The sequence below is a fragment of the Gymnodraco acuticeps genome, unplaced genomic scaffold, assembly GCF_902827175.1.
Source record: "Gymnodraco acuticeps unplaced genomic scaffold, fGymAcu1.1, whole genome shotgun sequence".
In the NCBI taxonomy this organism is placed as follows: domain Eukaryota; kingdom Metazoa; phylum Chordata; class Actinopteri; order Perciformes; family Bathydraconidae; genus Gymnodraco; species Gymnodraco acuticeps.
This window is the reverse complement of record NW_022989799.1, coordinates 7,089,770-7,161,858: the sequence shown is the minus strand read 5'-3', so window position 1 is coordinate 7,161,858 and position 72,089 is coordinate 7,089,770. Positions and strand designations below refer to the sequence as shown.

The window sequence follows — 72,089 nt, the reverse complement described above, 5'->3', positions numbered from 1 at the left end:
TAACAAGCAATATGATTTTGTCAGCTTTCTAATTTAATGTATTGAAGGCAAAGCTATTTAACACATAGTGAGAACTGCTACTATTTATCTCTGAATATTGTCTGAAAAAACGTGGTAAAAGATATTCTTTCAGTGAGACAACAGAGCAAGCTTCTACAGTTGCACTACGTTTTGATAACAGTTAAATATTATTTTGATAATAACATATATTTCAATGTTGATGAGCTTCATACTGTTCATTCATAATCTGATTGTGTTTGTAGCTCACTGTTGAAATAAATAAAAAACATTACAATTGCAAAATAATTATATCTACAGCCCCTAAACACACAAACACACCGCTTTCATAAATAACACACTTGTTCTGCAATAATATGTTTTATGTTTCCTGTAATTTTTGTTAGGAAAGGACATGCCTGAAAGACACGAAATGTTCTCCTTCTCTGAGGGTCAAGAAGAACATCCAAGAGGAACATTAAAAGCTGATGTTATGAGATTTTAAGACCAGTACAGGACATTCACTAAGAAACTACTTTTATTGTGAAAACACAGTCAGCTGATCGAATGCACCTATTTCCACATCTACACTCCATCAGCTGATTATTTCTATTTATCTCGCTTTATGAGCTTCACATCACTTGTGCCTTGTACCGCAGAGTTTACAACGTCACAAATAAATGGGGCCAATCTTCAGTCAGATGTGAATGTGTAATCTAACATTTTCAGTAAGAATAATGGACAAAAGGAGTGCAAATACAAATACAATTTATTGAAATGTGAACCAAAAGTTAATCAAAAATGTTTTAAATAAAAAGCACATATGGACAGAAGGTGTAAACCTATTACATGTATAAGTAAACACATTTAGTCAAATAAAGTGACAGACTAGGCCTGTGCAGTTGGTATCAGCTCCTCCATCAGGCCTGGTCCTCCTCGCTGAGGAAAGACCCTCAGTCCTCTCCAAACCAACAGACAGGACGTCCATCACATGGAGGTTTCTCCCTGAAGTCTCTGCAGCTCTCTGGAGACCACGCTGTCTCAATCCGTCCACACTGAATATGAGAGGGGAAAAATGAAAATAATAAATGCTTTAGACAATAAGAAATATAAAGTTGACTGTTGAGTTGCTCAGTTTTTTTAGATTGTCAATACTATTACTGTATAACTTATATATCAGGTTAAGAGGCACATTCAAATAAAGATTGGTCTTTAAATACATTTTGTCTTTTGAATTGTTTGTCGAAAGTCAAGGATCTAGAACTGGTATACTTAGTTTTAATGATACAGTCTGGTTATTATGCTGTTTGGAGGAGGCCTCACAGGTAAGAGCACTAACTAGCTACCATCACATGTACCTTAGCTTGACTTAAATGTATTAAACGTATAGTTAAGTGATATCAAAATATAAATAACTAATGTCATGCAAACATATTAATATTTGCTTGATTCCAGTGTTGCATTTAGCACAATTGCATACACACGTTAAGGGATTTTAAGATTCTGAAGTATTATGCTAAAAACTCAATAACTTAGATTATTATTTATAGTTTTGCTGAATAGTTTGATGTCCGCTTACCTTAGAAACGTAAAATGCGACAGCAGTGTGCAGATGGGGAGCATGTTAGCTTAGCTTGGTAGCTTCAGCTAGCTCTGGACCTTTCAGCTCGGTGGCAGGAGGTCCCGCCTCGGTTCCGCCTCTTTGCCCTTATTTGGAGCAGGCGGGAGTTGAACTCTGGGGCTTCTCTGCAACTCTGCAGAATCCTATGGGTGACGTCACGGACCCTACGTCCATTTATATATACAGTCTATGTGCAAAAGGCATCAATGACAGCGACCCTCTACCACACAAAACCACACCATTTATATAACCACCTATCATGACAGGGCACCCACAGCCAAGTAACAATTACAAATGAATTAAGTCGGCACGGCGGCCCACATTGAAAATGACTTAGGCCTACCTTTGATGATCAAATCACTTAAACACAAAGTCCATCCTTCTGTCCTTTTGGATGAAGCACTTAATGGCGGGGTCATGCTGCTGATCCTTTGCCACTCCAGTTTATCATTGTAACTCAATCTTGAAAATGACTCGGTTAATAATTTTGCAACGATGTTATCACTGAAGTGAGCCATCAATAACGAACGTATGCTAATCATAAATCTATCGATCATAAATCTATCGATTAGATTTATGATTCGAAAATAATAAAAGTAGGGTAGACATGTGGATATTATCTGGCTGAACAAAACGTGCATTTATCCACAGACCTTATTTCAAGCTATTTTCCAAAATCCTATGGAGAAATCCCATTGCTTTCTGTCGAGGGAATCCGAGCGCAGCTTACTTCCGGGTTTTAGGACGCGTCACTGCACCACTTGCATAGAGTGGCGAAGTCACGCCCATCTACTTCCGGTCCATGGGACCTTATTTCGGAAAGATAATGTATTGAAGTCAATGGAGAGAGAAAACTTATCTTTCGATCCCGTTTGAATTGTGCCATGAATTACACATATGATGTTTGTCAATCTTAAAAAATAATTTCCATGTCAAAAAAGACACAGTTTGTCGTAAAACTGTTGAAATATAAGACTTTGAAAAATACGCAACTAGAAAGACTACAAATCCCAGAGTCGCGTAAGTGATGTCACAATTGTTTTCCTCCACTAAGAGATAGCTAAGATCAGCGCCATATAGATAGAATCTAGCCATATAGATAGAATCTATCTATATGGCGCTATATGGCGCTGGCTAAGATAAGATAACTTTAACAAGATGCCTGTGTGCTTAGTACCAGGTTGTTATCATACCAGCAATTGATCTTGCTCGTTCTTTCGCTTCCCGTTTGATGAAAGGACCAGGAGTGGCTGGATCAAGTTAGCTACCTAGCTAGTAGCTAGCACGTTAGTTAGCATTACAGCCTTGTCCTTTTTATTAGCCTTAATATGAAGTAACATTAAGTAACCCAAAATGTTAAACAGTAAGAGTAGTAGTCATATTTCATGAACCCTTTGAAGAGCCCTGTCACCGGTGTGATCATTCTATAATACACAATTTAAGCCCGGGGGAGAAATGCTCACGCTAGCATCGGCGATCGCCGATCTTTTCTACTTCATGCTATCTGCACAAATGGTTGACATTAAACATTAAAAAGGCCAGGCAGTTCAGAGAGAATCAAAGGAAGGCAGGCAGGCAGCTTTGCATGACATTCTTCTGGACGTGTTTCATTGTGTTGATAGTGAGGGTAGTCAATCGTTTTGTTGACAAGACAGTAGTGACGGCCATCTTGGTGACGTGTGTTGTTCTGCGAGACCAGAGATGTAGTTCATTGAGCGTTTCACACAAACAAATGTGTTACTTCACAATTTTACGACACATTTTTTTTTTTTTTGACTTGCAAAATTATCTTTTAAATTGACAAACATATGTGTAATTCGTGGCACAATTCAAACGAGATCGAAAGATAATCTTTCTCTCTCCATTGACTTCAATACATAATTTTTTCGAAATAAGGTCCCATGGAGGTCCACCGGAAGGGGAGGGACTTCGCCACTCTATAGACTTTACAGCGGGCGGAACTTGTCATAAAGCCCGCGAAAATAAAGCCCGCCCATTTAGAGGGAAGATATGATTGGTCAATTGTACTGTCATTTGACATTACTCTCTCGTTGAGTTACAATAGCTGGGCCCTCTGTGAATGTAGAGAGGGACCAACAAGCTCTCCCGTCTTCACAGTAACTCGCAGAGACGACATTTAACCCATTCCAACAGAAACTGAACAGGCAGATTTGAAGGATTTATTTATTTGGAAATGTTATTTTAAATACAATTAAATCAAGTTATTTTGGTAAAACTAATGAAAAATTTAACAAAAAAAAGATATTTAAAAATACAATTTTTTTTTTAAATTATATTATATAATATAAATAAAAATAATATATATTTTTTTAATTAACTACTACACCACTGGGTTATGTTAAGACCATATTTTCTGTGTTGCTGTGGGTTTTTTCCATCGCTTTTGTGTTACAAATATCAAAACAAAAACAGAATATATCCATCGTAAACTAAACCAGAAACAGCAGTATATTTGATTGTGTTAACACTGTAAACTTGACCGTTTTTTTTTTACCCAAACCACCTACTGGTTAAAGCACATTATTACACATTTAGTAATTGTTAGGAACCGTGACTCACTGATATGAGGACTCAATTGCACAACCCGGAGACAAAAAGGTTTGAAGAAAAATAAACTTTAATGGATCAAAAACAAAGAAACACTCTTTACAGAGGGAGTGACAAAACGGTCACAAATCAAAACGCTCTCATGGAGGATATCACAAAAGGTACTTGGTCTCTCTATGGCTGCTTGGATCCGACTTCTTGGCATGACGAACAAGACGAATTGACAACAGACAAGGGGAGACAGGACAATATATACAAGAGGCAGACGCTGACGATGGCGGGAAACAAGAACCAAGGAAGTAAAGGCACCTGGAATGAGACAAGGAGTCCAAATAAAACAGGAAGTGAAACAAACAAAACAAACATGAACGTGACAAATACATAACAAACTAACATAATTGACGGGACACAACAGTACTCCCCCTTCTAGGGCCGACTCCCGACGGCCCAGGCTGCTCAGGGTGGCGATCATAGAAGTCATTTATGAGTGTTTGATCCACCACGAAAGTCGAGGAGACCCAGCAACGTTCCTCAGGCCCGTATCCCTCCCAATCGACCAATAATTGGCGTCCTCGGCCCCGTTTGCGGACCGACAGAAGTTTCCTGACCGTGTACACCGGGCCACCATCAATGATTCGGGGTGGAGGGGGGGGGGGGGGGGGGTTTGGAGGGGGGAACCAGAGTGCTCTCTTGAACTGGCTTGAGTTTGCTGACATGAAATGTAGGATGAATCTTCAAGGACCTGGGGAGTTTGAGGCGCACAGAGACAGGGTTAATGATTTTTGAGACTGGGAAAGGACCCACAAACCTCGGTGCCAACTTCTTGGAATGAACATAAAGAGGTAGGTCTTTGGTAGAGAGCCAGACTTTCTGTCCCGGCTTGTAGAGGGGGGCCGCACGTCTGTGACGATCCACCGCTGACTTCATCCGGGTCGAGGTCCGGAATAGTGCCTGCCTAGCACCGGCCCAGACCCGCTGACAGCGTCGAACCATAGCGTGCGCGGATGGCACCTTGACTTCTTCTTCATTGGCAGGGAAGAGAGGAGGCTGATATCCGTTCGCACACTGGAACGGGGAGAGACCAGTGGCAGCCGATAGAAGAGTGTTGTGAGCGTACTCTACCCAGGTCAGATGATCGCTCCAAGTGGATTGCTTCTGGGACACAAGACACCTGAGGCAGGTTTTGAGGTCCTGATTCAGGCGTTCTGTCTGACGGTTGGACTGCGGGTGATAACCGGAGGACAAGCTGACGCTGGCGCCGAGGAGCTGGCAAAACTCCTTCCAGAAGATGGAAGTGAACTGAGGACCTCTGTCTGAAACTATGCCGCTGGGAAAAACATGAATTCTGAACACATGAGTAAGCATGACCTCTGCCGTTTTCTTGGCAGAGGGAAGTTTGAGCAGAGGAATGAAATGTACCATCTTTGAGAACCGATCCACCACTGTAAGGACGGTAGTGTTACCTTTGGAAGGTGGGAATCCAGTCACAAAGTCCATGGAGATATGCGACCATGGTCGTTGAGGCACTGGGAGGGGCTGGAGCAGACCCACCTGGGCCTGGGAAGAAGTCTTATTCCGGGCGCACGCTAGACAGGCCGCCACATATTCAGAATCCTCTTTTCTCATGGCTGGCCACCAGAACCGCTGCTTTATGGCAAATATAGTTCGCCGGACCCTCGGATGGCATGTGAGCTTGGACGTGTGAGCCCAGTGGATTACCTGAGAGCGTAAAGACACAGGGACAAACAAACGGTTGTCTGGACACTCACTAGGTGCCGGGCACACAACATTAGCCTGCTTCACATCTGTTTCTATCTGCCAAGTTACCGACCCAACCACACAGTTTAGTGGAAGGATTGATTCAGGTTTCCTGGCATTAGGGACAGGCTCAAAGAGACGAGACAGTGCGTCTGGCTTACGGTTTTGCATACCGGGTTTAAAGGATAACGTAAAGTTAAACCTACTAAAGAACAGAGTCCACCGGGCCTGACGTGAATTGAGTCTCTTGGATTTTCTGACATACTCTAAGTTCTTGTGGTCTGTCCACACAACAAACGGTTGCTCCGCCCCTTCGAGCCAGTGTCTCCACTCCTCCAAAACTGCTTTGACAGCTAGTAACTCCTTGTTCCCCACATCATAGTTCTTTTCAGCTGAGGTCAACTTGCGCGATAGATAAGCGCAGGGGTGCATCCGGTTATCCTTGGAGGACCTCTGGGACAACACAGCCCCTATGCCCTCGTTGGACGCGTCGACCTCAACCATAAACTGTCTCTGGGGATCCGGAACAGTGAGTACGGGTGCCGTGGTGAATCCTTTCTTGAGGCACTGAAAAGCAGACTCGGCCTGGGGGGTCCACTGAAAGGAAACTTTGGAAGAGGTGAGAGCATGTAGAGGAGCGGCTACAGAACTGAAGTTGCGTATAAACTTTCGGTAAAAGTTGGCAAACCCCAGGAACTGTTGGACTCTCTTGCGGCTATCTGGAGTAGGCCAGTCGGTCACCGCACTGACCTTGGACGGATCCATCTGGAACTGATTGGCGGTGATAATGTAGCCCAGGAAAGAGACAGTGGTTGCATGGAAATCGCACTTCTCAGCTTTCACATACAACTGATTCTCCAGAAGCTTCTGGAGGACTTGGCGAACATGCCTGACATGAGACTGAATATCTGGAGAGAAAATCAGAATATCGTCCAAATACACGAAAACAGACACATTCAAAAATTCTCTCAAAATGTCATTGACCATAGTTTGAAAAACAGCAGGAGCATTGCATAGTCCAAAAGGCATAACCCTGTATTCGTAATGTCCGCTAGGTGTGTTGAACCCCGTTTTCCACTCATCACCCTCTCTGATCCTGACGAGGTGGTAGGCATTTCTCAGATCGAGCTTGGTGAACACCTTAGCTGACTGAAGTAGTTCAAAAGCTGAAGACATCAGTGGGAGTGGGTGGCGGTTTTTCACCGTAATGTCATTTAATGGGCTGTAGTCAATGCATGGTCTTAGAGACCCATCCTTCTTCCCCACAAAGAAGAATCCTGCGCCCGCAGGTGAAGAAGAGGGACGGATTATCCCCGCTTTCAGTGAGGAGGAGATGTAGTCATCCATGGCCGCCCGCTCTGGTCCTGAGATAGAATATAAGCGCCCCCTAGGGATGGGTGCGCCAGGTAACAGGTCGATGGCACAGTCAAACGGACGATGAGGAGGCAATGATAGTGCTTTGGTTTTGTTAAAAACCTCTTTAATGTCATTGTAGCAAGAGGGGACCTTGGAAAGGTCAGGAAAGTCTGAGCTACTATCAGCCACTGCAACAGTACGTGGAGCTTTACATGACTGTTCACAATTCTCTCCCCATCCCTTAATTTGTCCTGAACACCAGTCTATATGTGGGTTGTGTGTTTTTAACCAAGGAAACCCCAAAATCAGCGGATGCTGTGCAGAATCGAACAGATGAAATTGCATCATTTCCACATGATTATTGTCAATAGTCACTTGCATGGGTTCTGTACAGTCAGTGACTCTACACATAAGTCTGCCGTCTAGGGAACTGGCATTGACGGGATGTTTGAGCGGAACAGTCTCAATATTGAGACGTTTCGCTAGACCCCAGTCTATGAGACTTTCATCAGCCCCAGAGTCAATTAAGGCCCCCATAGTGTGTGTCTGACTCATGGTTGGTGAGCATGCCCTTTTCCCGGACATGTCGCCTGCTGGTGTCCCATTTGACTACAGTAGAAGCAGCATCCCTCCTGCAGGCGGCGCCGTCGTTCCTCTGGAGAAATCCTCGTTCTCCCGAGATGCATAGGTTCCTCCGGTGCCTGTGGTGGCGCTGTCACTGCTGGGCCTGATGATGAGGCGAACAAAGAATCCCATGAGGACTGCCTACCCAGAGAGCGCCCCTGGTGGCTGGGAGGTCTTGTTGCGACTCGGCGTTGTTCTCCCTCTCTTTCCCTGATGTGATTGTCAATTCGGAGAGACTTGGAAATGAGTGATTCGAGGTCTTGTGGTAACTCTAATGGAGCCAGGTGATCTTTAATCGTCTCTGAGAGTCCATTGCGGAAGGCATCTATTAATGCTGGAGTGTTCCAGCCACTGTCTATGGCTAAGGTATGGAACTCTATGGCATAATCTACTACGGGCCTTGAGTGCTGTTTGAGCTGCATGAGAGCCCGAGTGGCGTCACCGGTAGGTGAGGTAATATCAAATATGCGGCTCATAGTGTCTTTGAACGCTATGAAGGATCTACAGATATTGGAATTTCTAGACCACTCCGCAGTGGCCCATGCGGCAGCTCTGCCGGTTAAGTGGGAGATCATAAACGCTATCTTAGCCTCATCAGATACAAAAGCTGCTGGATTAAGTTGGTAATGTAAATCACACTGGACTAAGAAGGCTCTGCAGTTGCTCGATTCTCCTGAGTATTTCTCCGGTGCTGCCAACCGCAGTGGAACAGGAGAGGCATGATTCACAGCAGGATTGGCATCAGGTGGAGTAGCAGGAATCGGAGCTGTGGGCGCTGCCTCCAGATGAGAGCGAAGCCTGTGGAGCTGTGTTGCCAGATGGTTCACCTGTGAAGTGACGGAGGTCTGGAAACCCTCCTGGCGATCTGAAAGCTCCTTAACTCCTTGGCTAATATTCTTTAGCTGCTCCTGGTGTTGATGAATGACGTTACCCTGTACGGACAGGGCGGTCTGCAGCGTCTTGGGGTTGGCTGAGTCCATATTTTGGTCAGTTCGTTCTGTTAGGAACCGTGACTCACTGATATGAGGACTCAATTGCACAACCCGGAGACGAAAAGGTTTGAAGAAAAATAAACTTTAATGGATCAAAAACAAAGAAACACTCTTTACAGAGGGAGTGACAAAACGGTCACAAAACAAAACGCTCTCATGGAGGATATCACAAAAGGTACTTGGTCTCTCTATGGCTGCTTGGATCTGACTTCTTGGCATGACGAACAAGACGAACTGACATCAGACAAGGGGAGACAGGACAATATATACAAGAGGTAAGTGGGAACAGGTGGAGACAATCAGGGGCGGGGCAGACACTGACGATGGCGGGAAACAAGAACCAAGGAAGTAAAGGCACCTGGAATGAGACAAGGAGTACAAAATAAAACAGGAAGTGAAACAAACAAAACAAACATGAATGTGACAAATACATAACAAACTAACATAATTGACGGGACACAACAGTAATTGCAATGCAGGTAGATTGTGTTGCTTTTTAATGACTGTTTTAAAAGGCTTTTTTCTTAATGTCTTTCATTTTGGTAAGCACTTTGAATGTCCTTGTGTTGAAAGGTGTTATTTAAATAAACTTGCCTTGCCTTGCCTAAGGTCTGTTGCATGTTTTGTTGAATGTATGTAGTGTTATATTTGATGAAAACATTTAAATATTAAGAGTACATACAAAATAGGGGGAAAGTAGAAGGTCAATGATATAAATATAGAATAGAAAATATCAAGAAGATACTGTCAATTATATCTAGAATAAAACAGTTTAGTGCCGGATGTACAAAGATATTAATAGGAGGATGTGCAAAACGGACAAACTAATTAGGCTTTATTAAAACATTAAATACTACTTTAGGTCAAGGTCTTCTTTTGAATACATACAAGCAAAAAGCTTTGGGGGTATCTACAGATAAATATTAAGCCTGACAAAGTACTTTATCTTAAAGTCTAATATATTGCATGGTTTGTTTTGGAAATTGACTATCAACTTTCCTGCAATGTTAACTATGTTGAAGCACTTATTTTAACCGATATTATACATATTATACTCTTATAAGATGTATGTAGATAGAATAAGAAATGTGCAGAATACGACGTTTAATGTTGGAGGTACATTTAAGGGTTGTTTATATTTCACATCATTAATCCAAATCTGTAAAGTAACCAAAATAAATGTAATGGAGTAAAAATACCAGGTTAACCTTAAAGAAAGCCCTCAGGATTATAAAAGACCCCCATCACCCCAACTGTTCTGTCTGCTGCCGTCTGACAGGCGGTACCGCAGCATCCGGACTAAAACCACCAGACTCAGGGACAGTTTCATCCCACAGGCCATAAGACTATTTCAATCAGGAGAGACAGTTTTGATGTAAGAATACATATTTATTGCCAGAAATGCACAAATGAATGTAAAGGAATTTTGGCGATTAGGCCCCGTTGTGCAGGAATATCATTCGGGAAGGGAGAACCGATCCGTCTAGACACTGGTGGTGGTGAATGGATAGTTGGGTTCGGTCTGAAGGGGAGTGGCTTACCTTGACCCTGGATTCGGAGGGACAGGAGGTGAAGAAGGGGTTGGAGGAGGGTTGCGCCGATTCACCTGGAATGAGAGCTGTCAGAGGGGAGAGCAGATTTAAAAGGTTTAGCGGAGCGCTATGATAGGCTTGTAAGAATAGAGCGAAGTGATTGGTTAAGCTGGAGAGTGACGCCCCCGATCACTTATTGAGAGGAGAGAGAGTAGTAACATGGAAATAGTGAATGAATGAGTAAAGAAGGTCTTCCTGGTTGAACTTGCACTGAACTTCATTAGTCCAGCAGATATGTGAAATTTGGCACACTGTTAGAGCATGCCCGAAGATTTTTGGCTATAGGGCCATCGCAAATTTGTACATTGGTTGTTATTTTACCAGTAGTTTTGGATCTAGACCACCTAGGATCTTGATTCTGGTGGCTAATTCTACATTTTCAAGGATGGGGAATGCATTGGTACTATTTCAACATGCTGGAATGTAGCTAACTATATGTATCTGGTATTCAGGGAACAAAATACACAGTAAACCATTAACATATGTATTATGGTGAAGTCATACATGTTACATAATATATATGAAATATTACAGGTTTTCAACTAAATGCAGACTTTGTTCTGAAAACACAGTCCACCACAGTGGCAAAGGGCAGTGTACTGAATTGCTACCTTGACACATTCAGGAGGAGTTCACGACAGGCCTGGGTCGCTTCTGGTAATGTGGTCCAGTACACTTCCCATCCACCTGTGGCCTTCCTCTTCCACCCCCAGTCACCTGGGGATGGGAGTTCAGAGGCTGCAAACATCAGCAGTGACCAGCTTGGAAGGCAGCTCTCTTTGTGTGCTGAATCAATGCTGCTTGTGTTGGGGGGAATCCTTCAATTGTTCTACCTTTCTGGGTGAAGAGCTACTTGCGTGCCTGATTGACTGACTCCTGGCTGCTAGTGCGGTCATACAGCAATACCACAAATCGCTCCAGAGGCTCCATCCAGTTGTGTACGGAGTCTGGGGTGGCAGCCAAGGCACAGAAGGCTCTAGTGACATCATCAAATGTCATCCATGTATCCCACGCCGTCTTCTTGCCCCTGCCACCAAAAGATGACACTGTCACGTCCAGTAAATGCATGGAACATTGGTAAGGCTATGCATCGATCTGGACCTAGTGACCTCGCCATCTCATGAGCTGCTAAATGCCGAACACTCTTCCTAGCTCCAAAGGCAACCCACAGCAGTGATGTTGAGGGATTGGGCTGCTGTGATTGCCATTACTACCACATCCGTGTCAAATGTGCATATTGACACCTTGCTATACCCTTCCTTCACAGCATCTCCTAGGTGCAGTAGGATGCAGGTATCAGCCTCCTCATGTGTGCATGTTGCAAGTACTGATTATTTGTTTACCAGTGTTGAGGGCTGTCACACTGGTTTCCAGGAAGAAGAACAGTTCAGTCTTCTTGTCTTCAATGCACAGAAACTCTGGCCAGTTTCCAGTAATGACACTGGATGGGTCAATACGTCTATGAACTCCCTTCCCTCTCTTGCTGCGTGTTTCAGCCTTCAGACTTTCAGGGAAATATTCATCCCGCATGACATCAATTCTGCTGACATGCTCCAGCTGAGACAGGATGCATGGTGAGAACGCTTTCTGCGCATAATAAAAAAACGTCTTAGCAGCACCAGGTCATACAGTAGCATGTTCACAAGAGTAGCCCCATTAAGGATGAGGCCTTAACCTGTTAAGCCCTGAGCCTGTTTTTCAGGTCTCAGGCTTGAAAATGACATTCCCAGAACAAATGACCATATCTTAAATATATCTTTTTTTTATCTTTATTTATTTTATCTTTATTTAAATATATCTTTATTTAAAGACCATATCTTTATTTTAAAGAAAATTCAGATTGAACAAAGTAAAAAACTGTAAATTATAGTGTCCGTCCAATAATTCTTCTTTACTTACAGTGAAAACTACCCTTGGATGATGGTAAGGTAGACTAAAAGCTTTAGGAATCCAAAGTACAACATATAATAAGTACCCTGTATCAAGATTGATGCAAAACAAGTGACATTTGACGTTTTTAGAAAGATTTAGCACAAAAAAAACACTTCTGGGGTCATTTGGGTGGATTTTCCATATCTACTTGCCAACCTTGAGACCTCAGAAATCGGGAGCATTTACAAAGCCACCGCGGGGCGTGCTAGTGGATCGCCGGAGCTGTATTAGATCAACATTAACATGCATTGTAGTGGTAAGTGCACTGTCTTGCGGCCTGTAGCACCATCCTTGATGGAGCATATGTGTGGGCTGGACCTGTATTTTTCAGGAAAGGAGTGAGCAGAGGGTTGAGTTGTCGATTCTTGTTCTGTTTTCTGTGACTATCTCCCTCACCCTCTCAGACTTTCAGTTGCGCGCTACTAAAGAGACTCGCTACCATGAAAACCAAACAATGGTGTAGCTGTATTAAAGTCCGAGTGGAAACAATCCTGAGTACATCTGATTTTGTCAGAAATCGGGAGAAATATGACCCCGGGAGGAAACCGGGAGAGGGCTATGAAATCGGGAGTCTCCCGCGAAAATCGGGAGGGTTGGCAAGTATGCCGGCCCCCCTTGGTCGATTTTGACGAATGAAATATCTTTATAACCACTAGAGCCAATGGAATCGAAGGGGAATTTCCCCACACACACACATGGTAAAAAAAAAGTGGGGGCTTTGCACATGCAGGTTTGCATCAGAGTGAACCTATCTCTCGCTCTGACATCTGGAAACAGAAAAGCAGGTTTATTGCTTATGGATTATCAGAAATCTTTTCAAAGGGACACAGACACATTGGATTAACCTATGGATTAACTTCAGCAGCGTTGTTATAGTTTTAATGCCATTGAAGACCACTTTTGACCAGACAACGACACAGGTAAACCATGTTAGCGTTTTTAGCTACCTAGCGCCACATGTTTTGATGTCTGTTTTTGTTTATACAGTCACGAGTTCTTATCATATAGTGATAATGTATGTACCCATCGATTCTGTGTCATCTCACGATGGAAATCGATGTGTTGGATGTGCAGAAAGGATAAATAATAAGGTGTTGTGAGTGAGTTTCGGTGCAGTAATCTGTTAGCATTTTTCGCTCGTTACTAATTCAGAGGCTCAGCGTTAGCATTGTGGGGGTTTTTAACAGCAGCCGACATAAACGGATGCGGTGCTTCCCTGAGCGTCAAATACCGCCGCCGATGGGAATACATTGCAATCAGATGAAAGCTCTTTGCATCCGTTTATGAAGCTGAAGGAGACTCGGCGCGTTACAACTGCACGCCAAAGGACCCTGACCAAGCGTCGCTATTGGACTATCAGGGAATGAGATTGTGTTGTTATACGATGCTAACATGATAAATACAAAAAATTAGAATGCAATAAAATTCACTCTCAACATACAAATCAATGCTGGAATTCATTCGTGGATGTACACCAATAGCATACTGAAGCCAGTCTATCTGAGATGAAGTCTGCATGATGAAATTACTCCAGTATTAACACATCAAAAGTTGAGCACCTCAATTATTTAAAAGCACAGCGAGTGCATCGTTAAGGACACAGTAATTATCCTCCATCTTAATTAAGTTTTCATTAGGACATCTGCATTATGATATCTGTCTCCACAGAGATTAAACATATCCACTGTAGACAGGTAATGCTAACGCTCCCGTCATTCATAATAGAAAAAGCACAGTGAACTTGTGAAAAGGTGTACTTTTAATCAGAGGCTGACAAAGTGGGGCATTGAGACCCAAGGCAAGATTTATTTCACTGCTATTCATTTTGAAGTGCTTCCTTTTGAATGAACATTGTACATTTATATAGTATGGGATCTTGACCATCATTCAGCAGTAAAAGCTTGGGGGACTAGCTTGAAAACATTCTAAGCTCACTAAAAAATCTATAAGGTCGCATTCACACCTAATAGTCAGTTTTGAGGTGCGCACCAGACCACAGTTTGTTACATTGTTTCTTTTTTCAGAAGGTTCGGTTTGCGTTCACACGGGCAAAACTAAAACGGACTATAAACTTTAAACACGTCATGTGCACGGAAATGCTGTTCAACCATTGGTCAGACATTAAGGGGGTAAAACCGGAAATCCTGGCAATTTCTACCGGAGCCTCCGCCATGGAGCATCTGCACTTTCGGCAGGTTATTTTCATGCTGCTGTCAATCTGGAGATCAACAGACACTAGCGGCCCACGCATATGATTATATAATCAGACAACGTCCGTTAAAAAACATCATAACACATATAATGAGAGACGTTCTGCAGTAAGGAGGGGAGTTTCACCGACGACAGGTGTTCTTAATATTATGTAGTTGACGGAGCATTTTTACTTTACACGACACTGTTCAACACTTAATTCTGCGTTACTCTTTAACTAAACAACCGCGGATGTTTTGAAAGACTCTTTCGCTAAAGATTTGGAAGATATCCGCGTTCTCGTGACTGCTAAATACTACGCTTCCTATGTTTTGGTGCGGACTGCGTTCACACCAGCGATGAACCGCTCCAGAGTTCACTTGCAAGCGGTCCGAGACCGCCTCTTTTAGGCGGACCAGAATCCGGTTGTTTAGTTCACTTCAGAGTTCTTGGACTGCATTCACACCGACCCAAACAAACCGCACCAAGCGGGTAAACACACCAGGGTTTGATTCAACCGGACTATACAAGGCTGGTGTGAATTAGTGTTAATTTCGTCAGCTATTTTTTTATTTAGTTTTAGTCTTAGTCCTGTGTTAAATTTCCTTTTTAGTTTTAGGCATATTTAGTCACGTTTTAGTCGACTAAAAGTCTGAGCATTTTAGTCTTATTTTAGTCAAAGAAAACAGTAACTATTTTAGTCAAGATTTAGTCGACTAAAAGTCTGAGCATTTTAGTCTTATTTTAGTCAAAGAAAACTAATTATTTTAGTCTACTTTTTGTCAATGAAAACTGTTGAGTCTTTTTTAGTCAACAGATTATGTAGAACATTTCAGTCAAACTAGTCTAGCCAAAACCAATAATTTGTCATTTTAGTCAAACTTATTTCACAATAAGATATATTTTCCTTATTTGATGAACACAGGTTGAATGATTAAGAATGCAGCTTTGCAGAGAGTATCAGGTCAGGTTTGTGGTGTTTTTACCAGCTGTGTTATGGCCACATTGCTTCCCTTCTGATAAAACACATTCGCTTTTTTTCTCCGCCTCATTGTAATAAATGGGCCCAAATATTACATTGTTTCTTTCTCCCAAGCAGTGGTGGCTTTTTCGTTGTCAGTCATTTTGACGGACAGGATCGTAAAATTTCCGTCATAATCCATTATTACACGACTCGTCACTCACTCGCTCCGACGGCGAGCATGAAGCGGTGGACGCGGCGCGAATCACGCGATTGAAAGGTGCCGCGTCAAACGCGAGACTTCAATTTTTTCAACTCGAGCGTCAAATTCACGTGACGCGTTCTCGCGGAAGCCAATCAGTGGTGAGGATCTCAGCCTGCCGTCACTGATGTTCAACCAGAAAACATCAGCCGTTAGCTGTTAGCAGTTATCACACAGCTCCTCATATCTGTTCAGAATAGGGTTGCCAACTTCCAGAAATGGAGAAACGGGACACTTGCATGTGTCCCCCGTGCGTGCGAAGATTTTCGGGTTTCTGGCAGATTTAGTTACTTTTTTTTGTTACTTTATTTCGGTTTTAGGGTTAGGTTAGGGTTATGTTATTTAATTATTTTGGGGGGAGCCAGCCCCTAGGGTTCGAAAATGTTTTTGGGGGTCAAACCCCCCAAAACCCTCAAAATGCATAGAAAACTATGCATACCTATAACACAATACAAACACAATGGTCTTACACCTGCATTAGGCTACTACATCACATTGTACATCAGCATGTTCAAATCGGATAGGTGGGCACTAGGGACATCTGGGCACATCGATGTACAATTGGCTATTTTGTCCAAAATGTTAAAAAATAAAATATTTGAAAAATGGTATTAAGTAATGCAAAGTATACATGATGTGAACATGCACGGTACATCATTATTAGACTTAATGGTATCCTTCAACCAACCATTTTCTCAGCATTTTCCCATCAATCAGCTGACTGACTCTCTCTCACACACACACACGTGCGAGCATTGGGCCTGCCCTGTCAACTGAGCGGTCCTAGCGCCCTTCCCATACAGCACACAAACACACAGGCACGCAGCCAGACACATTGCATTGCGCGCAAACAGAAAAATATTTTTTATGTTTCCCTTTACATGGGAGTCCGGGACAAATAAAGTCCCGTTCGGGGACAAAAGGGGCCGTGTCGCCCCTTTTGGCTCATATACGGGGCGTCCCGGCTAATACGGGACGGTTGGCAACCCGTTCAGAAACTGGACAAAAGTTAAACAAGTACAAACCACAGACTGTCTGTGTCATGGCGAATACAGTCGCTGGTTTATTTATGTCTGTAGGCCGTTGTTATGAGTGTGGAATGATACAAAGTTAGCTTAGCCTGGTCGACCCAATCTCCATTCAGAAAACAAGCATTTTAAAAGGTTTTTCGCCTGCCGTCTTGTCTGCAGACTTGTCAAGCATTAATTCATGGTTTTACTAACCGGTATCAGTATGTTGTTACCTCGGCATTATTTAGAAACGTGTATTACAATTTAATCACGGTAAAATATAATAATAATAATAATAATAGCTTGAATTTATAAAGCGCCTTTCAAGGGACCCAAGGTCGCTTTACAAGTAATAGGGCAAAAACAAACATAACAAAACAAAAGTCAGACAGACAAAACAACAGCTCGATTTAGGGGCCGAAAGCCTTGGCAAACAGATGGGACTTGAGGGCCCTTTTGAAGGCGTCAAGTGTGGGGATGTTGCGAATCTCCGCAGGGAGAGCGTTCCAGAGGGTGGGGGCTGCCACACTGAAGGCTCTGTCTCCGAAGGTTCGCAGTTTGGTGCGGGGGGTGGTAAGCAGGCCAGAGTCTGAGGACCGCAGGTTCCGGGGTGGGGCATGTGGGTGAAGGATGTCCGATAGGTACTGGGGGGCAATGGCATGAATATGTTCATTTTGTTGTAGTTGTAGCTCCCGAGCCAGCGTGTCTTGTTTGAATTATGCAAGTAAACACAGCTGGCAGCCACAGTGAAACTCGAGCGATTAGAGCGAAGCGAATATTCGCATCGCGTCCGGTGTGAACGCAGCATTAGGCCGGGGGCATGGGGGCCTAATGCTGCGTTCACACCGGACGCTATGAAACTATGAATGTGTCATACCCACTTAACGGGAAGAAACTCAGCTATCAGACAATATTAACCATTTTTACCGAAACAAAACACAACTCTAACGCCGAGCCTCTGAATTAGCCCGCAGTTACTATTCCCACATTTTCAACACTAAGGTTGGAGATATTACACAAACGGTGCTAGCTTTGTTATGTTATGTGGAAACAAACATAGAGAACATGGACATGGGTCTAAATGGCAAGCGTCTTTTATCTGCGCCCTCTGTGGATTGCCCCTTTTTTTATGTCAAATGTATTCCAGAATAGTAGAGAATAATTCTGCCTTCCCTCCTAAATTAGTACAAAACTTGTGCTGCGGTCCTGGGAGGCAAACAATGCTTGGAGGAGGAAAAAGAGATGAGAGAAACCCAACGGAAGCCTTTGATCCTTGAAGATGTTAGCAAGAACCAAAGGAAAAAATGCATGTTGAATAAATACAACTTAGAATCAAAATGCAAATCACATTGAAAATGCATGAGTGTTCTTTGTGTTTCTTTTGGTCCTTTTCTCAATCTCCCACTGTAATTAGCAACACTAGTGATGTTTGTATTGCATGTATTCCCTCTAACCTTAAATAATAATTTTTTTCTTAGAGCACAGGTAGTTGGATGGAGGTGTCACGGAATAATTAGATCAAGGGAAAATGAGAAATGTCTTTTCAAAGTTGATTCAATATATGTATGTCTCAAAATTAATGATAAAAGGAAAAAAAACGATCAAATGAGGGATGGTACAAGGGCACGGAACAGAGCATGGAGAATAAAAGAGCGAATTAGATTGAAGTGTTTTATGTCTTCTTGTAGAGGATTTTTTTCTTTTATACATTGCTAATTTTTCCATCTTTACACATTATTGAGTTGTTTCCTGAGGGGTGATAGAGAAGTGAGGGTGTCTCTTGCTGGGCCCCAGCCCCTCTAATGATGCCTTTGTGGGGACGTCAGCACTGTGTTCAAAGGCAGAACTCCAGCCAGCTGACCCAGCCATTTACAACCTAACAATGAGCAGCTGTAATTGAAAAATGTTGGGGGAAACACACACACACACACACACACACACACACACACACACACACACACACACACACACACACACACACACACACACACACACACACATAAAAGTCACACACACACACACACACACACACACACACACACACACACACACACACACACACATAAAAGTCACACACACACACACACTCTTTGAGATTATGGTAACTACCTAACACTGTGCGGCACGTTCCAGTGCTCTTAAACAGGCTCTAATGCCACTCACAGCCCCCTACCTGTTTAGCATGCCAACAAGCTAACAAAGCCTTTCCATTACTGTAACACGGGCTGCTGCACCGCACACCCCCTTGTCCATCTAATAGGGGGTTATGCTAATAAGCTAACAAGTGTCATTGCGTTGTGGTAATGTAACATGGCCTAATGCCATATAGCTCCCATAGCATAAGTTCATGCTAACAAGCTAACGAGCTCAATCTGCTGCTGTGATAAAGGCCTAAAGGGGCACATTGCCTCCTATTCAAACACAACGTAAAATGTTAATGAGCTAGCGCTTCAGTCCATTACTGGAACATGAACTGCTGCTAATCAAACCGACCCCATCACTGACATTAAAACTGGGTGATAGTAGAGTGATGCTTTTCAAAGCCATGGTGCTGACATTTTGTGTTTGGAGCCACCAATTTTCAGGGTTTTTATTACACTTCAAAAAAAAAAAGGAAATGGAAATTATTAAATCAACCATAACAATATTCAGACATGGAATATTGAAGCCATTTAAATCATGAGAAGCTTTACCATTTAGTTTAGACCTTTAGTTTGCCTCATCAAATATCTATGGTTATGTATTGGTAACTTAGGGTTAGGGTGAGCCTCCAAAGAAAATATATAGCATGATGACCAAAACAGAAACCTTCCTTTATATTTTGTAAGAAAACGTTTTTCTATATTTAATTAGTAATACATAAATTGATAAAAATGCCCTTGTGATATTTAGACATGCAAACCAGGGCTGTTGTCATTCAGTGCCAGGCTAACTAAACAGTGCATGGAAATAAAGTTTAATAAACGTATTAGCCGAACAACATCAGCTAATAATCTCCACTTCATTTAAATGAAACAAGTACCACTTGAATATTGTTTTAATATCTTTTGATCAGGAGATTTCTATGTCAACAACAGTGCTTTCATTCAACTGTAAATTAAGTGGTTTTTATGTGTTACTATTCAATTAGAGATAAAACAATTCAAGTGGAGATGAAATTGATTCTAAATCAATTATATCTTACAAATATGGTTATTAGCCTTAACACAAGCTGTCATGGATAATTGTTGTTATTAAACAGAATACCGTATTTGTAGAACACTAAACAATATTTATATATTCAACAATATTTATATATTTAACATAAAAGTATAATAATAGTGACCGAAAAGGGAGCAGGAGAAAGCAAATGCTTCTTTATAACTGCAGCTAGCCGTGTCCTTTCATAAAGCTTTCTTAAGTTCCGCCTGACCGAGTGAAGGGCTAGCATGCAACAGACTCCTTGCCCTAGGAGTAGATAGATGTGTGTATTTGGCATCATATCCACCCATCCCTTCATCCTTTCCAGCCCCCCGCCCCCCACACACACACCCAGCTATCCAAATAGAGAGATCTGGAGGAGGAGGGGTGGCAAGGTGGCAGGCACCCCAAATGTAAAGCGTACGCAATCACTCAGATACAAGTGGCACCGCTAAAAATTGCCTTCATATATCAGCCTATGGTTTACGGGCTGTGGCAGAAAGGACGGCAAAAGGTCAGCTGGAAAAACATATAGACGTGTCAGAGCCACTGCTCGGGGCGCCGGAGCTCTGGGCTGATAGCTGAGGAGATGGGCTGGCTGTGTGTGTGTGTTTTTGTGTGTGTGTGTGTGTGACACACTCAGGGACACATGAAGGCAGCATACAATAACTGAAGGTTAGTTTGCCACTATCAAAGTTGCAGTTGCGAGCCGTCAGGGCCCTCTAGGCCTCTCTCTGAGGGCCTAAGATATTTTTAAAAATATTTTTAGAAGAATATGTTATTAGTTTTACCAAAATAACTTGATTTAATTGTATTTTAAATAACTTTCCCCAATAAATAAATCCTTCGAATCTGCCTATTCAGTTTCTGTTGTAATGTGAAGGGTTAAATGAAAGAAGGTCCTTTTGCCGTCTCTGCGAGTTACTGTGAAGATAGGAGCTGATTGGTGGTCCAGCTATGAATTCACAGAGAGCCCACTATAGTAACTCAACAAGAGAGTAATGTCAAATGACAGTACAATTGACCAATCATATCTTTCCTCTAAATGGGTGAGCTTTATTATTGCAGACTTTATGGCAAGTTCCGCCCGCTGTGAAGTGTATGCATGTGTTATAACAACGGGTCAAGCTAGGCGGAAGTAGCTAATTAGCATAAGTTTGTTCATGATGGCTCATGTCAGTGAGAGTGAGGACATCGTTGCGAAATGATTAACCGAGTAATTTTCAAGATTGAGTTACAATGATAAACTGGAGTGGCAAAGGATCAGCTGCATGACCCGCCATCAAGTGCTTCATCCAAAAGGACAGGAGGATGGACTTTGTGTTTAAGTGACTTGATCATCAAAGGTAGGCCTAAGTCATTTTCAATGTGGGCCGCCGTGCCGACTTCATTCATTTTCAATTGTTACTTGGCTGTGGGTGCCCTGTCATGATAGGTGTTTATATAAATGGTGTTGTTTTGTGTGGTAGAGGGTCGCTGTCATTGATGCCTTTTGCCGTTGTTTTGATATTCCGCTGAAGTATATGCTGTGACATAATAACTCTCTTTTTTTTTAGGGAAGGGGGGGTCAGAGGGCCTAGGTATAAAAGTCACGGCTCGCCACTGCAAAGTTGTATTTAAAAGGAAGAAAATCACTATACTATCCAGATGCTCAGTCCGCTCATGTAGGTTGTTGTTGATGTAGATATTGTTCTTCCTTGTTGCCTAGGTTTTTGGGGAATTGTGATGGTCATTCCTCACTGTATTCTGACAACATATCACCATAAGAAACAAATGGGTACATAACCCTAACACTAGTCCCTAAAGCTGACTTCACATGATACAGGATTTGAGTTTATTTGGTTACATCCACTGCTAGCTTGTGGCACCTAATACAGCTGTTATCTGATTGGTTGAGCTGCAAAAGGTAATCGGTACAAAAGGTAGACACGTTTCACCGTTGATCATGAAGGCATCTTGACCCTAACCCTTGACCCAATATGTACAAAGCAATTTTTTCCCCGGACAATAAGTCAAACCCAAATAATGAGATTGCACCTCTTTTTGTTGGGAATAGAAACCAAAGATGTTGATATGATGGATGTATGGATTTTATTTTCAAAAGTGTGTATCTTTATTGCTGATTTTCTGTTTCAATAGAGAAAATATTCAATTATTATTAAGCTAAGAGTTGATGAAGATGGATAATGCATGTATGTATATGGTATGTTTCAGGGATGAGGCTATATCTGACTAGACTATAGTAAGATAAAAGTGTTTGGGGTTGTACTGTAGACGAGCATACTTCATTGTGATCATCCGTGTTTGTCTTGGTTTCTTACTTTGTGTGTGTGTGTCGTACTTTAGCCAGTTTCCGCAGTCAGCAAACACACGGACACACACGCACGCACCCACATACACAAACACACAGGTATATGCTGGATACTGTAACCTCTCGGTCGACCTCCGCTGACAAGATAGATCGCTCCATTCATCTATGGGTGAGTGCACCGAGCGCTCCATTCATCTGCGGCTGAGTGGATCAGGCCGACCAGCATTTTTCACACCGCTGGCCCATGATGCATCTGGGGCTCTGGAGGAATGTCACTGGCCTGAATGCCCTGATCTGTCATGAGGCACTGGCTGCCACACCACTCTATACACAGTGACAAACACACATACACACATGGACACATACTGCATTCAATTTGAAGGCCAGTTGGCTTAAAGTGACACTTTCATTACACTGAGAGGTTGTAGGTTTGACTGCCTTGAGCCCATGTCTTATGGATGTTTGAGCATCAAGCCTCATTCGTGTACAAATTGTACGTATTCTCTCGTCTCACCAGAGTCCTGCACTCTATTGTGCTCTCCGACCTCCATGACAACAGCTTGAACTGGGATGCCACAATGGAACAAGGTCCAGTTGCTGGGTCAGCAAGAGTCTTATTGTCCTGCAACCAGACATCAGCTGAGAGCAGACTGTGTAGTGGAATAGCATCATAGCACCTTGCTGGGTTAGCTTAGCCCCAGTCTTTCCTCTCCTTAACGGATGTTCATGTTTTGCACTTGGTGGTTTTTGGTATGAAGTTCTGGCTCCCTGGTAGGGTGGCCCAAAAGCGGCAGCTGTGGCAAAACAAAAAAAACAGCTGAAAATGGACGGCTGTGGATCAAGGGGTAGAATGGTCGTCTAATAATTGTAAGATTGATGGTTCAAACCCCATATGGCATAGCCATTTACTGTATATATTATTGACAAAGCTGACTTCCTGTGGGACTTCCAGATCCAGACTGATAAAATGGTGATTGCTAATCAAATGGAAAATGTGGTAGACGACAAACAGCAAAAAAAAGCAGTTGTGATATCCGTAACAATCCGATACGATAGCAACCTCCGGAAGAAGGAAGACGAAAATATTGAAAATATCAAGGGCTCAGAGGAGCTAGAGAAGATGTGGAAGTAGTAGCTCTAGCAAAATCCCAAAAAACAACTTCAGTGATCTTTGTCCAGAAAAAAAGCAGTTCTAGGAACCACTGCTCCAGGACACGAGCCTGGAGTAAGGAAGAATAACAGACTGTCCAGTGAGTCAACCCTGTCTCCTAAAAATGACGTTCCCACATAACTAAACTGCATTCTCAATTACGATTAGCTAGAAACGTATTTTCTCCCACGTTACGTTCGTTATGAACGTATCTCAAATACGTTTATTTTCTACATATCTTCTAGAAACATATTTTCTCCCACGTTACGTTTCTTGTGAACGTATCTTAAATACATTTATTTTCTACATATCTTTGCCATTGCTATTGTCTTGCTTATAATAATGATAATAGTCATTTATAAATATCATTTTAGAGCACACATTTGAAATCGAGAATCGGGCTCGATATATGGTTAAATTAAAATCAGTAGGCGAGGCTGTAATTTCGCCAGCTGTTACTCTCATGAGCGAGGCAGAAAATAATAGTTTTAACATGCCAAAAAGCTGCTGTGTCGTTTATTGCACCTCAAACATTAAAACAAATCCAGAGTTACGTGTTTCTGTACTTCCTCTAAGAACAAAGGGCAGTAACAGAAGATCTCTGTGGCTTCAGGCTTGATCGCCATTCAAATGACAGCGTTGGTTTCCCCAAAAGTGGGCGGGGCTGTAAAGTGACGTGGATTTTACTCTCATCTATTATTCAAAACCATTCTATTTATTCTAACGTAAATTACATGCCAGTGTTTTATCTTTTTATTTATTTTAATTTTAAATCGTATAATGTCTGACTTTTTTTGCCATCTGTGAGGAAAATAAATGGAGCTTAGAGCCTCAAAATAGTGAAGTCTGTATTTGTTTTAATCTTTTTTTTCTTCTAATTTGTTATTATTCTCTAAATAACACACTGTTATTTACTCAACAATAACACACAATTATCCTTGTTTTTATTTATTCGTTTAATTCTATTATCTTGGGCTTGTCGGGTCCTCAGAATGAATTCTTCCTTTTCACAACGGGGACGTAAGCCTCCAAGAACCTGAACGCTCACTTGAAGAGGGCTTGGGCCGATGCTGGGCTAGAAACAGCCGTCACCTTCACAATCCTGCGCACTGCCCTGTGTTGAGATCTCCATATCAAGTGAATACTTAAAACGAAAGTTAATTATAAATCAAATATGATCAATCATATTCTTGTATAAACCCATAATGAAAATGCTTCTTGATGGTTTTTGAATATGTATGTATGTTTACAATTGTATCTGTTGCTGTTTTGATAACTTTGCGTTTTAAAAAGAGGGTGTTGAGATCTCCATATCAGGTTGAATAATTAAAACGAAAGTTAGTTATAATCAAATATAATCAATTATATTCTTATATAACCCACAATGACAATGCTTCATATTTTATGATTTTCTACATTTACAGTATGAACAAAACACAAGTGGTTTGTTAAGTTGAGTGTAAGGTGTGTAAGTAGGAGTGTAAGTATAATGATTTATGGGTGTCACTGATAAGGGAGAAGGCAGTTTATTCCCTCTCCTCTCACAGCAGTACACAGGGAGGGGGGCTCCTGACTTAAGGAGAAATACATTGAGGCCTCAAAAAGGTGGTTATGTCATAGCCGAGAATAATAATGTCCTTTTTACACAAACATGGGAAGGTGTGTCTTATGCCATAGCCAATAGAATATGTCTGGTCATGTCCAGTCCTGTACATCAGAGGCCATGCCCAGTTTTCACAAATATGGGTATAGAGGAGGTGTCTTTAGGTTTCTATATCCTGTTGTTGAGCATAAAGACACTGGCAGAGAGCAAGAGAGAGTGGGTGGTTCCCCTGGTATACTCTCTCCCAGCTCTGTCCCTCAGAGCTGGGTTAATAGCTCTCGGTAAGGTTCTCTCAGACTTGGTAAATATCTCTCAAATTTCTTGGTTGAATGCTGAGTGAATTTCTTTGCGAAATGAGTGGAATGAATTGATGTTTGTTGAAAGATAGTACCCTGCCACCTGTGAGGACGGGTCCTCCGAATTCATGCGGGACTAGTTGAAGTATAGGAATGTCGAAATGAGAAAGTTAACTGTTTTTGGTAAATGAAAGGTTGAATGTGCTTTTTATTATCACCGGTCTTTTATGAGGAAATGCCTATAAATTCTATCGGGAGATTTAAAAATCACAACTGAATTGGGCAGTTGAAATTACAATTTTGGTAATAAATGTAAAACTGTGAATTAAAGTTTCATATTTGAACATGATCACAGCATGATAGGTTTAGTATGATTATAATGTTGTAAAGAGAGAAGGTACAAATCATGTATTAGTTTGGACCTATTTTTCTTCAAATAAACTGATCCCACCTTTTGGATTGGGACAACTTAAAAGACATCTGCGCTCTCCTCTCCTGCTTCAAAGGTAAGATTGCACCCTGCCAAACTCACACTTAGGTAGGGCCACACCTCATTTACTGATATCAAAATCCTTCGGGATCGCTTAAACAGATTTAAGAGAGTTGTCTGAAACAGCAGTTAATTGAACCTGGTTCTTCGGGGAGTTAATAGAGGTGAGATCTTGCTGACGTTGGTGGATCTGAGCCAACCAGTAAACTTACATAGACTCAATAACTTCGGTCAGGTCAATTAGTAGGTCTGAGTAATTTCCCGGAATTAATTATCAGCTCCTCCCGACTCTTACACCTGGCTGACAATATAAAGCATCACCAAGATCCAGAAACAGGTCGATTCTCGCCAGGTTTATGTGTCTCGAAGTAAGCACTGCTGACCGGTTCTACGCGAATACGCCTGGAATAAAGGAGGGATTGAAAATCCGCTTCATGTTCAGGGCGGCAGCAGCAGCAGCATCATCAGAAGGAGGTCTACCGCCGTCAGATACCTCCGAAGAGGGCTCAGGGGCTGAGAGCAGCGATACCTCTTCTTCAGGGCCGGTTGACACTCCTGAGGAGGGGGCAGGGGTCGTGGACTCAACCTTTTTTCCCCGGAGCACCGTACAAGTTAGACGGCTAATATGGTCCCCGGGCCCCCGCTAATCATGTTTTTATTATGTATACTGTGTATACTGTTTTTGTAAAAATCATGTGATAATTAAATAAATAATAAAACATAAATATAACCTTTAAGGTTCCCAGGGGCAGATACAGTGCCACTTTCCTGGAGGTATCAGACTATTTAAACAATGTTTACCCAGGATTCAGACACCTTCCCTGGCTTGTAAAATGCGGTGATGCGCCCTGGAGGTATCAGACTATTTTAAACAACTTTTCCCCGCACTTATTCCTGGGTTTTAGCCTATAATTTTTCACGATATCATTTAACATTGACCCTCTCCTGAAAATGCACATATTCTGTGCATTTCCAGGAGAGGTTCAATGTTAAATGATATCGTACAAAATGACAGGCTAAAACTCTCTTCCAGACGTTTAAAAACAATTTTCCCGACCATTTAAACATTATTTCTGGCTTGTAAAGTGCAGTGATGTGCCCTGGTAGTATCATACTATTTAAAGGGTTACCAGAAACATGAGAATATCCTCCACAGATGGGGTAGTCGTGCCGTGAAAAAGGCCGAATATGGATGCTGATGGGCTGACAGAAAAGCACCACAAAATCCACCACCTTTAAGTGTTACCAGGGGCATGAGAACATCCTCCACACACAGCAAAAATGCCAGTGTTAAATTAACACTGAGTGTTGAATTTAACACCAGAAAAGTGTGTATATGCGTCCACTCTTGTCAGTGTAAAATTAACACTTTCGAAAGTGTTAATATTTTAACACTCACCTGTAGTTAATGGAACACTGAAACGAGTTGAAAATCAACACTGGCCAACACGCAGTAGTGTTAATATTACTCTACACTAGTGTCAGTGTTAAAGAATCAACACTACCAGACTACACTGGATCTCAATTTAGTAACACTATTGGGTGTTACAAAAATTAACACTTGAGAGTGTAGAATGTTGTGAAGATCCAATCCCTCCCAGCCAAAACCCCATAACCCACTTTACAAAAAATACAAGACAACAAATTTAACAAAATAGTTTGTATTACAAGGCAAGTACAACACAATTACATTCATAAACCTACAACAGTTCAGCATGGAGTGACACAAAATTACAGTATGGGACAATAAACATTTGGTCATCAGTGTCATTTGAAAATTGCCTATCATATGGTCTGTAGTATGGCAGGTCATCTACACAGATCAGTGTGAATACATCGCTTTTCTCCTCGATACTAAATGCATTTAAGTGATCATCAAAATATGTTGTTGAGACTTTACAAGTTAGAAGATAAGCATTGTCCTCTTTAACAATCACACTGACAATCCTGTTGAACAAAGGCATCTCATTTTCAACACCAGAACATACATACATCCCAAGCTGGTACTCTGTGCCATAGCTTTTGACCCAGGAAGTTGTGGGAACAATACAAGACATATCAAAAGTTTCATGCAGCACCTCACTGCCCTCCAAACTGCTGACCAAGACTTCAGTAATGGGGCCAAATTGGAATCTTTTCAAATAAAAGTTCTCAAAATGAAAAGCCAACTGATTCTGATGTCTCTTTGCCAGTGTTTTTGTGATATTTTGAAAGTTCTTTACAGACGTTTTGAAAAATGTGTGCTTGCCTTCAAACCTCATGCACCACATGTGTATTAGTGGTCCAATCTTCCTAATACAGCTTGGGTAATGTATCATATGGTGGTGCTTGGGAATCAAATTTCGTTCTGGAAACAGAGATTTAAAAAGTGTATGATCAAAAATAAGATGTTTCAGATAGCAGGTCATACCATGGGTTACAATGGGTGAAAAGACAATGTTCACAATCTGTACTAAGAGGAGCAGCAAGTTCCAGCAGCTATCATTCCTGCTAACTAAATCTCCAAACATCAATGGGGTATTGCGCAAAAGACACCAGGACTGAACAGCATTAAGGCCAAGATTGTTGCTATCATCATCCAGTTTTAGCCCACTTGGACTGTTTTTCCTCTGTGTAAATCCATAATTGAAGCTCGTGATTCTCTCTGACAATGAACTTCTGGATATAAAGTTCCTTATCAGGTACTGAAACACAAGCTTCAACTCATACTGCACCACTCCTTCCAGTAAATCATGCATTATATCTACTGCGTAGTTGTCTGAAGTATGGAACAGCTGTAGGGAATTGAGTGGACAGGTTTTTTTAACACCAAATGTTGAGGCCAAAGCAGGATTTTGTTGAATGGCAGCACAGTGTTCTGAATGAAGGGCTTTAGAACGTAAAGTTAAACCTGGATGATCTTCACTGAAAACTGATTGCATCTCTCCCTTTTCAGTTAAACAAAAACGACAACAGTACTTTGCACTAAATGATTCAACAAAACCAAAAAGGCCATGTATTGCCAAGTTGTCACCTGTAACCTGAAACACTGAACCTTTCACAGGTGTGGTTGAAAAAGGCACCTGCATTCCTTCAACTTCTAAAATCTTTAAATCGTCGAGAAGTGGCTTTAGAATAGCGTCAAACCCATATTCAGGGTTCTTACACCTTTTCCAAAGTCAAATTCAAGCACCTTTCAAGCATTTTCAAGGTGCATTTTCCAGCTTTTCAAGCATCTTACAGCTGTTGTAAATTACATATTTATATACACATTATTTCCCTACCTCACATTAAATCAGATGTTCTTTATGCTATAAACAACCAAATGTGTGTTTCGTGATAGCCTTCTACACGAGGATGAAAAATTAAAGAAAATAAAACTAAGTTTAATATTTCAAAATTAGTGATCTGTCGTAGACTAGGCCTCCCATATAACCTGTCTGAGCCAATATAAAACAATCAGCCAAATAACTTTTCAATACATTATTGATTACTATTTTTGAGGTACTTTTAGGTTGGCAGTAAACAAAAGTCAGAGGTAAATGGTGTACTTTCACTCCTCTACATGTATTTAATACCTTTAGTTACTTCAGATGTGGATGAATGATGTGAAATCTAATCAAGTGTTAAATCAGACTTTAGTTCCACCTGGAGTAAATTCACAAGCTACCCTGCAGAATACAAAGTCATTCAAACTAGCTGCACCTTCACCAGCTTTGAGAACACTTTCATGATCAATCATTATAAAACATATCAGATATATTATTCTGAAATGGACCAATCTGCACAATGACTACTTTTACTGTCGCTACTTTAACTATATTTTGATGAGAATACTTTTCTACTTTCACTTGAGTAACATTTTGAATGTAGGACTTTTACTGTGACAGAGTACACTCTGGTACTTCTACTTTTACTAAGTACACGATCTGAGTACTTATAACTTCACTACAATATCTGAGTACTTGTACTTTTACTCAAGTACAATATCTGAGTACTTATTCCACCTCTGGTAGCGTATTAGCCTGAATTGTAGCCACAAAATCACGCAGAGCTGCATAAAAATAGACTCACAATGGTAACAAGTGGGAAATAATATTTACAAATGTGTACAATGATTTGTAGGTAATGCTGACTACTCAAGACACCTGACTTATACATCTTCAAAGGAAGACTGTGTTCATTCTACAATTACATGGGATTAAAGCAAAATGTAGTTTTACTTGTATAATACTTCAATTTTATATAAAAGACAGTTTGTTTTCATCTGTTTTCAAATAAACAAAGTATTGGCTTTCAGAATATTAAACTTGTTTTGGCAAATTCAGATGATAAATACAACTTTGAAGCTTCGGCATAATTACAAGCAGAGAACGGACTAATGTAACATCACAGCAGAGATGTTCACAAGTCTTTTTTTGCAAGTCCAAGTCAAGTCTCAAGTCTTTGGTCACGAGTCCAAGTCAAGTCTCAAGTCTTTGTGGGGTGAGACTTGATCAAGTCTCAAGTCTTTGGTCACGAGTCCAAGTCAAGTCTCAAGTCTCTAAAAAATAAAAGTCTCATGTCTCTTCTGTTTGTAATAAGCCTTCTATTGTCTGCTGCTATCCAGTCTGTTAAGAATACTGCACAGCTATATCTAAGAAATTCAAAGTATTTACTGTATTATTATCACTCCTATATCTATTAGCATACAGTATCAGTACTGATTAGTTGTTTGTTATATGATCACTTTAAACAGGCTATTGCAATGCAATATGAGGAAAAACATCACAGTTTAGCTAAATGCAAACAACTTATAAGCAAAACACTTCAGAATCAGAAATCAGTATCACAAATACTTTATTAATCCCCCGCAGGGAAACTGTGTTAAAAGTACTTCAAAGTAAACATTTGTTCTGTGCCATTTGCAACTAAAAAACTATTGCTGCAATATTATCTGAAATATACTGAACTGGTGATATTAAAACATGACCTGTTCCAAAAGAGATATCTACCATTAACACCATTTACCAGCCAAATGCTGGTAAATCATGCAAGTGGCTGGTACTGTATGTTGCACGCACCAGCCAAAAATAACAATGGCAATCTATTGAGTGGCTGGTAAAATTTCAACATTCACTAGGCTAGCCATTTGGCCAATGGACAAAAATGTTAAAATTTGACCTCTGCAACCGTATTGTTTAATTACACTGGGTCTCTAATTACATCTTTTAAGTCTACTATAAATAAACATATTCCTCTATCCTCTCACTCAAACCCAGTGTAATGGTAACCTGATAAACCTGTAACATTAACGTTACGTGGTCAACAATAAACCTGTAACCTGCCTATAAACCGACAGATGTATTTATGTATGTAACTATGTATTTTTCTACGTTTAACGTTAGCCAGTAGATGGTGGCAGCGGAACGTAATGATTAACGTTACCGACCTTTTTTATGTCATGTCAAGAGTTGGATGTCAACGCCACTCAACGCAAACAAGTGTGACAAGCAAACATTCACTCATCTTTTCAAATATTCAGTTACAAAGCTAGTAGCAAGCTAAGTTAACATTACATAGCTGATGCTGAGCTAAACATGTTTGCTAACCGTCCATATGCGTTAATGTGACTGACCTCTCCAGGTGAGTTTTCAAGTGCCTGATGAAATTTGACGTTGTTGCACCAGCATCCTTGATTTTAATATTGCAGACTTTGCAGTGTGCGCTCCTTTTGTTGGTGCCGCCGGCGTTTTGTTCGAAGTTTTTATAGTTTAACCTAATTACAAGCGGTACAGCTGCAGGTGTGCCGCCGGTCGCCATGGTGTTAATGTTAAAGGTGGGGTAGGTAAGTTTGAGAAACCGGCTCGAGATACACTTTTTGTTATATTCCATGGAATGCTCTTAACATCCCGATAGCCGGCCCGGCTAAAGTAACTGGATGGCCTACCTGCCTGTCAGCCTCCCATCGGGGCACAAACGTATCTCGTGCCCTCATTGGTCATGTGCGCGTTCCTGTGTGTTGGAGGAGGGGCTCTGTGAGGAAGTGGCAGATTTTCTCCGGTTGTGTATTTTCAAATTCTAGCGATCTCGAGCCGGTTTCTCAAACTTACCTACCCCACCTTTAATACGCCAAAAATAGAAAACACAATGATTGTTCACGAGTCCCAAAACACGAGTCCAAGTCGAGTCCAAAGTCTTTTGAGCAGGAGTCCAAGTCAAGTCTGAAGTCTCTGTGTGTGCGACTTAAGTGCGACTCGAGTCCGAGTCACAGACTCGAGTCCCCATCTCTGCATCACAGCAAGCATAACAACAGCCGGTGTTTCTTGTGAGTGTTTCCCCGGTACACAAACGCAAAAATACACAAACACACTCGCGAGCTTCCCCCAGACCAGTAATACAAACGAAAATGTGTCTTCGGGTCAATGTGACTGATTTCGATAGAGCAAGTCACATTTGGTTTAGGCACGAAACATACTACCAGTAGAAATACATTGCTTTCAAAATCGCTCTGTGTCGAATCAATAGATTATATTTCGTGACTATAACACGAAATGCCGTGAGTGCTTCATCCTCTGAAGACCACAGGATGGCGACTGTAACGCACATATTAACATAGGTACGCTCCTCTGAAATGATTGTCCCCTGCAATTATTATTATCCCTCAATCGAGTTCGCTATTCAGCTTGCTAACGTTAGCTTAAACAAACGTAACATGCAACGTTAGCCTAATCTAAAATGCTCTACTACGGCGTACCTTTCATGTTCCTCGTCAGCGCAGACTCTCGCATCGTTATTTTTGCAAACTTTGCAGGGGGCTTGACCCTCGTCTTAGCCATGGCTTGTATTTGTCTTCTGCTAGCCAACGCTCGTTGAAACTGCAACCTCCTGGCACACAGTCATCTATCACTCTCATCAGAATGCCCAGGTCACACGTAACACAAACACTTGCAGGTCGCGCGCATAGCGCGGGAAGGTGCAGCGGAGCTGTTTTATGTAGAAGCGAAGCAATTATTTTCTTTTAATCTAAAAAGCGAACTATTCAGTCAGACAGCAATTTATTGTAAAAGTAAAGCATTTACATTTTCAAGCACTTTATCTCAATTTCAAGCACCATTCCCAAAATTCAAGCACTTTCCCAACCTTGAAAACACCACGTCAAATTTCAAGCATTTTCAAGGATTTCAAGCACCCGTACGAACTCTGCATATTTCTTTAAGTCTTCTGAGTGAAACAGAGATACAAGATGAATGTTCATCAACACAGAATTAAGCTTTGGAGGGAAATTTCTCAAAATAAAATAAACACAGCCAAGTTTGTGCACACCCTTTTTTGAGCCTAATGGATTAGCGGTCTCAAAATCATCATAGTAGAGCTGTATCTGCATAGCATTTTCTTGTTGTGAGAATAAACAGTGGTTCCTGAAGTACGCGCCATCGTTTAAATCTCTGTAAAAGCCCTCCTGGTGTTGTTTAGCTCTTTGAAAACTGTTACAAAGTTCTGTGTTCTTAAACATAGATGAAAGAGACCCCATGATGGGTACATACATGAACTTATCATTGACAGGAAATTGCCTGTATAGTCCTGTTGTTTTATCTCTGCGTGTATCAAAACGCACACCAAGACTATACTCGACAGGTTGAACTATTTTCCATTTCTCCTCAAAATGCCTACTTCCGTTTAGATTCTGTGTTAAGACATGAAAAAGGATTCCCAAGCTGATCAAAATAATTCTCAACTTTTTCTAGGGTTTCTTTAGATGCTTCAGATGACAAACATTCAACAACAGCTTATTTTGCATGGGCATGGATGTCCTTAACCAGTTCCTCCATCGAACCAACTAAACATTGCACAGTACTTTCAGGAACTCCTGATGCTTGTACTTGAGCAATAACTGAGCTGCACATGTCTAGTAATTTCCTTTTCTCCATCGGGATGTGTGTAGTGACCGTCACAGGAGAATCCACATTAACTGGCTGTGAAACAGAAGCTCCAACAAAAGCTCCAGGTTCAAACTCAACATGGCTGGCGACATCTAGATCAACACTGTGTTCATGTGCTCGAGATAGGTGCCGCTTGTAACCAGAGTATGTGCAAAACACAATTGAACATCCAAGCTCTCCACAGTGCAAACGCAAAGACCTTCCTGGGTACAAACCATGCTGAAACTTCAAATGTCTAAATAACACTGAACAGTTTATGTGGTGTACCTTGCAAATGTAACATGTGAACATTAGTTCAAGTCAGAAAGGACTGCCTTTCAAACTGAACTGTGAAGAAGTCTTGCTCCAATTTCCTTGACTCGAGGACTCTCCTTCACACTTCCAACATCAATGCCATACACGGTTGTCTGGATGAATGTGTAGAAGTTGCATAGTGCTTCATCATAAGACACATCAAAAGCAAAATGTGCCTTGAAGAGCTCGTCAAAGGCAGCAACTCCAGTCTGCGTCTTACAGGAATGGCCTTTTGGTCCATGACGATGTAGAAATGTTGGATGCTGTCGTTTCTTTCTCCAACACACAGGAGGCCAGTGTCCTTGAGGAAGGTCTCAATGCATTTCCTGACCTGAGAGAAAGAGATAGACAGCGAATGAATCACAAGGAATAGAACTTGGAATTTGGAGAAGAATTAGGATAAAATCTTCAAATGACTGGAAGAGCACAATTATTTTTTCCTTTCACAATTACTTTCAAATTAGGACAAAAGCTGCTCCCGTGTTGTAACACCAACCCGGTCTGAACATTTAAAAAAAATCTGCAGCATGTCAAGCCACTTAAAAATTACTATCAGATCTTTACAATCAAACATCTGTTGTTTTCTAAATGGAAATATACATTAAAAACGTTTCGAAGAACATACCCTTAAGAACTTCACCAGGCGGCCAGCAGCATCCTTTGCACTAATCTTGACACGTGACTTCTTGCCCTTGGATGTTGGCGGCAACAGGTGAAGAAGCAGAAGGATGGCAGCCACCTCACAGTCCCATACTACAGACAAATCATTTACACCATTTCAATTACTTGAATGACTTAACCAATATTATCTCATGTTTGAGCCTATTTTTCACAGATCATTGATGCTTTATATGTTGTGTTTTTAGAATAATGATTGATAATAGATGGACCTGAGTCTCCCCAGAAGTTGATTTCCATATCGCATTAATTTAATATTGTATAAAACAGTTATGTTAAGTACATGGGTTATGGAGCAAAGCAGCCAAAACATGAAAAGCTCTGGTATGGTCCAATACTTTAGATTAGATAGGGAACACAGTGAATGCCCTATGTGTCAACTGAAGACACCAATTTACACTTACCACCATCATCAGATTCTTGTTGTGCAGACAAAATAAGCTCATCCACGTGCAAACTTCCAGGAAGATTTTTGCAATCTGCAATGATCCTTGGTTTGAAGAACGTTGGCCATTTCGCAAGAAATTTACCAGAGACTTCCTCGCCAAAGAGCATAGTGAAGTCTTGTTCAATCTTAAACACAAAACATGACAGGGAAAACTACATTAGTGAGAACAAAAATGAACTACCACAAAGCTTTTAAAAAGTCGTTATTTCTTACCAAGCCTGATGTGTCCAGGAATCTTGGAAAAAGGTCTAGGACAGTGGAGGCTGTGGCTCGGTCTTGAACAACCTTTTGTCTTTGCTGAAATGTTGCCTTCATTTTGTCTTGGACCAGGGTTATGTCACTTGAGTGCCTCATCACCGACATAGCTTCATTGCCTTCATCACCTGATAACTGCCTCACAGGTGAATGCATGATGCGATGAGTCTTAGGTCCGCCTTGAAAAGAGACCTTGGATTTCTCGATTTCTTGAGCCGAGTTGCGCTGCACAGTTTTCAGCCTCCATGCCAGGTAACCAGAACCACTCTGGTGATCATAGAAATACTCCTGTTGATTTAATTAAAAGTTAATCCATCACCTGGTTAAGATCAAGGAATTATCCTAAACATGACCTGTGTCATGTGTGTTCAATTTAATGCATGTAAGAGCTGGTTATGGGTTAAATAATTCAACTGTTACTTAAATACTCAGCCCCCTCCTCTTCATCATCTACATCCTCCCCTGTGACTAAGGTAACTTCGTCACTGTGAACTGACGGCTTCGGGCATTTTTATACAATGTATACTATTTATTGATGTAGTGTTTATTGTATTTTATTTTGAAATATGTTCCCCTTTCCCCATGTCTGTTGCCGTTGATTGTGTGCACCTGGTGCCCTGTGTTGTCTCCTCCCCCCTCACTTGTGTCTTGATTGGGTTGTGCATTTAGGCTCTGGGGTTTTTCTGTTCGGGAGAGAGTGTGTGTGAGATCCTGGTGGTGGCTGGTGACTGTGTTCACGCGTGGGCAGCAGATTGATGCTGTGTTTATGACTTAATAAATGCCCACACCGGGTTGTATTTTGGACGTTCTGCCTCTGCCTCCTTGCTTGGTCTGGGCCGCTCAATTGTCAGCTTCACAATTGGTGTCAGAAGTGGGATTGACCAAGTGAGGAGGTGAAAATGATGGAGGGGAATAACCGCAAGTTTGAGGAACTAACGGAGATGATGATGTTAATCATGCAGTCTCAGACAGCCGGAGAGCAGCAGTGTTTACGGATACAACAACAGGTATCTGAGATAGAAGAGGAACGGAGACTCCGGAGGCAAGACGGCAGGTTGGCTGAAGAGCTCGGCCGCATCAACGTCCGATATGGGGACCAGGCCCAAAGAGGGGAAAAGGTGACGCAACAGATTCAAGAGTACCGTATGGAGCTCCGGGAGCAGGACCGTAGAAACCAACAGAAGGAGGAGGCGGAGCAGATAATGGAGCGTCAGCTGCTGGAGGAGCTGGAGAGACAGAGACAGGCAGAGCTCACGGCCCAGAAGGCCAGAAAGAAGGAGCTGATCAAAACCCTGGAGGAGAATAACCGCCAGATGAAGAGGGAACTTGAGCGAGTGGCCGCTGAGAAGCTGGAGAAGGTCAACAGGAGCCTACAGCGTCACCTGCAGCGCAGCGTGGAGGAGAAGGAGGAGCGCGAGTGGGAGCTCCTCAACATGAAGAAGCAGATAGCCACTCTGATGCAGCGGCTCCGGGCGGACCCCGCTCAGCTGGAGAGGTTGCAGTCCATGCTCTCTGTGAAGAACGGAGGGATACAGGACCTCAGGAGGAAATCTCTGTCAGAGCATCAGAGAGTTTTGGAGTTTGAGAGGAAGCTCTACTCAATTGAACGGCTGCTCAAACAGACTCAGAGTGACAAGATCAAACTGCAGATCAGAGTAAGCGAACTGCAACACAAGTATGAGCCCAACGAAGCAAAAAAGGATCGGATCCCGAAGAGGAAGAAAGAGAAGCTTCCTTTCGACATCATGGCACCCTCTGAGGAAACCACGCTGCACAAGGGGCCGCAGGTTGTTGCCGTGGGGATAGACATCACCAAGATAACGAATTCAGACGCTGAAGCAGCTAATACAGTGGAGACCGAGAAGCTCCCGGTTGAGGAGCTGGTCAGGAAGGGGTACGATGAGGATCCGGTGCAGAGGCAGCTGAGGCTGGAGAAGGTCAGAGCCACTCCGCAGCACATAGAGGAGTCCAGGAAACACCGGGCGGAGTGGAGAACCATGGAGGAAAGAAAAATGGCCATGGCCAGAGAGCGATGCAACCATGCGCATCGCGCGGTGGTCCGGTGCCTTGCAGCCGCACAACTTTGCCGTTAAGTACCGGCCAGGGAAGTCAAACCGGGTGGCTGACTGGTTGTCCCGAAGCCAAGACTGTTAAGACACTGTGCTTCCTGTGGAGAGGGGTAAGGAAATGTGACTAAGGTAACTTCGTCACTGTGAACTGACGGCTTCGGGCATTTTTATACAATGTATACTATTTATTGATGTAGTGTTTATTGTATTTTATTTTGAAATATGTTCCCCTTTCCCCATGTCTGTTGCCGTTGATTGTGTGCACCTGGTGCCCTGTGTTGTCTCCTCCCCCCTCACCTGTGTCCTGTTGGGTTGATTGGGTTTGCATTTAGGCTCTGGGGTTTTTCTGTTTGGGAGTGTGTGTGTGTGAGATCCTGGTGGTGGCTGGTGACTGTGTTCACGTGGGCAGCAGATTGATGCTGTGTTTATGACGTAATAAATGCCCACACCGGGTTGTATTTTGGACGATCTGCCTCTGCCTCCTTGCTTGGTCTGGGCCGTTCAATTGTCAGCTTCACATCCCCCTTGGTCAGATTCTCCGCCAATACAACCTGGACTTTCACTGTTACGCTGATGACACATAGATTTACCTCAGCACCAAATCCCCCCACAACTCCCCCAAGACCTCCGTGAGTCTGAGTCTCTCACCCTGTTCCCGCCTCAAAACTCAACTCTTCAACTCTGTATCCATAAGCCCCCCCCCCCCCTCTCAACCAACTTCCTCCTGACTGCTTTTCTGTTATGTTTTGTTTCTTTGTGGTTTTGTTTGTCTACCCTCCCTCCCAAACGTAAAGCGTCTTTGGGTTCAAGAAAAGCGCTATAGAAATAAAATGTATTATTATAGCAGAACGTAATATATTAGCTTTAAAAACAAAGCATATTAATATCAATACTTACATAACCATTCTTTGAATCGGGGTCTTTTAAATTTGGGAACAACGTTTTTAATGCCAAGTGTGTAGGTAATGCGGACATGGGCTGGAGGGATCCTCCTGAGAAGAAACAAATGTATTACAAATATTTATAAAGACAGAAAATGAGGAAAATGTATCAAATCAAAACAAGATTTTAAGCATACAATACTTACCCATGGCTCTCTACCATGTCTGCCACAAGTTTATTGATCATTTTTCTTCTTGTACCATCACAAAGACTCTTTTTTTTCTCATATTCCTTGATGACTTGGTCACCACCTGGCTTTGAATGCAGGGCTGCGTTGACAATCTGAAACAACAATTGCCTAGCATTCAGCACAAACATTTCACCTAGCTAACAAGGACATATATTAATGTCGGTTCGTAACTATAAATCAGGGCTGAAAACAGCGTTTTAGGATAAATGGATATTGGATACACAGCTTTCCTCACTGGCATCTTGCCCCTTTCACACAGAACATTCCATTTGAGCATTTCATGGGAATTTCCCTTGTTTTTTTAAGACACTTACTATTGGTACAAATAATTATGAATTATGTGCAGCATCAGTTAAAACACACCAGATAACTTACATCTCTTGCACTGCTGCTGTCAGGGGGTCCTTCAATCAGCTGTCTTTTCCAAGCTTTGGTAGATTCTAGTCTTATTGTTGAGTCCGAGCTTGATGATGACCCATCAGATAAGAATGATCCCTCTGAAGAAGACTTCACACTCTCTTTCTCACACACACACACACACACACACACACACACACACACACACACACACACACACACACACACACACACACACACACACACACACACACACACACACACACACACACACACACACACACACACACACACACACACACACACACACACACACACACACACATACACACACACACACACACACACACACACACACACACACACACACACACACACACACACACACTAACAAACACACACACACACACACACACACACACTTCAAGGTTATTAGAATTATAACATTTATTATAGCATTTTATTACCATCGCATTATTCAGTGAAGGCCTTGAAAGACACCCGAGATGAATTCAAAAGCTCATCAAAGATGTCAGAATCCACTTCCACTCCTGTAGAATCCTTTAGCATCAAGGAAGTCAAACCTGGCAAATTGAATTTTGCCAGCACTGAAACAAAGGATAATTTGGACCATATCATAACTCACAAGTTAAACATACAACACTGAAACTCTTGAAAGCAACCATGATGCAAGACACTTTAATTACCTCATTGTAAGAACTCAGAGTAATTGTAGACATCCTCTACTTTTGGTACCCTGACCCATTTGCTCACACTCTTGTATTCGACAGGAACCAGCATGTCACCACCTTCAAAGGGAAAATGACTTATATTATCATACATATACACAGATACCTATACCTATATACACAAACATATATGTATATAAATACAGACACACATATATAATACATATGTACAACCCATGCTATGAAGCATACAACTTATAAAAACAGCCTGCACATTTTTTATAGTTAGCTAAGATAATATAACTGGTTATTTAGCTACAATTATCTAAAATACACTTGGTTATAAAGTTGATTGTACTATATCAGCATGTTTAAGCTAGGAACTAGAAGAGGACCGCTGGGCTCACGTCAGGGAATGCATGACTGCTGGGATTGTTGTGCTAATCTGCTTAATTACGGGACGGCGGGGGAAATAGGTGAACATGTGACAAAGCAGCGTTATAAAGTTAATAGCTTAGATAAATAAAGCTTACAATAGTCCACACTCGTTTCCCTACCCCCGTCACATACACAGGAGAGCGCCGCAGTGTTCACTCGCGTTCGTTCTCTGCTTCAGTAGGAGGTTGCTGTCGGGTGGTTGCTAATTGCAAGCTAATAATGCTAGTAGTAAAGCGACCGTCGACTCCACGAGGACACACGGTGATAGCGGTTTATAACTCTAGCTTCCAACATGGCGGAAACACCCCATAATGAAACGCGGCTAACATCGGTCCGCAAGCCCCGGGACGGTGGGGGAAATAGGTGAACATGTGACAAAGCAGCGTTATAAAGTTAATAGCTTAGAGAAATAAAGCTTACAATAGTCCACATTCGTTTCCCTCCCCCCGTCTCACACACTCAGGGGAGCGCCGTGGTTGCTAATTGCAAGCTAATAATGCTACCGTCGACGTCGTCGACTCATACGTCATAATCCACAACCTTACATTTTAACAAGATACACGTTTCAAGATACTCTTTATTTAACTTCTCCTTTTCGCATATTGTAAAAACAACTCACCTCTGTCCTCTCTGTCCCCTAATGCGCCTCCTGTTCATGTCGAATGTAGGTCTATTCTCCTGTAATTCAAGTTTACTCATCAGTATAGTTGCAATGGTGAAATTCGACATAAAAAAACTATTTCAAATTGGATTAAAAAGTTACAGATACAAGATATACATATTAAGTAAATAATTACAATTTACAGACATTATTCATGGTTACAGCAACCGCAAAACATTAATTTTAATCGAGTGAAACTTACCGCTTTGGTTAGAGAAATGGCTGTCGAAGGTCTTGGATGGCGCTCCTTTGCCGGAAATTGAGGGGTGTGGTCAATTCAACAGTCGGCATGTGAGAGTCCTCACAACGACCAAAATTGACACCAACACTTTCAGGAAAAAACTCTCTGAGTGATAGCTTGACTAAACTAAGTGTTAACATAACACTGAACCCTGCTGATTAACACTAACACTGAAAATATAACTGCTGTGCAGGAGGGGGGGTGGTGGTGCCGTGAATAAGGCCGAATATGGATGTGAGGGAGACATGCTGGAGGTCATTAGTCCGTCCTTTGGGGCTCCGTGAGGGGCCACAGAGAGGTGCAATTACTGGTCTCTCTCCTGGAGGTGTGAAATAAGCAGAGTGCCCATGTGAGGGAGACATGCTGGAGGTCTGTAGTCCGTCCTTTGGTGGTCTGTGAGGGGCCACAGAGAGGTGGTTTTCGCGGTCTCTTTCCTGGAGGTGTGAATTAAGTGCCCAAGTTATGGAGGCATGCTGCATCATTAGTCCGTCTTTTGGGGCTCTTGGAGCAGCCAAATTGGCCATGATAAGATGCATCAACACATGTGTTAACAGAATCACCACGTGTTGAGTGAATCACCACATGCGATACTAGAGTCAACCTACTCAGCCTGTTCTTGTACTCTGTTCTGTTCACTGGTTTTCCAAAAAGTGAATTCGACTATTTTGACTGTGGAGGAATGCAAGGGGAGTTGACAGGGGGCTCTACCCGCGTTATGAGGCACTATTTTCGGATACTTTTTTACATTTTCTGCACAGCTTGCTCTCTGGGTTCACAGGTTCACTCTGACTCTATTTACACCACTTTTCCCAACGTTTCAAACCCTTTTCCTGGATAAAATTAGGTCTGTCACTTTGGGTAACCGCACCACTCTCGGACGTCTCCCGAGAGTGGACGTCCATTGCCTCTAAATAGGGTTAGGGTTAGCTTTAAAGAACATGTTGAAGAACCAACTAAAGTTTGGAAGAAACAAATGTTGGCTTTAAGGAGAGAATAAAGGATCTAAAAATGTCCTTGTCATGAATCCTTATCAGCTCATGTAAATGCTTGAGCACAACTGGGCTTGGATGTTGCCATGTATACAGTAGCTGTTGGCTTTGTTTTAGTTGCAAAAGTCTAAAAATCATTGCCTTGCGGTCATGAGACCAGCCAATATGTCCACAAAGATCTTGCTTCTTCTCCCGTCAAGAGTTTTGACGGGAGACTTTGATCCTTAAAAATTATAGAAAAACTTTTAGATGTAATCAATTCTACAAGGAGGGGAGGTAGAGATGCATGGTGGGGTTGGAGTGATGAGGGCGGCCGGTCGGGGCAGAGTCTGTAGCTGAAATAATGATGATGCTGATGAAGTGCAGAACGGGCATCCAGTGGCACAGCTGGCAGAGGTGGCCCAGTTAGCCCAGTTAGCCGGCTGGCTTCCACTGGACCACGCACAGATGCCCATTAACTGCCCCGCTGATGACACCCCTGGGGCATAACACACACACACACACACACACACACACACACACACACACACACACACACACACACACACACACACACACACACACACACACACACACACACACACACACACACAAACAAACACACGCATTTGTAAAGATATATATACACATATTACACCGGGACAAAGATATAAGCACACATGCAAGAGACAACCCCAAACAATATTTTGATATACAGCATATGTAGACATGCACACACATGCACACCAACACACGTACACAAAAACACACACGAAGATATACTGTATATACACATTATAACTGCCAAGACAAAGATATAACTACACATGCTAGAGACACAATTGAACAATATTTTGATATAAAGCACATGCACACACAAACACCCATCCCTAAACACACACACACACACACACACACACACACACACACACACACACACACACACACACACACACACACACACACACACACACACAAACACAGTGAAAAAATGTCTCACCCAAGTCCAAACATCTCTAAACAAATATTTTCCGCAAAAATATGTCCCAACACACGCATGTACAAACCAACACACATATCATGCTGCTTAGCCACTATGTTCCAGCAATCACCACACAGACCCTGTGACTGCCCCCACACACCCCCACACACACACAGTGCAATTCTCACCTCAGGGCAGAGATGTGCTCTGATGTTTCCGGGGCAGTGGGCAGTCACGAGTGTGTGTGTGTGCCTGACAGCTGTTTGTGTGCATGTCCGTGTGTCCGTGTGTGTTTGTGTGTGTTGGCGTGGTGCCCTAATTTGACAGAGCCAGAGCAGTGGTTGATCCCCTGTGCAGTTGATTTGGCTTGATGTTGACCCTACAGGCATTGTCAGCTCCAACATGCTCCCTGTCTCCTCATGTAGCCCAGCACGACACTGAGTGGACACACACACACACACACATACGGACACACACCACGCGCAACAAAGTGCACAAACATTCATTTAATGCAATAAAACAAGTCCCACCTTTTACCTATTTTAATATTTCTGTATTCAACTATTTTTATTTTTTAATTTGTGATACTTATAATTTTTCTTTTAGGAATTATTTAATAGTATTTTTTTATTTGTTTTGAAGGATTTATGAAATTATCTTTTATTTTTTATTTCCATTCACTTTCTTTTTTATAGTTAATTTGAAGTACTTAAAACAGTTGTCTATAAATGATATAATGGTATGTCTGTTTTATTAGATTTGTAGTATTTACGATGTTGTTTAAATACTTCATAGTTGTTCTTTATAACTATATTTTTTCCACCAAAGCTTGTAAATGTAAATTGATGCAAAATATAAAAAAACAATTCAGATCGGCTTTATACATTTTCAAAAGAAGAGGAAAACAGTTACCATAAGAGAAAAATAGAAATATTATATTCTTATAATCTTCTGCGTGTGCGTCAGAGTGCCAAATGTTGTCTCTTTGCCTAGACAGAAGATATCTTAAAAATACATAAAATCAAATAATTCTACATTTCTATACATCAGTTACTCTCAATCCCTCAGAATGATTCTCTATCATTGGTTGATGGCACTGTATAACAGCAGTGCTGAGGCCAGAAACACAGAGTGGCGGACTAAAAATCTAAAGCATAGAAACATAATGCATAATATATTCCAATAATATATTTTTGTCTTGTCGAAGAGCTTTATTTCCCTGCAGTCAGTGCAGAAAAAACCCTTTCCACATGACTCGTGGCTGCGGAAAGAGATTATGTTTCTAATTCAGTTGGACTTGAATATTTATACATAGCCTTTTGATTTGTGAAATACAGTGTCAGCACTTGTTGTGTGTTTGAAGCCATGTGAGTGTGAGTCCTCATTGATAAAAAACAACAAAAGTTAATGTTTTACTGCAACGTCATTGTGTTTGTGCGCTATGTGTGTATGTGTGTGTGTCACTTTCTTTCTCTTTCCATCATTCCTACACTCCCATCTGTCTTCCATTCTCTCCTTGTCTGTTAGAAATACATATTATGTGCTTTCTCTGGTTACTCGTTTGTGCACTTTGATCCAAACATTTTTCCTTTTTTTGGACCTTTCAGAGTGGCGTATGTTTGTGTGTGTGTGTGTGTGTGTGTGTGTGTGTGTGTGTGTGTGTGTGTGTGTGTGTGTGTGTGTGTGTGTGTGTGTGTGATGCCTTCAGAGTCCATCAGGCTGTCCCTGCTGGAACAGATCCTCTGAGGTAAAGGCCATATTTTAATCCCTGGGTCCATCTAATCTCCTCATATTCACATCTCAGATTAACACAGACAGACATAGCGGTTTGATGCCTGTCATCATCAGTCGCTGTGTGTGTGTGTGTGTGTGTGTGTGTGTGTGTGTGTGTGTGTGTGTGTGTGTGTGTGTGTGTGTGTGTGTGTGTGTATGTGTGTGTGTGTGTGTGTGTGTGTGTGTGTGTGGTGTGTGTGTGTGTGGGTGTGTGTGTGTGTGTGTGAGATGAGGTGCGTGAAAGAGTTTTCAGAATGATTCTGGTGGTCCTGGCTGAGAGAGATTAATTGTTAAAAAATTAAGCTTGTCTAGGGCCGGCGACCCGTGGGTCAACTGTTTTTCTCGCTATATTGAAACACACACACACACACATATCCTGATGCCATCTGCCCTGGGGCTGCTGGCCGGCGATGTCAGCGTGGTAAGAAGGGTGGGATCAGAAATGAGAACAGCATGTACTGTGTGTTTTAACATCAAAGGTGACTCAGTGCCTTCACACACACACACACACACACACACACACACACACACACACACACACACACACACACACACACACACACACACACACACACACACACACACACACACACACACACACACACACACACACACAAGCTGTCCACACATGAAACGTTGATTGTGGTCACTCTCTCTCCGTGCTTTTTGCTCAGGGTAAAAAAAAAAACCAACCAAAGAGGGCAGTGGAACGGGGGAGATTCCTCCGCCAGGCCGCATGAACGCAGACATAAACACACTGACTAATGAAACTCAGGCGTGGAAAGTGTGTGTGTATGTGAATGTGTGGTGTGTTCTAAGTAGCTCCATCTGGGTAGAGGTGGCAGCGGAGATGTTTACTTGAGGCTTTAGCCCATCAACTTATTGTCAACAGTTCAAGGGACTGTCAGCGCTCAGTGTGTGTGTGTGTGTGTGTGTGTGTGTGTGTGTGTGTGTGTGTGTGTGTGTGTGTGTGTGTGTGTGTGTGTGTGTGTGTGTGTGAGAGGCAGAAAGAGAGTGTGTTTGGAGGGGGTTCGTGGTTAGGGGTACGGAGTGAGCAGGGAACAGAAAACAGCGTGTGTCTGAAATTTGAAATGTACCTTAATGATTGCAAAATGTGAAGTCAGAATGTGAAAAAGGATTATAATCGAGATCTTGGTTGAAGCAATTAACCAGTTCTGACTGGACAAATACAAAACGATCAATATCTAAATATACAGTTATCAATTTACTGTAAAGGCCCTGACACACCAAGCTGACACCAAAGAACCAACACAGTCTCACTCCCTGATAGTCCAATAGCTACGCTTGGTCAGGGTCCTTTGGCCTGCAGTTGTGACGCACCGAGGCTCCTTCAGCTTCATAAACGGACGCAAAGAGCTTTCAACTGATTGCAATGTATTCCCATCTGCGGCGGTATTTGACGCTCATGGAAGCACCGCATCGGTCTATGTCGGCGGCAGTTAAAGGCAATGTGAGCGTCCATTCCCATAGGATAATGGATAATTTTACACCCGGAAGTAAGTATTCTCCTTACTGTCGATTGATTTGACAGTGATATCTGCACTACTCATCAACTCAAAAACACCAGATTATCCTTGTTAATTACACAACATTGATTGGTTTAAATTGTGCTTTTGTATTTTTCCCCTTCGATTCAGAGAAACAAATATTTTTTCTGAGTTTAGGATGGCAGAAGACACTACACTACCCATAAGTGTGTATTCGTCATTCAAAAGAGGCAACCAAAAGACAGAATGCATGATATATACAAACTTCAGCTCTCTGAAGCAGAAATAAACTATTTAAGCATTTTGGCTGGCAACCTTAACCTCTTAAGCCCTGAGCCTGTTTTTAAGGTTTCAGGCTCGAAAATGCTATGCCCAAAACAAATGACTATAACTTAACTTCTAAAAGGGTTATATGAATCATTTCTTTTTTCAAAGCAAGGTTACATCTGTGAGTTAGATGTAGAAGTGTCAGAATCAATATAGATATTTCTCAGTCAGAGTAAATTCAGATGGAACATAGTAAAAAAAGGTAAATTCTTACCCCTGCCTAAAGAAAACCCATTACTTATAGTGAAAACTACCCTTGAATGATGGGATAGTAGACTAAAAGCTTTAGGAATCCAAAGTATAACATATAATAAGTACCCTGTATCAAGATTGAGGCAAGACAAGTTAAATTTGACCTTTTTAGAGAGGTTTAGCTAAAAGTAGTCCAGGCAGACTGACATTTGGGCACATTTTGGCACATTTGGATACCATCAGTGCCATTTGACCTTTTTCAGGTACCATACTGTAAAAATAATTGTATTATCACTACAGGTAATCATTCCATCCAAATACAAGTGTTTTTAAAAAAAAAAAAAAAAATTTAAATTACATTTTTTTTTTGTATGTAAATGGTGTGTGTGTGTCTGTGTGTGGACTTTGCCACAGCCCTTACATGTGTATCACCCGACTAACACTTCTAGGAAGGTTTACTTACACAATAACAATTAGGAAACATAGGATACACTTGTCTCTTGTCTTGAGCAGATTTATTTAAAAAATAAAACTAAAAACGACACTAAAACCGAAATAACACCACAAGCATTTTTTTTGTAAATACTGGCAAAAAAGAAAAAATGTACACAACCTGAATGTGTTTAGTGTTTTTGAATTGAGGCACCAGGCACTTAGTACAGTAGATAGGTCTTCACCGTTGTGTTGCCAGCATCAGAGCACCTCCTGAGCGCGGTGGCATCTTCCCCATAATACTTGGGAATGCATACGAGTGATGATGGGGGGGGGGGGGGGGGGACTCCTGAAGGACTTCTGGGTGTGTGGCTTCTTCCTGCCGGGGTCACCCCTCATCTTGTGCAGCTCCTTGTGGAGAAGGAAGCTGTTCACCACTGCAATGTCCAGAAAATGGTAAAAAAAAGGTCTTGTACCATTTCATGGTTTTGTGGTGAACACTGTAGTACACAATCAAAGCATCGGACACATCCACGCAGCCCATGCTTCTGTTGTAGTCCACCACAGCGTCAGGAACGGTAACAATCTTAGTCTTCCACACACCAGCCCGTTTCACTTTCCTCCTGACAGTCTGTCCACCGAATCAGAAGATGCAGAGGGAGGCTGAGTTAGTACTGGTGCAGACGTCTGGCGGCGTAGCTTGGATGTTGATGGCTCTGGGGCAACTGTATGCTGATCTGATGCACGTCGTAGCTCGGATGAGGCAGATGTTGATGGCTGTGATCCAGAAGCCATTTAATACTTGTCTTCATCACTGTGAAAACAAATGTGGAAAAAACAATTACTTTGATTACTTCACTGGCTTATACTTAAAAAAATGTAACTCAAATCAGAAATAATTCCTCCATTTAGCGTGTGTGAAATAACAGTATACATACATATATATATATATATATATATATATATGTGTGTGTGTATACTGTTATTTCATATATATATACTATAGCGTGTGTGAAATAACCGTATAGCCTACATATATATATATATATATATATATGTGTATACTGTTATTTCACACACGCTATAGTATATATATATATATATATATATATGTATACTGTTATTTCACACACACTATAGTATATATATATATATATATATATATATAGATATATATATATATAGACTGTTATACAATACAGCTTTATTTATAAACTGCTATTAGTCAATGTCTGTAGAACTACAAAACAGCATCCATTTGGCGTGTGCGGAATAACAGTGTATATATATATATATATATATACTGGGTTGATATACAATACAGCTTTATTTATATACTGCCGTGTTATAGTCACGAAATACAATTAATCTATTTATACGTTCACCAACATGATGTTGCCATTGTTTTAGTTTCTCACGGAACGATAACGCTACAACAACAAAGCGGCGTCCATTTTGTATTTTGCGAGTGTGGAATTACTATAGATTACACCAAATACACAACTAATAGATACAAACAGAGAGAGTACATACCTTTCCTGAAGTTCCTAATCAGGGTTGCCTTCTGTTGTCTCTGTGTTCTCTGTTCGCTGTTGTCTCTGTTCGCTGTGTTCGTTGCTGCTGTGCTGTGTTCGTTGCTGCTGTGCTGGAGCGGTTGTGCGGCTGATTCTGCTACATCTGTGCGTAAAGCAGCCGCTGCTGGCATTATTCATACTACGCAGGATCCTATCTCTGGAACCCATTGGTCGATTTGGGTGATTGACATGTTTTTTTAAACTTTGGAGCCAATAGAATCGAGGGGGAGTTAGTAAATCCCGCTTTACACTTACGTCAAGGAGAGAGAGGTTTGCGTAAACAGCACGTGAGAAAGCCTAAACCCCGGACTGCAAAACGTTATACCTACGATGCGGCCATGAATGTAATGATGGATTATCAGGAACAATTCTAAAGTGACTAAAATACATTGGATTAACCTTGAGCAGTGTTTTTATTCCCTTGAACACGACTTTTGATCACAAAACAGCAACGGTAAGACATAATTATTGTTATGCTTTAGAACACTGTTGTTGTTTTCTTGCTCTTTTCTGGCTGCTCGCTCAGTGAGTTTGTGTCCTACAGTGATGATACTTATATACAAATAATCTGTGGAGTATCAGCTTTCAGCTGATATGTAGTTTGTGCAGAACATATTAAGTTTTAAAGATCGTTTTTGCTAGTTAGCACCGGAAGTAGCATCAGCCTGTTTTCAATAAGGGCTAATGCTAACGCTTCTTGTGAGACTTGTGTTTTGTTTCGGTAAAAATGGCTCATATCATTAGGTTGCTGAGTTTTTTCCCGTTATTTGAGTATAAGACATTCATAGGTTTTTAAATATTAAGAAGCCCCCAGACGCTGTCTCCTGCAGTGACGTGTTTTTCCGCCCGGTATCGGGGGGGCCGGGTTTAAGAGGTTAAAGTACTTCTGCTACCACATTCCATGCATCAGTAATTATAATCCAAGATTATATTAATATACAACATCATAACACTAACAGGCAGCTGAACAGCCAATCAGAGTGATTTATTTTGCCAACAGCCTTTTGCCGACAGCTAAAGGCGGAAGGTGTCGGCACGGCCGAAAAGACACAACGGTGCAGGACACAACAATCTGAGTAAGGCGACAGGACGCTCATCGACGGCCAGACATCTATCTACATCTATCGACGGCCGAAATCGGCTTGGTGCCTTAAGTCACCCAAGAGTTTCAATAAAGCAATATTTGAGAATAATGGTATGTCAACACTGGAAGCGAGCACATTTTGCATGCGATGCATTTAGAGTCAATGCAAAGACAAGGATAGATAGACGCACATACAAAAATGATAAAATAACTCGAGCTGGAAATTAGCGTGACGCTGTCTGTATCAGTATGTAGTTATTTAAGCATAATTTTGATACGTGTATTACAATTATATCACGGCAGAATGTTAATTATATTGTTGTCGTCAGTTTATTCTAGTCGAATGTTCTGGTATTCCTATCCTTCCAGATGGAGAGTAACATATTATCGCACATTCAAAGAGGCACATTTGACCTATGCTTAACAAGTCATTAAAACTAAACTGAAAAAACTAGCTATGCAGATAAACCCTGGTCAAATGGTCAAAAGTTCACCCAACGAAAGTGAGTAGGTAGACCTTGGGCGGAGACTGCTTTGTCAACTGGGGTTATAATGGTAAAATCAATCAACTATATAGGGTTAAGTATCTTGCCCAAGGATCCATCGACATGTACACTGCATGGGATTGGATATAATCCACAACCTTCTGATTGTAAAACCTGGTGTATAGATTACAAAACTTACATTTTAACTATACCTGCAACAGGCGGTATCCAAAGCAACTCACATACACTTCAATACGGTAGACATGCCTACAGGATTTGGGGTTTAGTATCTTGCCCCATGGACAACTGACCATCCAATTGGTAGATGCCCATTAAGTAATTTTAACAATGTAAAAACCAGACATTGCACATTAACAAACCTGGGTAAAAATAATTATAGTAAAGTTGAAGTGTTCATTTCAAAATAAGCGATGTGTTGCAGTTCATTCTGTCATTGGTAATTATTAAGAATGATTTACAAGTCCTTTACAGGGATGGTGTTCAAAACCACAGGGAAACAAAAAAACGACTTAAATCATTTGGTCCGGTTAAGAAATGTGTGTTTTATCTTTGTCTTCAATAATTTTATATTCTCTAATTAAAACATGTTCGCAGTCTTGTCCCTCATTTCAGTTTTTCTTATCTTTAACCCACAATCCAAGCCTCTTCTCTGAAAAAGAACTAGAACCCAATTTATTAAAACCACCCAGCCAATGCACTTGCTTTTCTTCTAGTTACCAAGATGTATTTTTCAGCGTGACAAATGTTCTGCTGTCTGTGCCATAGCTGGCAGTGGGGAATAGTGGTGTATCTGGATGGAAGGGATCCAAGACAAGCAGGGTGTAGTTTACAGTGGTGCCCTGGCAGACTAATGCCAAACACACATGGTGGAGCCAACCTCCAGCATCACACAACACATGACACTGTGCCGGCCCACCCAGCTCCAAACACAGAAACAACATAATCTGTGCTGATAACTCTGCCAAGTTATTCTGTTTTTTTTACTTAGAACTTCTGGAACCGATATTGACAAATTGATGTCGAGGAAAATATATAAAATATACATAAAAAAGTCTAATTTGGAACTATATCTTAGTCAATGGGGTGCTAGCATCATTTATGTTGTATTTACACTGAACAAAAATATAAACGCAACACTTTTGTTTTTGCTCCCATTGTTCATGAGATGAACTCAAAGATCTAAAACATTTTGCCGAGATAATCCATCCCACCTCACAGTTGTGGCATATCAAGATGCTGATTAGACAGCATGATTATTGCACAGGTGTGCCTTAGGCTGGCCACAATAAAAGGCCACTCTGAAACGTGCATTTTTGATTTATTGGGGGGGTCTGGGGGGGTCCGAAAACCAGTCAGTATCTGGTGTGAGGGGTAGGGTTAGGGTTAGGGTTAGGGTAATGTTGTGAATCGAGTGGCCCATGGTGGTGGTGGGTTTATGGTATGGGCAGGCGTATGTTATGAACAACGAACACAGGCCACTCGATTCACAACATTACCCTAACCCTAACCCTAACCCTCACACCAGATACTGACTGTTTTTTTTTTCGGAACCCCCCAGACCCCCCCAATAAAGCAAACATAAACGTTTCAGAGTGGCCTTTTTATTGTGGTAATAATGCTGTCTAATCAGCATCTTGATATGCCACACCTGTGAGGTGGGATGGATTATCTCGGCAAAGGAGAAGTGCTCACTATCACAGATTTTTTCAGATTTGTGAACAATATTTGAGAGAAATGGTTATTTTGTGTATATAGAAAATGTTTTAGATCTTTGAGTTCATCTCATGAAAAATGGGAGCAAAAATAAAAGTGTTGCGTTTATATTTGTGTTCAGTGTACTTTAAAGTATTTTAATTTAGACTGCTGACCTAACTTGACACTTCAATTTGTTCAGTATTTTCATTATTATGTCCAATGTTTCCACTGCAAATTGTCAGTGTTTTATTGTCACATTTCCGTCATATTTTGCCTTGAATTAATATAATTTTTTTACGACTATAGGGCCATATCTTGCTATATAAACTGTAACATTCTTATTATTAATAATTGGTATTTGCCTTTTGTTTCCAAACATTTGACAATGGAATACTTTAATCAATGGATTATTTCAGGAAAAGATTAGTTGTTGATCTAATGGTATTTAGCAATTTTTCACGGTGTTTCATTCAATAACTTCCCAAAAATCAAATGCTGCTTGGATCAAAACTTAGCATAGATGATTATGAAATACACAAGCTTCAGAGATTTTCACGTTTTCTTCTACGACATAAAGTAAGTCAGTAGAAACCCAACTTGTGAATGTACAAAGCTTTTATGTGTTTAATGTCATCGCACCGAACATTAGCCTTCTTTAGCTTAGTGTTGGTGGCCTAGCGTTAGCATTTCACTTCTGGCAATTGCATTTTTGGTTGAAAAAACACAAAGTGTTGTGGAGATAATCCTGCTGAACAAAACGTGTTAAGTATTATAATGTGTGTTTGACGCAGAGCAAATTTTCCGCACTATACCGAAATCCAATGGGGAAATCCATTGCTTTTTGTTAAAGGGAACCCTTGGCGATGCTAACTTCCGGGTCCGCCTACAAAAACACATCATCACTGCACCACTCTATTTTCGGTGAAAAATATGTGGAGACCATAAAGTACAAAAACAAGTATCGGTAGTTGCAGCTATTTGAGGTGTTTAATCGTACATTGTAGAGCTCTATTGTGGCTTTTAGACCTCTATTGGTCTCTCTGAGCAAGAGCCATTCACCTCCACTCTGAGCTGCAGAGGCCGCAGCTGTAGTGCCCTTCTCACACACACAAACAAACACACGCACACACACTCCCCTGTGTCCCCCTGCCCTGGGTATTAACTTCCCTCTCTGTAGCAGCTGGAGTCACATTGTGTTGACACCTCTCTGTACCTGAAGGCATCACACACACACACACACACACACACACACACACACACACACACACACACACACACACACACACACACACACACACACACACACACAGCACTACTTGCATTGTGTGTATTTGTCCCAAATCTCATCACATTCATACAGTGTAATATTTTATAAAGCTAAAGAAAGTGTTCCAGCACCAGTAGGAATCGGCTAACTGGGAATCATTTTAAAATAGAAGAATATTTATCTGTAATAAATGTGTGGGATATCCAAACAGGCCTTTCTGCTGTTAACACAGAGGTTGTTCATGTCCATTCCAGCCTGAGGCCGATCACGAGGGCTCGGCTGGTTGGTGCACATTCTGTTTTTGCTGTGTGTCTGCCAGCTGCTTCGGATAAATCTGACAGTGTGTCCTTTTAACATTTTGTACACCAACACTGCATATATGTATTGTGTCTTTTGACTTTCTCTGTGAACTCTAGAGGGCTAAATAATATGCAATGTCTGCCTCTATCTTTGTAGCAAAATGGATGTGTGTTTTGATAAAAAGTACACTTATTTAATCGGCCTAGCAAGTCCAATCTTGAGGCGATATTTTGATTGTTTGGTACTTCACCAATATTTTAGAGGGTTGTATTGCAGTATTTAACCACACTAGCCACTTTGCAGTTTAAGATTTAAAAAAACATGAAATGAACACATACCATATCATGATTTTATTCAAAGTGAATATATGAAATAAAAAATCGTTCCATTTAAACTAGTTATAATAAGTTAACAAGGTACTTTCAGTGCTACAGTATTTAATAATTGGTAGAGCTGGTCTCTACATTAAGGCATTGGCAAGTATATATATAAGTACAATAGTAATTAAAGCTGCAAGCAGCGTTGAGCGGGTCTTCGACGCTCCGCAGGCTGTTGTCCGCACATCGACGTGTCGAGTAGGTGTCTCGAGGACTCGGCCGTTGTGAAACGTGGGAAGTTTCAGGCCGATCGGACAACGTACTAAAGAGTTACAGCAGTATCATAAACATTGTGTTTGATGGCGAGTGATCTGTCACCATGGCAACAGAATTTGATGACACCCCATAATACGCCTAGATCAATCAATGTTTATTTATATAGCCCAATATCACAAATGTTACATTTGTCTCAGTGGTCTTCACAGTGTGTACAGAATATCAGTATGGCAATACGACACCCTCTGTCCTTAGACCCTCACATCGTACAAGGAAAAACTTCCGGAGAAAACCCACAGTTTAAAGGGAAAAATGGGAGAAACCTCAGGGAGAGCAACAGAGGAGGGATCCCTCTCCCAGGACGGACAGACATGCAATAGATGCCGTGTGTAAATTGAAAAGATAATACATTTGCAACATAGGTAGTCCAAATGTTAGATGTGTTGAGGGCTGCATTGTTATCAAACCTGTGACGTTTTGGGCCGTTTGGAGCATGTTAACTGGAGTTATGAGAAAACCGTGTTTCACGGCGACCATTTTGTTACCATAGCAACGACATTTGACAACATCTCAAAACTGACACATATATGTCTCGAGGGCTTGACGGTTAGCACACATGTCAAATTGTAACACTTTTTTTACCATTTACACAGGAGTTATAGCAATATCGTGCTTAACGGCGAGGGATGCATTGCCATGGCAACAGCTTTTGAGGAAAACTCACTATTGTCATATTGAGGTGTTGAGGGCCGGACCATTAACTGTCATCTGAAGTCTGGTGCAGTTTGGACCATTTTCCATTGACTTAAGACAACATTGTGTTTTATGGCGAGGGATGTGTTGCCATGGAAACGGCATATGATGACATCCCATAATTGGCGTAGTGCTGTTGAGGGCCGGACAATTAGCAATCATATGAAGTCTGGTGCCGTTTAGACAATTTTCCATCGAGTTATGACAACACTGTGTTTCATGGCGAGGGATGCGTTGCCATGGAAACGGCATATGACTAGATCCCATAATTGGCGTAGAGCTGTTCCTGGCCGGAACATTAGCCATCATCGGAAGTCTGGTGCCGTTTGGATGATTTTCCATTGAATTACGACAACACCAGGTGTTTTGGCGAGGGATGCGTTGCCATGGAAACGGCAAATAATGACATCCCCTAATTGACAGAGCTGTTGAGGGCCGGACCATTAATGATAGTCTGAAGTCTGGTGCCGTTTGGACGATTTTCCATTGAATTACGACAACACCATTTTTCATGTCGAGGGATCTGTCGCCATGGCAACGGCATATAATGACATCCCCTAATTGATAGAGCTGTTGAGGGCCCGACCATTAATGATAGTCTGAAGTCTGGTGCTGTTTGGACAATTTTCCATTGAATTACAACATCGTATTTTGTTGGCGAGGGATGCGTTGCCATGGAAACGGCATATGGTGAGATCTCAGATTTCACGTAGAGCTGTTGAGGCATGGACCGGTGATATAAAAGTGAAGATTGGGGGACCATGGGACTGTGTCCATTGGAGTTACAGCGACATCGTGTTTAATGGCGAAGGATCCGTTGCCATGGTAACGCCACATTAAGTAACATCAGATTTGACCTAGAGCTGTTCAGGGCCGCAGTGTTAACCATCATGTGAAGTTTGGTGGCGTTCTGAGCATGTCAGTTTCAGTTATCCAATCCAATCCAATCCATTTTATTTATATAGCACATTTAAAACAACAGAGTTGAACAAAGTGCTGTACATCAACAACTGTATAAAAACATAGCATATGTCATGACATCATCGTGTTCCATGGCGAGGGATCGCCTAGCATCGAGCGAACGCAAACTTTGGCGCCAAATCACGGCGACGCCGTGCAAAAAACAGAAAAACTGCATGATAACAATTTGCCGCCCATGTCTCGAGATAATAATAAAATGTACACAACCTGAATGTGTTTAGTGTTTTTGAATTGAGGCACCAGGCACTTAGTGCAGTAGATAGGTCTTCACCGTTGTGTTGCCAGCCTCAGAGCACCTCCTGAGCGCGGTGGCATCTTCCCCATAATACTTGGGAATGCATACGAGTGATGATGGGGGGAGTGGTGGTGGTGCTGCAGGGACTTCACCCCTCATGTCTGCAGCAAGCTGCTCCCTGAAGGACTTCTGGGTGTGTGGCTTCATCCTGCCGGGGTCACCCCTCATCTTGTGCAGCTCCTTGTGGAGAAGGAAGCTGTTCACCACTGCAATGTCCAGAAAATGGTAAAAAAAAGGTCTTGTATAACATTTCATGGTTTTGTGGTGAACACTGTAGTACCCAATCAAAGCATCGGACACATCCACACCGCCCATGCTTCTGTTGTAGTCCACCACAGCGTCAGGAACGGTAACAATCTTAGTCGGCCACACTCCAGCCCGTTTCACTTTCCTCCTGACAGTCTGTCCACTGAATCAGAAGATGCAGAGGGAGGCTGAGTTAGTACTGGTGCAGACGTCCGGCGGCGTAGCTTGGATGTTGATGGCTCTGGGGCAACTGTATGCTGATCTGATGCACGTCGTAGCTTGGATGAGGCAGATGTTGATGGCTGTGATCCAGAAGCCATTTGATACTGTTGTGGTAGGGTCATTCTTTGGTGGGGGCTCTAAGGCCCCCCTCTGCCTCCGCGCGTCCTTTTGTGAATGGGTCAGATTAACAGAGGAAGAATTCACAGCAACCATTGGTAAGGTTATAACAAATATGCTGATTTAATGGCAAAAGATACAATAACACAACTTCACGAAGTAATCCGGATTACCCCGGCCCTGTCCTCCTGCTGGGAACTCTTACTTACTCGTCTTGGCAGCAGGAGGAAAGAGAGCGAACACCAGGACTCAACAGGAGATATACAAGAATAAAACAGGAGGGGTTGGGTCAGCTGGTCATCTTTTAAGGTCATCTCATTGGGATATGCAAAAGATGCTGTGTCGCAGCGAATCAGCGCGTGCCAGCAGAGATGATCCGGAAACAAGAGTCTCTCAGTTTGAAGCAAAACAAACACATCTGGCATTTGCCGTCTCATATTTCTGCAGCCTCCACACACACATCTTATCATGTAGCTTATCACACAACAGTCATATTGTTTCTTTATGAAAGCCATACTTGTTGGGAATTAACAGTCATCATCTCATGACCTCCTCAGGACCAGCTAACCAACAAAGCTTAACTGTCCTCATACCCCCAGGCCATCTCTGAAATTCCCTCCACCCGAAGTCAGCTCACCCAGAATCAGAAGGACCATTGTCTCTCTAATTGTGTGTGACCCAATCGTCTCCTGCTCTTTAGGAGTCTTGAAATGAACGCACATACATTTCTCTCACTAACTAACACTTAACATCCCATATATCAGGTGACATAAAAATGAATATACCAGAATTACGCTGTATTAAACTTTTTGCTATAATACTTTACATCAATTTCCACAATTCCCCCTTTTGGTCTCCTTCAAAAGAGACCAACCTACACAAGGCACCCGAAATACACCACTGTCATTCTTCTCCACTGTGTCCGTCCCCCAAACTTTGTATAAATCCATCCGAAGCTGAGACCCAAAGTACTTGAAATCTTTGGGAACAGAACACCACTTTCCATGGCAGTGAAGGAACCATGAGAGGTTTAACCTGAGGGGGGGAATATGCGGCTTTCCCTTCACGGGTGGAACTGATCAGAGAGAAGTAGACTCCTCTGCTGCCTCGACAAGTCCCCCAGCCCGCTGACAGCCGCTTCCAAGTCGTCTGCTGCATGGATGTCCTCAAGGTCCTTCTCCTCCAGTCCGCTGATGACAGCTTCCAAGTCGTCTGCTGCATGGATGTCCTCGAGGTCCCTCTCCTCCAGTCCGCCGATGACAGCTTCTAAGTCGACCTCCTTGACGAGAGCCAGATCCGTCCTGATGTCGTCCCCTGGTCCTAGCAGGTGGTTTCCCCGCCGCACACTGGCTCCCGTGGTACGAGCTGTCCCCCTTTTCTCCTAGGCAGACGGCATGAGAGATCCGCTGGGTCACTCGGTCGGGGCCGGAGAGCCTGGGGTTGAGCCACTTTGTCCTGATGACCTTCAGCCAGACGAACTCCGCTGTGTCGTCCTCCTGGGTCCCCCTTTTGGCGCCAGCAACCTGTGTGGAGAAATCTGATACAAATCCCTCAAGCCTACGCTCAGCTGTTTTGACCCACTTGGAGCCTGTTGGTGGGGTGTCTTGAAACAACAGCCGTCTGTGAACAGGTTTTCTAAATTAATTGTAGACCTCCTATCTGCCAGTGCAGCTTCAGAATCTTAATACTTGGACTGTGCCAACTAAATAAGAACTCCAACATCTTTAGGTAAATAAAATAACATATTTCAATAGCTCTGAATTTCTGACAAGCATCTGTGTTTATTTTTAAATGAAATCCTTGAGATCCCCTTTAAAATCTAAATATAATATGAACTGCTAATGTTTCTGGTAAAGAAACACACTAATGTTATGGATTCAAAAACAACCAAAATCACGATACTAACAAAGTGAATGATTTCCTGGTGATACTGCTTCTACCTATCAGTGCTTAGATATTATCACGCTGAAAAAATGAATACAGAATTCCAACAAACTGTCATCAAATGTCTTTCTATTATAAATGTAGATGAAATGTATATCCCCATAATGACCTAAACAATAAAGTCTATGGCTTTTACTTCTTTACCAGGCTAGTTACATGATGTTGTCTAAATTAAATTCTGTCTCATTACATTACTATGTTTTAGCTTTAACTGTAATATGTTCTTTCTACATTTCAAACCTCAGTTACTTTAATACCTGTTGAAACATTACTCACAGGTCAACTTCTTCAGTATTCCATTCTGGAATTACATCTCTCACAGTAGCCCCTTGGCCACTGATTCTGCATCTGTGTTACCTGCTATAACTCAATCAATATTAGAGACATGTCAACATTCACCAAACAGTATCTTATCCCCAGATATGGAGCAGGTCAATTCTAAAACTGTCAATCAATGGTCAGATTGAAAAATCGAGTTGGGGCAGCAGGTTCCTTTCAGTCCCTAAATGAAAAATGTACATTGTGAAGTTTACACTCCCCCTTTTTACACATGACTCATGTGTAACCAAAATCCTGTATGGGAAGAAAACCTTCAGGTAATAATGGATTATAAGAAAATACCAAACATTTTTCCCAAATGTACATCCATCATTTCCACAGTAAACACTTCAGTGAAATGAAGTGTTTCTCTCCATCCTTCAGTCCTAAAAGAAACAGAATGTTCATGTTTTAGTTTGAGTTTCACATTCTGCAAACTGCCAGCACTTGTGGGAGTGCACAAGTGCGGTTTTCCAATTCAGTGGAATTTTATTGAGCCCCAGAATAATGTGTTAGTCCAAAAACATGCTTGATTAGTCATTGTTTTAAATCATGCAGTTGCACTGATCAAATGCAGACATACACTCACATTCACACTCACACTGTCAGGTTGTAAAGTCAAGTTTGGTCAGGTACACCCCAGAGTCAGTCATTGACAGTGCCTTCTCAAGTTACACTGTCGGTCAGGGTCAACAAAGGCCATGTGTCGTGCTCTGCAGAGACTTTGATATTTCAGCATAGGCCAGTATCCTTTGTCTACAAAAAAATGTATATATGGAGCGCCATCATTTATTAATTCACAATTACAACTATAATGTTCAAGATATCTCTAACTTTTCATCGGAACAGCTGTTTCCCACATTCCCTGAAAAGTGTTAGCCAAAAAATGTCACTTCCTTATAGTACTACTACTGCAGTTTATCAACACCTAATCCATATTAAAATGTCTAATAGATGTATTTCAGAAACTTGTGCATATAATTATTATCTTGAGTCAAACCATTACTAGGACCTGTGTAGCTTTTCATCAGTCATTATACTCATTTATCTTCAATTCTGGTCTACCTAAAAAACAATGTTAAACTCTTTAGCAGTGTGTGGAACCCTGGGTGTCCGAACATGCGACAATTACTCCCTACTTTTTCAAGGATTTCATATGCTAATAACTATGGCACAATGGTGAAACCAATACTTTATAGATTGGAATACTGTATTTGGCTTGGCACCAGCTCTCCCTTTAACCTTATCCATACAAATTAAGATTTGTCTTATAGAGTGGTTCCTAAAATTACCCTTTTAATGGTGATCAATATTGTAACAAATGAGATCAGTACTTTATTCACAGGTGAATAAAAAATCTCTTGAAGAATAATTTGTTAACATGATGAAAAGATTGAAGCATATGGTTCTACTCTGTCATGTCTCTCCCTTTATCCCTCAGTGTGTTTTAGGATGATTCTCATATTACATTAATAGTTTCCTCTTTACTGCTATTGTTAATTTACCAATTGATTAATTCATGGGTATGGCTTTTTATCTTCACTTATTTATCAAGTCAATTCAAGTTATTTAAATGTGCGCTTATAATAAGTGTGTTTATGTGTAAACTCACTCATTCCCGTTGATTCCCTTCCCCTCTCCTCTGGTTTATCTCAAGCTGCGACCCCGGTCACCGTGACATTCTGCTCCACCATCTCCTCTGATTCTGACTCCTCCCCCTTTATCCATCAGCTGTTGAATCCATTCGCTGTAAGTCTTTGGGGCAGCCATCTGCCCAGCTACATCTGCAGCCCCCATCCTGCCGCGGTTTTTGTCTTTGCATTTCATCTCCTCCTTTACAGTCTCTCTGCTGCTTTATGGAGGGCGGATTCTGCTCTCATGTCCCACACTTTTCTCTTGTGCCTAATCTCGTGGCTCAGCTTGGAACTTCATGCCCTGCTGGGGGACTGATGAGAGTAGATCTCTGCCTGTCAGCAAGCTGTTTGGTTCTGGATGCCACAGGTGGAGATAGTTCTGGATGCAGTTCTTATTGTTGTTGTTGGTACAGCTCTGGTTCTCTGTCTGGTCTATTGAGAAGGAGCAGTCTCCTGGTTGGGATAGGCCTTTGCTTGCTCAGGCGGATCGGGGTCTTAGCCGTCTGACATGCAGAGAGAGAGAAAGTCCAGGTCTCGGGACGCATTACCTATAGAAATTCTAGCACACTGAGGTTAAATAAATCCAACCCTTTCCACTCTGTCTTTTTCTAATCATACTATTGGTGTCAGTAGTTAACTGCCATCTAAACCAGTGGTTCCCAAACGGTGTGCCGTGAGGCAAGTCCGGGTGTGCCGTGGGATTTTGTGACAACCATACGTTATTATTGCAATATACAACTACACAAAAATAATTATTTTTTAAATTACTATATCAGTAGGCTACTTTGTAGGTTTATATGTACGTAATCTGCGTGACTTGCGCGTCCACATCTCCACGTGCAGTGCTGCATAAACATGGCTGAGTCAGCGATAACTTTCGAGGGGTGGAGGTATGCCCATTATTTTTAGTTCGTCCGAAGAATAGACAGGAATGTGACGGTGAGGTGCAAACTGTGTCCAGGCCAGAAGCTGTTATCCACTGCTGTAAACACCACGTCAAACCTCAACAACACCTGCAAAGAACACATGCTAAGGTAAAGCTACCGCACACGCTATTTGATGTTTGTTTATATCACGCAATCTGTTCTTCTTCTCTGTCTTCCTGTTGTTGCCTGTTTTGAATGACAAATACACACTACCGCCACCTGATGGTAAGGAAAGTTATTGCCACTCACGCGCAGTTCGTACGTGCTCGGCGAGTAAAGTAACGAGTTACTTTATGTAGATAGTAACAAAGTAGTGTAATATATTACTTTTAAAAAAAAGTAATATGTAATATATTAAAACATTTTAGTAACGACCCCATCTCTCGAGATGGCGTTCTCTACTCTGATTTACATGAAGAACAACCGGAGGTCACGGCTCTCTGTTGAACAGGACTTGCGAGTGGCCCTCTCCTCAGATATGACATGTGGGGTTCCTCAAGGCTCCATCTTGGGGCCTCTTCTCTTTAACGTCTACATGCTACCACTGGCTCAGATAATGAAAAACAACAAAATAAGTTACCATAGCTATGCAGATGACACACAAATCTACGTAACAATTTCACCAGGAGACTATGCTCCAATTCAAACACTGAGTAAGTGCATTGAACAAATCAATGACTGGATGTGTCAGAACTTTCTCCAATTAAACAAAGATAAAACTGAGGTAATGGTTTTTGGAGCAAAGTCAGAACGTATAAAAGTGAGCGCTGAGCTTCAGTCTGCAATGTTCAAAACAACAGATAAAGCCAGACATCTAGGTGTAGTCATGGACTCTGACCTGAGTTTCAACAGTCACATTAAAACAGTTACTAAATCAGCCTACTATCACCTAAAGAATATATCTAGGATTAAAAGACTAATGTCACAGCAGGATTTGGAAAAACTTGTCCATGCTTTTATCTTCAGTAGACTGGACTACTGTAATGGTGTCTTCACAGGTCTCGCTAAAAAATCTATTAGAAAGCTGCAGCTGATTCAGAACGCCGCTGCTCGAGTCCTCACTAACACTAAGAAAGTGGATCACATCACTCCTGTTCTGAAGACTTCACACTGGCTTCCTGTGTGTCAAAGAATATATTTCAAAATACTGCTGCTGGTTTATAAAGCACTGAATGGTTTAGGCCCAAATTACATTTCTGACCTCCTGCTAAATTATGAACCATCCAGATCTCTCAGGTCTTCAGGGACTGGTCAGCTTTCTCTCCCCAGACTCAGAACTAAACATGGAAAAGCAGCGTTTAGTTATTATGCTCCAAATATCTGGAACAAACTCCCAGAAACCTGCAGGTCCGCTGCAACTCTGACTACTTTTAAATCCAGGCTAAAGACTTTTCTTTTTGTCGCTGCTTTTAATTGAACTATTCATATCTTAGACTGCACTGTAACTTTTATCCATGTATTTTTTATTTTAATGTTTTAAATTTAAACGTAATTCATTTCTCCATGACATTTATGAGAGGGACTGCTCGAAAGTAGGATATTTGGGATATCCATCGTAGCCAGGGTTTACGATCAGTTTTTAGGTGAGTTGTACTGAGGAACAAGTATCACAGCACCGACGGGGGAAAAATAGTGTTTAGGTAACACGGGGTGTTCAGGTAACACTTAAAGACTTTGTTATGGAACGCAAAGCAGAGTAGGGGGCTAGTACACCCTCCTGAGGGTCCGATTGTGGATGTCATGCGAGCATAACATGGTGAAAACAATCAGTCTAAATTAACAATCGGGACGGACATTTTCGGATTTCCAAAGGGAGGTTCTGTGAATAAATAAAAAATCAAGAACCGAAATAATTGAACTATTCATAGCTTAGACTGCACTGTAACTTTTATCTTTTAATGTTTATTTTATTAGCTTTTCTTTTTAATGACTGATTTTAAATGCCATTTTCTTAATGTCTTTCATTTTTTGTTTTTCTTTTAATGTTTATTTTATTATCTTTTACTGTTTTTAAATGCCTTTGTCTGAATGTCTTTCATTTTTGTAAAGCACCTTGAATTGCCTGGTGCTGAAAGGTGCTATATAAATAAACTTGCCTTGCCTTGCCTCAGTGCCACCAAGGATTCAAAAATTCTGCGCGCCCCGACAGGCACATGTATCTCTCTAATTTGTAAGTCGGCAAAAATATTTACAATAGCACATGTTTCAATGCTGATTGCTGAAATGTTACATTTATAATTTGTAGTTCAGGACCATGGACAATGCAGCTTCCTTGCATTGACAGTTCTCTGTGCTGAATTTCTGCTGAGTTTCCTTTGCCTCGTTTTTAATTTTGTGACCTGTCTGGTTTAAATGAGTGTGTTGCTGCTTTGATGAAGCCTAATTTGATAACGTTTCAAATTAATTTCTGAAATATTTTGTTAATAAATATTTCATGAGTAATATAGTTGTCTTTGTCACATTTTATTTGGCATTAGTAAATAATTAAGCACATTTACAGATATTTTACATGATATGATTGATAACACGTGTTATAAGGGCTATTTTGCACAATAGGTGTGCCTTGAGATTTTTACTTGTCCTTTGGTGTGCCTTGGGCACAAAAAGTTTGGGAACCACTGATCTAAACAACACAATTAATGTCTACTAATGATATTACAAAAACTCCCTCTAATAATCGTTTCATCCATTGTGACATATTTACCCAAACTAAGTTTTTCAACACCTACATGTTTCCATTATCGCATATTTCACACACTATGAAATAACCTCCCTGTACTTAAAAATCCCACTGCTTGGTTAGAACAATAGTAAACCTGCAGAGCACACTAATCAGATCACAGTAATGTAATTTGACCCAAGTGTAGGACTATGTCGTTCTAAAAAATGTTAGCAAACACCAAACTCCAACTACAACATTTATAGATAAATTGATTTAGCAAAATTAAATCTTATGTAATTCAAAATGTGACAAAAGAACAATGATTTGTCTTACACAAGATTGTGGTCTAACAGAATGACTCTTGACCTCATGGGGTCAAATACATTTGGAGGCTGAACATCCTGAACATGTGGCCTGAATAACAAAAGGACCACTTACTCATTAACCCAATGGACTCTCAGAGATGAGATCTAGCCATGAGGTGGCTGACTTTAAAATGAACTGTGACAAATAAACCACATGCGTGTGGGTACATTATATTTTACACAATATAACACAAAACAACACTACATTAAAACAATAACCACTCAAATGAGCATTGGTGAAAAGCATGAAAAACAAAACAACTTAATCTACTCTCATTGTTCGTGTACATCTTTACTCCCACTATTCCACCATCTCTTATGCCAACTTGCTGGACAAATAGCTTAGCAGTATAGCACTGGCCTCATGTGAGTGGGGGAAGCGGAGGGGAACACTCAACACATGTGCAGATATAAACTACACTGCTTGGAGACTGAGTTCAATACAAATTAAACCATACGACTTGTAGTCTGGCTTCAATACAAAATGTAACCAGCCAAGGCCAGTTCATAACACTTAGAGCTGTGTCTAAAGTTCCCAACATCTCATGTCCTATCATTTGATCATAGTTCCTTGTCTCTCTCTCTCCCTCTCTCCCTGGGCCCTGCAAGCTTCTCTCATCAATCACCTCCATGTGTTATCAAACCGTGTGAGATGGCTTTTAGCCTCGTGTAGCCATCATTAACAGCTTCCTTCTGACTGACAAACTTATAAAAACCTCCTATTTACTTTCTACTCTTTCTTCATAAACTTAAAAATACAATTGTGGTAAATTGTTTACGTTTTCAGTTTCCTATCTACTTTTAAAAATTCAACTGAGAGCAACTTTATATGATAACACCTCCTAAATAACATTACAATATATATGTCTTTCAGTGAGTTTGTTGTTTAATGTTTAACAAATTCTCCTCTTTCTATGTGTAATCCAGGTGGAATAATCCACTATGATATTTAATTTGAATCAAACTTTAACCTGCATGTACTTCATATACTCAGCAAAACCCATTTCTACTTTCCCTCAACGCCACCGTATGCAATTAAGTTCCTCTGAAATATAATTAAGTAAAATTCTCAGTTAATGACGAATACCACGAAATTCACAATGCAATGCAATAGTAACAATCAGTTCTCAAAACTTCTCATGAAAACCACAATGTGACGTAACTGCATCCCACAAAAATGACAAATTATAGTTTCTTATTTATTTAAATATCTACGACACATTGATCTATTAATTTTCAATGTTATTCACTCCAACTTCAGACCACTCGTTGATTATTCACTCCTTGTTTTAAATTCAACGTTCAGCAGCCATTTTTTAGGCATTTTGAGAAGAAGCACAAGCAGTCACACTCCGGGCTGCTGCACAGCAATTAGAGGAAAGCTGTGAAGAAAAAGGGGGGGCTTTCTTGAACCCATGGTATCCTTCCATTATGACTTCGCATTTCTTTATCTGACTAAGGCCATTCTATGTTCAATATTATATTATATTCATTCATAAGCACATACATATATCCTCCACGCTGTCTGTTCAGCTTTTAAGATGCGATATTTCTTTCAACAGAATGGGCGTTAAACCCAACAGAACAAGACAATGAGAAATCCGTCAATTTCAATGGCTTTTGAAGTTGGCGTTTCTGCGCTTGGATTCACTTATAATTTCACCTTCAACTCCTATGAGTCTTGGATTCATTATTCAGTTTTGTTCTGGATGGAGTCTTTTAGAAAACCACTGAACTTCCCCGATGGGTTAGCCGTCTCGATTTCTGAAAAAACCCACAGGGCCTTTCACCTTCGTCTTACACTCCTCATCGCTTCACGTGTAGCTACTGTAACGAGTCCGTCGTATGATTCTGAAAAATTCACGAGGTTCTAACCGTTGCCTTATTAATTGTATTGGTTACCTATCTATTCTAAAATACGTATTGCATTATACCATCAATGACTATGAGTATGACACTGGGAAATATTCTTTGACAACTCTAAAATGTTGCTTGAGCCAATTACAGACCTTCGATAGAAACAGGCGTCCGTTTTACCTTTCAGTTGTAGGATCCTTAGTTGTCAGAGATTATTCCAGGCATCTCCCTCCGTCCGCTGGCTGCTAGTGTTTTTCTCTAAACAACCCTTTTCACCCGCGTCAGGGTCACTATTTGTTGTGGTAGGGTCATTTTTTGGTGGGGGGCACTAAGGCCCCCCTCTGCCTCCGCGCGTCCTTTTGTGAATGGGTCAGATTAACAGAGGAAGAATTCACAGCAACCATTGGTAAGGTTATAACAAATATGCTGATTTAATGGCGAAAGATACAATAACACAACTTCACGAAGTAATCCGGATTACCCCGGCCCTGTCCTCCCGCTGGGAACTCTTACTTACTCGTCTTGGCAGCAGGAGGAAAGAGAGCGAACACCAGGACTCAACAGGAGATATACAAGAATAAAACAGGAGGGGTTGGGTCAGCTGGTCATCTTTTCAGGTCATCTCATTGGGATATGCAAAAGATGCTGTGTCGCAGCGAATCAACGCGTGCCAACAGAGATGATCCGGAAACAATAGTCTCTCAGTTTGAAGCAAATCAAACACATCTGGCATTTGCCGTCTCATATTTCTGCAGCCTCCACACACACATCCTATCATGTAGCTTATCACACAACAGTCATATGTTTTTCTTTATGAAAACCATACTTACGGTGGCCCTGAAGTGCAAGACACCACAGCATTTCAGAAAACACTACAGCATTTCAGAAAACACCACAGCATTTCGCAAAATGCCACAGCATTTCAGAAAACACCACAGCATTTCACAAAATGCCACAGCATTTCACAAAACACAACAGCATTTCAGAAAACACAACAGCATTTCAGAAAACACAACAGCATTTCAGAAAACACCACAGCATTTCACATTGGACGGAAAGGGTATTCCTTTAGAGAGAACACTTCTTGTTTGTGATTGGACAGAGCCAGCCATAGAAGCACTGCTGTGGTTGGTTGTTTTTGCTGCCAGTCAAGAAATGACGCTTCGTGATTGGTCAACACCCGACAGCGAAATATGTCCCAACACATCAGCCGTTAGCACACACTCAGAGCTTATAGCTCCTCTTTTGTTTTGTTTGTATACCTCCCCTCCCAACTGTAAAGCGTCTTTGGGTCCAGAAAAGCGCTATATAAAATTAATATATTATTATTATTATTATCTGTTCAGAAACTGGACAAAAGTTAAACATGTACAAACCTCAGACTGTCTATGTCATGGCAAATACAGTCGCTGCTTTATTTATGTCTGTATGACGTTGTTGTGAGTGTGGACGGAGCAGCAACAGGTTAGTTTAGCCTGATGGATCCGATTCCATTCAGAAAACACGCATTTTAAAAGCTTTTCGCCTGCCGTCTTATCTGCAGACTTGTCAAAGCGTTAATTCATGGTTTTTACTAACCGTTATCAGTATGTAGTTACTTCGGCATCACTTTGAAACGTGTATTACAATTAAATCACGGTCAAATATGTTCATTTTGTTGTAGTTGGTATCTCCCATAGGATTTACATGGAGATACGCCCCGCCCCCTCTCAGCGCCTCTTGTTTGAATGACAGGAGCAAACACAGCTGACAGCCGTGGTAAAACTCGAGCGATTAGAGCGATGTGAATATTGGGTAGTCTACCATAGTATTTACATGGAGATAAGCCCCTTAAAAACCATGAATTAATAAAGCATTAATTCTGTGTTTACTCCTGTCATTCAAACAAGACACTGGAGAGGGGGCGGGCCGTATATCCATGTAAATCCTATCGGAATCGGATCGATCAGGCTAAACGAACCTGTAGCTGCTCCGTCCACACTCACAACAACATCATACATACATAAATAAAGCAGCGACTGTATTCGCCATGACATAGACAGTCTGTGTTTTGTATATGTTGAACTTTTGTCCAGTTTCTGAACAGATATGAGGAGCTGTGAGCTCTGAGTGTGTGCTAACAGCTAACGGCTGATGTGTTGGGCCAATCACGAAGCGTCATTTCTTGACTGGCAGCAAAAACAACCAATCACAGCAGTGCTTCTATGGCTGGCTCTGTCCAATCACAAACAAGAAGTGTTCTCCCTAAGGAATACCCTTTCCGTCCAATGTGAAATGCTGTGGTGTTTTCTGAAATGCTGTGGTGTTTTTTGAAATGCTGTGGTGTTTTTTGAAATGCTGTGGTGTTTTCTGAAATGCTGTGGTGTTTTGTGAAATACTGTGGCGTTTTGTGAAATGCTGTTGTGTTTTCTGAAATGCTGTGGTGTTTGTTGAAATGCTGTGGCGTTTTTTGAAATGCTGTGGTGTTTTCTGAAATGCTGTGGCGTTTTCTGAAATGCTGTGGTGTTTTCTGAAATGCTTTGGTGTTTTCTGAAATGCTGTTGTGTTTTCTGAAATGCTGTTGTGTTTTCTGAAATGCTGTGGTGTCTTGCACTTCAGGGCCACCATACTTACTTGTTGGGAATTAACAGTCATCATCTCATGACCTCCTCAGGACCAGCTAACCAACAAAGCTTAACTGTCCTCATACCCCCAGGCCATCTCTGAAATTCCCTCCACCCGAAGTCAGCTCACCCAGAATCAGAAGGACCATTGTCTCTCTAATTGTGTGTGACCCAATCGTCTCCTGCTCTTTAGGAGTCTTGAAATGAACGCACATACATTTCTCTCACTAACTAACACTTAACATCCCATATATCAGGTGACATAAAAATGAATATACCAGAATTACGCTGTATTAAACTTTTTGCTATAATACTTTACATCAATTTCCACAATACTCATCTTCATCACTGTGAAAACAAATGTGGAACAAACAAATTGATTACTTCACTGGCTTATTCTTTCAAAAATGTAACTCAAATCAGAAATAATTCCTCCATTTAGCGTGTGTGAATTAACAGTATACACACACACACTATATATAGACAGGGTTGATATATACACAATACAGCTTTATTTATATACTGCCGTGTTATAGTCACGAAATACAATTAATCTATTTATAGTGTTCACAAACACGATGTTCCCATTATTTTCGTTTCTCACGGAACGATAACGCTACAACAACAAAGCGGCGTCCATTTTGTATTTTGCGAGTGTGGAATTACTATAGATTACACCAAATACACAACTAATAGATACAAACACAGAGAGTACATACCTTTCCTGAAGTTCATAATCAGGGTCTGATTGTGGCCGAAGTAGATCCTCATCTTCTGACGGAGAGTTAGCGAACACCATTTCCACGGCGTCTTCAAGCTTATCCAGCCTCTTTCTGGGTGCCATTATTTGCTCGAATAAGTCCTAAAAGCAAATACATCCTTGTCCTTCTAATATGATGTTCTGTTGCCTGCTGTTGTCTCTGTTCACTGGCTGTGTTCGCTGGCTGTGTTCACTGTGTTCGTCGCTGTGTTGTCGCTTCGCTGTGTTCGTTGCTTCGCTGTGTCCGTTGCTGCTGTGCTGTGCTGGAGCGGTTGTGCGCCTTGCTCTGCTCTGTTCGTAAAGCTGCCGCTGCTGGCATTATTCATACTACGCAGGATCCTATATCTGGAACCCATTGGTCGATTTTGGGGGTTGACACTTTTTAAAAAACTTTAGAGCCAATAGAATCGAGGGGGAGTTAGTAAATCCCGCTAAACACTTACGTCAAGGAGAGAGAGGTTTGCGTAAACAGCACATGAGACAGCCGGAGCCCCGGACTGCAAAACGTTATACCTACTCTGCGGCCATGAATGTAATGATGGATTATCAGGAACAATTCTAAAGTGACTAAAATACATTGGATTAACCTTTAGCAGCGTTTGTATTCCCTTGAACACGACTGTTGATCACAAAACAGCAACGGTAAGACATAATTATTGTTATGGTTTAGAACACTGTTGTTGTTTTCTTGCTCTGTTCTGGCTGCTAGCTCAGTGAGTTTGTGTCCTACAGTGATGATACTTATATCAAAATAATCTGTGGAATATCAGCTTTCAGAAGATATGTAGTTTGTGCAGAACATATTACGTTTTAAAGATCGTTTTTGCTAGTTAGCACCGGAAGTAGCATCAGCCTGTTTTCACTAAGGGATAATGCTAACGCTTCTTGTGTTGTGTTTAGTTTCGGTAAAAATGGCTCATATTGTCAGGTAGCTGAGTTTTTTCCCGTTATTTGAGTATAAGACATTCATAGGTTTTTAAATATTAAGAAGCCCTCAGATGCTTCTGAAAATGCTCCAAATCGCCCAGGCGCGAGCGACTAAATTGATCCTACCGATATCATCATGCGAGTTGCAGTGGGCTCGTGCGGACTATCTGCCATCATGATTTCCGAACCTTTTCTGTGCTTTTGCCGGTCGTTTTCCCTGGTTTTGGTGTGTTTCGCAGGTTTGGTCGCTGTGCGACCGATTTCAATAGGGTCTTCGCCGACCTCAGGTCTCAGACCCTAATAATACTTCCATACATAGCATCATTGCATATATCAATGACAGGGGCCATTCCATAGCATTTGTTTCATACTTGAGTCAAATGTTTTTTAACCTAAGTGTATTATGTAAGACAACAGAACAATGTGACCTAAGAAAAAAAGAATGTGTTTAAACAACATGTTTAGTATAACAAATGTGTCATCTGAAATGATAGGCTACAGAATAGTAAAGCTAAAACATGTTTTTTATTGTTTTATCAATTGAAACCGAACACAGTACTTTTGTTTCATAAATCAGATGTCCATCAACTGCATTTAATAAAAAGGATATTGTAAAAGAAGAACACAAGTAGCAAAGACAATTTTTAAAACATGTTTTTAAGTAACTGTAAGGGAATACAGTTTTTTTTTCGTATCTTGATTACAATCTTCCGTTACAATCCCTCACAACTCAAGCCTGACTAGAGCATTAATTGTCTTATCAGTAGATGTTGGTTGCTACATGCTAGCTACAGTAATGTACGCAGACTAGACTTTAACGACATGACTCAGTTAAATCACTGATGACTTTAGCATTTATGAATATCACATAGTTGTAGCAACATTGGCTACTCTCTAACAAAAGCTAAATGGTTCAGCCAAAGCCAGTTGAAGGCTTTTGCAATATGAGTTACTCGGGGAATGGTCACCACTTTTTTAGTGGGAATGCTGATACAGCATTCCAACTATCTGTTATTCAAAATCTTGATTCCGCCCGTTATTTTGCCGGTCTTCTTCTCCCGCATTGAACATCGCAGAAACTCTGTTCAAACATCAAAACGTTCAGCTTGGTCGGGAATCGATTGCTATTACTTTTATCATTCATACATTTCATAATTCCAGAGATACATCCAATAATTCATCACATTTTTAACCATTGAAGTCAATGGAGAAATTATTCAGA

The 72,089-nt window shown here is 41.4% G+C and overlaps 1 protein-coding gene across 1 annotated transcript; it reads right to left on the bottom strand.

Moving 5' to 3' along the window:
- Positions 1–33,051: 33,051 nt before the first annotated feature.
- Positions 33,052–41,276, bottom strand: LOC117551430. The gene is made up of 10 exons (XM_034224335.1): positions 41,018–41,276; positions 40,774–40,832; positions 39,735–39,836; positions 39,046–39,192; positions 38,626–38,762; positions 38,436–38,530; positions 35,428–35,757; positions 35,171–35,339; positions 34,714–34,841; positions 33,052–34,419 (listed from the first exon to the last, which is right to left on the bottom strand). The coding sequence occupies exons 5-10, from the start codon at positions 38,627–38,629 to the stop codon at positions 34,168–34,170; spliced, it is 978 nt and encodes a 325-aa protein (XP_034080226.1). The 5' UTR covers positions 38,630–38,762; positions 39,046–39,192; positions 39,735–39,836; positions 40,774–40,832; positions 41,018–41,276; the 3' UTR covers positions 33,052–34,167.
- Between the last annotated feature and the right edge of the window lie 30,813 nt (positions 41,277–72,089).

Bases quoted from the DNA above. Each gene is read 5' to 3' on its own strand.
- LOC117551430 (XM_034224335.1), bottom strand. The intron at 35,758-38,435 runs GTAAGTATTGAT...TTAAATCAACAG, and splicing joins CCGATTCAAAGAATGGTTAT to GAGTATTTCTATGATCACCA. The intron at 34,842-35,170 runs GTAAGTGTAAAT...ATTTGTCTGTAG, and splicing joins ACAAGAATCTGATGATGGTG to TATGGGACTGTGAGGTGGCT.